At 34.0% G+C, this 72,089-nt stretch overlaps 1 long non-coding RNA gene and 1 other non-coding gene across 2 annotated transcripts; one reads left to right on the forward strand and one right to left on the reverse strand.

Annotated features, from left to right (window-relative positions):
* Positions 1-5,725: 5,725 nt before the first annotated feature.
* Positions 5,726-9,642, reverse strand: LOC112772421 (uncharacterized). Its single transcript, XR_003187492.3, has 4 exons — positions 8,959-9,642; positions 8,598-8,887; positions 8,370-8,484; positions 5,726-5,953 (listed from the first exon to the last, which is right to left on the reverse strand). It is a non-coding gene; the product is annotated as an uncharacterized lncRNA (long non-coding RNA).
* Positions 9,643-66,830: 57,188 nt separating this feature from the next.
* Positions 66,831-66,939, forward strand: LOC112773789 (small nucleolar RNA R71). Its single transcript, XR_003188319.1, has one exon. It is a non-coding gene; the product is annotated as a small nucleolar RNA R71 (small nucleolar RNA).
* The last annotated feature ends 5,150 nt before the right edge of the window (positions 66,940-72,089 follow it).

Raw genomic sequence — 72,089 nt, forward strand, 5'->3', positions numbered from 1 at the left:
TCTTATATATATATATATATGCCAATCAAATAAATTGGCCAATATTCAAAATAAATAATATTGTAGTAGACAAAATTAATAATTTAATTTAATTTCAAAGTAAATATTTATGTACTCAAATATCAAATATAATACTCTACATAATCAATATTTTAGAAAATAAAAAAATTATTACAAAGCAATTTAAAAAGAAAAAATAAGGTAACAAAATATTTATGAGACTTTTTTCATTCAATCGTTAATAGGTAAAGACATATCAAAAAATAAAAATATATATCAAATAAAAAAATATCGTTTTCTTTCTACATCAAATTGATAAGATAAAATTTTTTTTTTTACTTTTTTCATTCAATCGTTAATAGGTAAAGACATATCAAAAAATAAAAATATATCAAATAAAAAAATCGTTTTCTTTCTACATCAAATTGATAAGATAAATTTTTTTTTATATTAAATTGATAAAAAAAGAGACATAGTACTATTTTTATACGTACAAAATTTAGAATAAATTGAAAAGATAGAGGAATTACTGAGAATATAGATTAAATAAGTAAATTAAAGAAAAAATTAATATTTTTTTATTTTCTAATATATTGATTATGTAGAGTATTATATTTGATATTTGAGTACATAAATATTTACTTTGAAACTAAATTAAATTATTAATTTTGTCTACTACAATATTATTTATTTTGAATATTGACCAATTTATTTGATTGTCATATATATAAGACGTAAGAAAGTTCGTTTAAAAACATTAGTATATTAATTTTCTAAACTATCTAAACTATTAATTATGTAGACTATTGAATTTGATATTTAATTATATAGAGTACTTGATTTGACATTTATTAATTTTTTAAATTATATTGTAAAAAAATTAATTAATTTAATATTATTTGTTTGTCACATAATTTTATATTACTCAAAGCATAAACTGTGAATACACTCAATGGTTTTCTGTCAGTGAATTTTACACCATATTTTTTACTTTTTTTAATTTTACCATAGCAATACACCAAGACAAGAAAACTCTCTTCCTCACTTGCCATTGTGTGATAATGATCTCTTGAGCAGCTTCAATCTCGCTCATATATATATATATATATATATATATATATATATATATAATTCCTATCCTCATAAACCGTGACAACCTACAAGGGTTTATGAGTTTAAAAAATTCTTCATAAACCGTGGCTGGCTATAGAGATTTAAGGTCACATTGTTTCTTTTCTAAACCGTGGTGGTGACCTACCACGGTTTACCTTTAAAGCTTCTCCTTCATAAACCGTTGCAAGCTGCCACGGTTTATATGTAAATAGGAAACTGTGGTTAGCTCTCACGGATTACATAATATTAAAATAAGACATGCATGTAAGGAAGTTCCATTTGTTACAATCAAGTAAAGATTTCCCTCATTTAATTTATTTAAGTACATTGCCCAAAAATCAAGTTATATTTTATAACAAAATTTATGATAGAAAAACTTATATTGTTACAAAAAATATTTTAAAAATAAAAAATTATTACTACTTTTGTAATAAATTTTGGTATTTATATTAAAAATTTTTTTGTAACAAAACATATCGCAACAATCCTTTTCTTATTACAATTTTTTTTCGTTTTAAAATTCAGATTTTTTTTAACAAATCTTTTTGTTACAAATATTATTTTTTTTGTAGTGAACTCAAAAAGAAAAAAATATTAGGATTTTGTATATATCTCTAATAAATTGTTTAGTTATTTATACATATTTCTCTTCTTTTCCTCTTCTTTTATTAAACCACTAAATCTCCATTTTTATTATAGCCTTATTTAACTCGAATAAGATCTCATAAAAAGGACAAAAATCACATAAACAAATAAGATTTATTATTATTATTATTATTATTATTATTATTATTATTATTATTATTATTATTATTATTATTATTATTCTAATCTAAAATTTTTAATCAAAACACTAACACATTTATTATATTAGAAAGTTTTTGGGAATTGATATTGTACGACTAATACTGTAATCAACATTTAATATAAAAATATAAAATTTTTAAAAATAAAAACATCTCAAACTAAATTAAAAAATATTCGAAATCTAAATTCGAAAAAAAAATTATTTTTAATGAACTTGATACTAAATTTATTTAATATTTTATTATAATATTTACTAAACTTAGTTTCTATAATATTGATTTTCTAGTATTACTCTTATTATATTAACCTTTTCACATGGAAGAAAATTAAGTATTGTAAGATTTGTTTTTACACATCCTCATGCATATGCATACATTGATTAGAAAGTATTCAAAAGTATTAGTTGGACTTGGTTGCACAATGTATATGGGACTACATAACTATACATATGAAAATGAAACGATGATTGATTATTATTTGCCTTTGATCTATCTAAGGGTCCAAGAGAGACATCCCTTTTAGTTATGTTCGGTTCTTTTGACAAAGAACAAGACAAGAAACCCTAAAGATAGGTGTGTCTATATCTATTCATGAACTATACCAATCCATCAGTGTCCCTGACACCCATGATTACACTGTCCCAAAAATTTTTTATTTTTATTATTTAATTATCCAATGGTCCGTACTAATAATGTTAATTCGAGGTTACTTCACATGAAAGAGGACATTACATTCATTCTATGAGTAGTATACTCACACATCCATCACATGCATGCCATTTTATCCTCTTGGAAATTACAAACTTTCAATACTATAAATTCTTCCCCTAAGATTTCCAATGCAATGCAAAAATCGGTGGTTTGTTTGGTTTCTAAATCCTCTTTGTGGATATGCTTCTTCATTGGTTGCTTTCCAAGGCTACCTAGCTTCTACTCTATTGTGATTTCTTTTCTATAGTCTAGTACTTCATGAATGATGCCATTGCCAAACTATTTCTTTAGTCTTTTCACTTTCTTACTTCATCTTTTAGTTTCTTCAATTTTTTTAGCTAGACTGTTTGATTAGGTTGGCGTATGCATGACACAAATAATATAAAGATAAAATCATTTATGAAATTAATTAACAAGTGTCCTATAAATATTTTAAGGATATTCGTTAAAGGTATTAATATAATAAATTTATATTAAAAAATTAATATTTAGAATTTTTAAGATATTTATTATATATTTAATGAAAAATAAAACTTTAAAATTATTAAAAATATAATTATTTATATGTCTCTTTCTATTAATTTAAATTTTTTAAAAAAGTAATATTATGATATAATATAAAAGTTTATTTAACCAAAAGATATAGAGTTAGATCCTTGATATTTTCAAAATAATAATAATATAAGACAAATAAAAAGAAAAAAAATACTATCCAAAAAATTTACGCAAATTTAAAAGAGGTCTTGCGTGAAAGAACATGTTAAAGATATAACTATTCATCCGTTTTTTTCTATCAGTTAAAATTTTTGAAAACAATAGTATCCTGACAAAAATTTCTAATAATAAAAATAACCCTTAGCAAAACTCATAATTTTAAATATATTTAGAATTGGAGATATATAATTATGTAAAAATAATATGATCGAATTAGGATTTTTTATTAAATATAGTCTTGGAATTTATTATAAGTTTTACTTTTATCATCAGTGATAAAGTTTTTAAATAATTTATAAATTTTATATCCATAAAAAATATTTTTATATAGTTTACAAGATAAAATATTGGATTGAATTAGAGTCTTTCAATCTCAATTCTAATATAATAATAAAGCCTATTCAATTTAATGTTATTGAATCATTTATTTATAAATGCTCACACTTCTAATAATAATTATTTTTTAACCTAAAAAAAATATATTACAAATCTCACGTTATATATGGTCATCAATAGATGAACATAAAATTTAGTGTTCCATTCCTAATAATCAAAGTCCGCATTATAAGATGGAAAAGTATAAGTAACTAACAATATTTTTGAATAATGTGTAAATAATATGAATTAATAGAGTTAAAAGAATAAATTTAATTAGTAATATTAAATTAAGATGTAGTGTATTTTTATTTAATTAGTGATTATTCATATTATTCAGAATAATCATTATTTACCTAGCATTCCCCTTATAAGAAATATTCTTGTACTAATACATGCTTGACATTAATAACAATGCAAGAACTCCTTCAATTTGCCTCTTATAAATACCATAGGGCACAAATTTTATGGAACTTTAGGTTAAACGATAATACTAAACCCTAATTAAGAATTATCTACCAATGCAAGAGTTTTAGGCTCTGTTAGAGAAAACAGTTTAATTAAGTTTTTTTTTAAAAAAAATTTAAATAATAAATATTTATATTAAAAATAGTTTATAAATAAATTATTTTGTATTTAATTTTTCAGTGTTAAAAGTATTTATTTTTAAAAGAAATATAATAAAAAAATTTATTATAAAAAAATTATTTTTTTAATTTTTCTATAAACACTTAAATAACTTTTTAAAAGACTACAATTTAATTTTAAAAATTATACCAAATATTAATACCACTATTTTTTATAAATTAAAAACTCAAAAAAATAATTTTTTAAAATTTTTCAAACGAATCCTTAATATTAATTAATTATGTGGGAGAAACTAAACATCGAAAAGAATAACTTTTAATTTATATATGTTCGGCTGTGTATATGATTTCAAAGGGAGTGAAGATGAAGAAGTGATAGGAAGAGAATCAAAGATGCATGTGTGTGCTCAGAGATAAGGATAAGAAAACGGTGACCCATTGGAGACACATACAAAAGCTTGAGAAAAGGATTTCACATACATTACACACTGGCAAAGTCACAATTCACAAACACACCCAACTAATTAAAAGGCTTTATTATATGTTTTTCCAGATACCACAAGCACATGGCCTATCACGTGCTATTATTTCAGACAAATGACACAGAACCATCTTATCCACTTAGAATTTGTTGATCAGAAGAGTTGTTATGATGATTCATGAGAAAGTTAGAAGATGTTCCTATATACTGATTTTCATGTCCTTTTGTGGTGCTGCACCCTTCAGTTTTCTCTGATCAACCATTGTGCTAATTATTTTATTTTATTTTATTTATGGGGTGTGACCATCAATTTGTGATGACCATTTTGCAAAGTTACAAACTTCTGAGCTTTTCCGGGCAAAGGAAAAACACACATACACTATCTTGATGCATATAGTGACAAATTAAAGTAACAACAAAGGCTACGAATTAAACTATTGTATATTCATTATGCATACGTTACTATTGTTATTATTTAAAAATTTGTTAACATAGAAAATCATTGGACTACTCTAATTAGCATAGTTTTCATATATATTGGGTTAGTTTGCTATATCTAATACATAGAACTTCCTTAATGCGTTTTTTTTTTCACTAAAAAGTCTAAGGTCTATTTTCTAATATACTCAAAACTTGGGAATCTAATTTGAAGCAAAAATATTACACGAACTCAAATCATCCACAACTACTTTTTTTTTTCCTACTGCATTTCCTAACTCGACAAGATAAAAACTAATTTATTGTAGATTTGAATTATTTAAAAATTTATCATTGGCCAATAAATTGCTGCATGTACAATGTAACACCCTAGCTATCAAAATGTCACACTTCCGTCTGCGCCACTTTGATAGCTCGGGTATTACGACGGCCCTTATAATATTTAATACTAAAATATGAGCCTGTTTAAAACTTTAAACCGCAATACCGCTTCAAAATACTTTTGTTGGGTAACGTACATCCATACATACCATACAACTTACAAAACTCACAAAGAATACATACATATGTATATATATTAAATAATTTTACAAGCATTAACTAATACAATTCCTATCCCTCTTACAGAATGTATAAAGATAAAGGTGAGGGAACAATAAATAATAACTAAAGCAATACAAAACATTACGACAACTAGATAAACTCTTCGTGACTTCTGCGTCCATATCCTGAAAAGGAAAATTTGTAGGGGGGTGAGAATATCATTCTCGAAAGGATTCTCAGTAGAGGGTTTTTGAGAATTACTATAAAAGGATACGTGAAGGTAAAACTGTTATAGTGATTAATAACCGCCTTATACATCTTTTCAAAAGTAAAGGTTTATTATAAAAGGAAAAATCTGAATTCTTTTCTGAAAGAGGAAGCTGTTCATTTCAAAAAAATTCAAAAGCCTTTTAAAAGGTTTATCTATGCTGAACCAAATTAGTTTTTCATACTTTTCTAAACCAGAAACATCAACCAGACATGACTTTCGGCCCATCTCATGATGAACCACGGCTCTAAGCCCAAACAACCCAAACAACAACCAATCACCACAGTCCAACAGAGTCTCAGTCGCAAACACAAATAGAAAAGTTCAAGCACAAACAAACAATTACTGCAAGTAGAACAATTAGCAGTTAATTACAAGTAATCACAAAGACAAATCAAGTACAATATGCACACCCAAACAATATCACATAGATGCATATGATGAATGCCTGTCCTAGTGGCTGATGACTCTCATCTGTCGGTTATAAAGCCAACTCGACAAGTCCTGGTAGCTAACCATTGGACTGTCCCTCTGTTGTGCATCCCCAACTCGAGTTATTCAGAATCATAATCATAATTCACATCCAACACCTTCACTGGTGTATTTTCACGGGGGCGAGCTCATCTGAAACTTTCACAGTGTCCGGCCACACTTACGACATAGGGCCATCAGAGTATTGAGTCTCCACCTGGAGCACGTAGTGGCTAGTCACTGCTTTCACCCAGGGAAACTCGTGTCTCAGATAGGTGGAGTGCAACAATCACAATATCAATAACTCAGCATATATGCATTTATTCTCAGCCATAAATCAACATTCATCTCAGCCATCCGGCTTAAATTCATGATTCATAGTCAGCCGTGATTCATTATCATATACAACCATTCCGGCTCATAACATATTCCACGATCAGCCATAATTCATTAACATATATAACCATTCCGGCTCATAACATAATAGCACTTCCACCATCCAACATCATTAATAGCATAAAATCATCATTTAAGCCATAAATCACTTTTCTCAATTCACTTTACTTTGAAATAAAAAATTAATTCTTTCCAGCCTTGGCTTTAAAATCCCCATTCCTCAAATCATTTCAGGCTCATAAGCCACTTCTCCTCAAACATAAATTTCTCCTTTTAAAATAAGGCCACTCTCCAAAACATCTTTCCAAACATTGCATAAACCACACCAAATCAAAAGCCATTTCCACGAGATTCAAAATCATTAATTCTAAAACAAGATTTGGTAACAAAAGATCCTCAGTAGAGTCTCAAGACTTTAGAGGAGAATAACACAACTCACTTCCTCAATTTCGTTTGAAGTCTTTAAAATCTTAGCTTCTCGATTTGAGTAATAAAAATAGAATCTAAACCAAGCCGAGTCGTGTAATCACTTACTCCAACCATATTTTCAAAACCATTTCGTTCCCTTGAACCAAAACCAATTTCAAACCCTTGATAAAAATCTGAAGCGTTTTCAACGGCTCGAAAAATCATTTTTGTTTTACTAAACCAGAATTCAAAGGATACTTTAAAGCTTATCTAAAATGTCAAAGAAGTGAGATTTCTCAATCGAAAGCCAAATTCTTTTAAAGTCACGAAAACTCCCCCAAGTGACAATCTTTAAGTTAAATAAAGATAAACATAAACCCTTTTCACCTTTAAAACAGCCTTAAATCATAATTCTCTTTCAAATGACTTGCACCCAAAGATATACTATTTTTCTTAGGAAATAAGGAGAAATCATAATTCACTTTTCAATAATTCTTTTCAAAGCATAGCTTCATCGCTTCCATAATTGATCCAAGTAAAGGTAATAAAAAGTCTTAAATTCACAATCCTCCAAGTAAAATAGTAAAGGCATTAAACTCATAATTTTCCAAATAACATTTCAAATAAAGACTCGGATTCTATAGGAATTTTGGCAGCATCTCCCCTAAAACTTGGACTTTACCACCCTTTCCGGGTCCCAACCAAACCATTCCGCCACCCTCTTTAAGGGTTCAAAACCAAATCAGCTGAAAATCTAACTGAATCCAAAGGTACATTTCCATTTTCATATTTCAAGAAAACCAAATCAAACTCAAATCAATTTCCAACGGATTAAACTTGATTTCAAAGCTTTAAAGAAGCGACTTTAAAGAAACACTTCAAAACCGTCCGTTTCACAAAATCAAATAATAATCGAATCAACCAAGCAATCATATTCATCTAAGACAACCAACATTACATAAGACTTATACAATCACTCAAGGATACATTTTTACCACATAATATCCATATATAATAATTTCAATTTATAAAATAAGCTTTTCTGAAAAGGCCCATACCTCGACTCGTCGAAACCATAACCTAAACGCATCACAGGAACATTCTCTCTCAACCCGAAATCACCGACAACCGCAACCTCAGCTCCAAGCCACTTTTGCGGTAACCAAAGCAACACTAATCGCGACATATAACAACCGAAACTCAATCTTATAGCAATTAACGCCGTAAAACCTCAGCGAAAGATAACAGAACAGTAACTAAAGGGCTTTCAAAACGAAAACGCTTACCGAAACTAAGAAAGAACGGCTGAATCAAGCAGTGGTATCCCTGGCGGTAGTTCAGGCAACAACCGTGCTACACCCGATGACCCGAACGGCAGTAATAACGGTGTAGCAGCTCAGAACGGTAAGCAACGGCGGCTGTTTTGGTATCTCTTATCGATGGCAGCGGCGCTGTCAGATTCTGGTACCCGTTCTGTTCCCACGGCAGCCATAGTGGTGGTTCTAGGCAGCTCTGGTGGCAGTGGAAAGCCTCAGAGTCAGCCTAACGGCGATGATTATGGCTCAGAATGGATCAACTAAAATAACCACGCAACATCAAAACCTTCTCCAAATCCAAAAGGACAGAAACCATAATTAAAACCCTTACCGGCAGAGCCTTCTCCGGCGGTAGAGGCAGCTTCGTCCCCTGTCATCCATAATCAACCACGATGGAGATGAAAGCTGGCAGTGACGGCGGCGGTTCCGATGGAGGCGACGCGAACAGTGGCTGGGCACGGTGGTTGGACCCCCAGCTTAGCCTCAGATCTCTCTCGTCTGCACTGCTCCCGAACTCTCTCTCTCTGGCTCTGCCATAAGTGACGGCGATGACTCCATGACAAGAACGACGATGGCGCGGGTTCAACAGCGGCGGTGACGGGCTTCACGACAACTCCCCTTCGCGCGTCCTCTGTGCGCGACTCCAATGGCGGCAGATCAGCGAGGACGAGCTCCTATAGCTCGCGCGCGGCAGCTGCTACCTGGAACCCTCCTCTGGACTCGGCTCGACCGCGATGGCTCCACGGCGACGGCAAGCTCATGGCAGGCGCGATGCTCTTTTCCTTCTTTGGTGAAATGATGGCTCGATGGCAGCAGTGAGGCCCAGCACGCCGGTGCAGTCTTCCCCCTCCTCTTCTCTTCTTCCCCTACTTCTGCCTCCCATTTCTTCTCTGTTGCAGTGAGTGGGTGCGTGTGTTTTGCTGTGTGTGCTTGTTGTGTTTGTGTGTGTTTGTTGCTGCTGGGTTGGGGAAAGGGTAACCGGGTTAGGGTTTTCCCAATTTGGAAATTAGGGTTTAGGTAAAAATTAGGTTTAAGGATAGTTTTGTAATTTCAAATAAAAATAGGGATAATACAGTAATTAGAAATAAATTTTATCCCAACAATAATAATGTATAAAAATACTATTTGTTCATCAATTTTACAAATTATTTTCAATAAAATGTTCAAATCCAAAAATTAGAAATAATATAATTAATTTTTTTATTTTCCAAAACAGTAGTATTAATATTTTAAAATATTAATTATTTAGTCCAAATTATTTAAAATTCTTATTATTTCATAACTAGCAACTTTATAATTTAAATATAGAAAATAATTCAATAATTGTGAAATTGGATAATAATCTTAATTTATTTCAAATTCAATTAATCAAAATTTACTTTTATTATCTTTAATAAAGAAATTTCTAAAATTAAAGCTACAAAAATATTGAATTTGAAATTAGCTCATGATAGCCCTTTTTTAAAATTTTTGGGTCTTACATTCTACCCACCTTATAAAAATTTTTGTCCTAAAAAATTGATACAAAACGAAAGAGATTTCGTAACAATTCACTCTTGAACACATTTAAGGAAGAAGCAAAAATATCTCAACATATAAGAATATATATGGTTTTCAAATACTTGGATTGTCGTATACATAAAAGATACAAAGGTAGGAGTATGATTGCAAAGCAAACATTACAAGATAGGCTCAATGCAAAAGGTGGCATGGCTCAAACATGTGATAGTAAAGCAAGGCATCGAAGCCTATAAAACAGGACGGGGTTAAAATCACGTGCTTAACGTCATCAGTACACCAATCTCGTACCAACCTCAAAGCTTCAACTTTCAACTCCATCAATCACTTTACAACTCCATAATTGGTCACAAGTCTAACACCCGCAGACTCTTTCAATACAAGGAACAAAACTCCCACAACTACTCATAATGTTGTACCCTTACCGCTTCACCCTTTCACGTTCACGAACAACATCCAAAAGAGACTAGCGTTTTGCTTGCTACGCTTAACGGTCATGCGTGACTCTATAACAATCCTTGAGTTTATTCAGAAGAGTACTAAACCTTAGAAAAGGACAAACAACAAGGACTAAATCCGCAAGAACTTGAAAGGATTGTTGGGATCACAAGCAATCAAGGGTGTACAAGAAATGAAGAATGTCGGGGAGAAAATACACTTTGAAAACCTCAAAATAACCCCGAATCAAAGAAGTCTGATAAGAACGATAAAAGAGAAGGTAGTGCAATAGTTTGAACAAAATCAAGCTGAGTTAAGAAGTATAAGGTTTACAAACGAAGAATGTCTAAAACCGAAAACAAAGCTTACAAGACTCAAGAGTGGGATTAAAATACTGTCGAATGCATATTTTATGTTTCCAAAGAAAAGGTGCGCAACAAACACCTTGTAAAAGAATAACAAAAGTATAAATGTGGCATTACTTTAATACAATTTCATGTTAAAGTAGATTATGTAGAGTTTTAAAACAAAAAGAACACGGGTTTGGCTAAGAGCTAAAATATTTCCCAAAATATTTTAGAAAGACAGTTAGGTGTACGACTTAACCAAAAGTAATTCATGAACTCGGAAGAAAATCAAATACTTGTTCAAAATTCTCAAAGTTCATATTCAAACAAGTGTGTATAAAAATTATAGCAAGGACAAAAGAGGAAGTTAAACTCTATTTAAAAAAGAAAGTTCGAGGTAAAATTTTGCTTATAAGTTGGTAAAAGAAATAACTGGTGCATTACAAACAGACAGGTTTCTGATAAATAAGGAAGCTTTTCAAAACTTCATTTAGAATAGCGCATGCCAACTTTAAATCAACTTTGTCAAAATTGGACAATGGTTTCAATTACAATCAAGCAACTGAAAAAAATAAATTTAGTTTAGAACTTCTTCAAAGAGAATTCAAAACTTCTAAAAAAAAAGGTTCAAAACAGGACTCCAAAAATATACTTGAAATCACCATCTCAGAAGGATATTCAAGAAAATTAGGATGTACTTAAAAATGAGTCAAGCCATACAAGAAATGATCTTAAATCAAGGTAGTTCAAACAAGATTCACTAGGTATGAGACATCAAACAAGCTTTCAATTGATCCAAAAGAATACAAAAGTCATAGGAAAAGACAACTCAATCATGACATTCATAGAGACAAAAACTTAGGGAATTAATCCATGCTAGGAAGGAAAGATATGAGCCTAATATTTTCAAAAGAACAATAATTGCATAAGCAATGTGTCATGCTAAATTAAATTCAACTAAAAAAAAGAATTAGGCGAAACTTGTCAAACTAAGATCAACCGGAATAAAGGCGAAAATCTTTTCTTTCCAAAATTTTGAAAAATACCTAAGTACATAATCAAATAAAGATATGCATAAGATCTGTAGTAAGGTTATTTAGAAAATCAAATTGTATTTAAAGTAAGTATAATTTCTTAAACCAGTAGAAGAACAAGTGAGGTATTAGAAATAAATAGTTTTTTTTTTTAAATTGCATAAGAAGTTTTCAAAGTTTTATATAGATGAGTGTATATTGAATCAAAAGAAACAATAAAAATTCAAAAATTGATTGTAAACATAGCCAAATAAGAGAAAATTATGAATCATAATTTCTTTAAAAAGAGACCCTGAATAAGAACTTAAAAAAGCATGCGGCATCAAAACAAGATTAAAATCATATAGAAAAATACATTAATCCAGAAGAAGGGTTTAAACAGAGAAAGACAGATACACTAAGGATTTCAAACAGGCATATGCAATTAGGGTCAAACAAGGATGCATATGAATAGAGGAATAGGGTTAAAAAAATCAAGCTACTTTTCAAAAGGACTAGCAACCAAGAACTTCAAGTTAGGCTATGAGAGAACAAATCGACTCGAACAGGATCCAAGACACATAACTGAATAACCTCGAGAAATAGTATCTAACATTCCCAAAACTTGTGATTCGCTTTACCCAAAACTCGTATATCATCTATGATAACCCATTAGTGCTTTCATATACATAATTCACTAGTATTAAGCCGGCCAAACTTAATACCAAGAAGTATGCAATGCAAGACTAACAGCGTTAATCAATAGACCGTCATGTGCATAAAGCTCTAATTCTCGTTATTTGACAAGACTATTGCATGACAGACACTCAGAATATGCAACTGAAGCATAGTCAGTCCATTCCTCAGGCTCTACAGGAAAGACTGCTCTGATACCATAATGTAACACCCTAATTATCAAAATGTCACGCTTCCGGCTGCGCCACTCTGATAGCTCGGGTATTACGACGACCCTTATAATATTTAATACTAAAATATGAGCCTGTTTAAAACTTTAAACCGCAATACCACTCCAAAATACTTTTGTTAGGTAACGTACATCCATACATACTATACAACTTACAAAACTCACAAAGAGTACATACGTATGTATATATATTAAATAATTTTACAAGCATTAGCTAATACAATTCTTATCCCTCTTACAGAATGTATAAAGATAAAGGCGAGGGAACAATAAATAATAACTAAAGCAATACAAAACATTACGACAACAACTAGATAAACTCTTCGTGACTTCTGCATCCATATCCTGAAAAGGGAAATTTGTAGGGGGGGTGAGAATATCATCCTCGAAAGGGTTCTCAGTAGAGGGTTTTTGAGAATTACTATAATAGGATACGTAAAGGTAAAACCGTTATAGTGATTAATAACCGCCTTATGCATCTTTTCAAAAGCAAAAGTTTACTATAAAAGGAAAAATCTGAATTCTTTTCCTAAAAGAGGAAGCTGTTCATTTCAAAAAAATTCAAAAGCCTTTCAAAAGGTTTATCTATGCTGAACCAAATTAGTTTTTCATACTTTTCCAAACTAGAAACATCAACCAGACATGGCTTTCGGCCCACCTCATGATGAACCACGGCTCTAAGCCCAAACAACCCAAACAACAACCAATCTCCACTGTCCAACAGAGTCACAGTCGCAAACACAAATAGGAAATTTCAAGCACAAACAAACAATTACTGCAAGTAGAACAATTAACAGTTAATCACAAGTAATCACAAAGGCAAACCAAGTACAATATGCACACCCAAACAATGTCACATAGATGCATATGATGAATGCCTGTCCTAGTGGCTGATGAGTCTCATCTGTCGGTTATAAAGCCAACCCAACAAGTCCTGGTAGCTAACCATTGGACTGTCCTTCTGTCGTGCATCCTCAACTTGAGTTATTCATAATCATAATCATAATTCACATCCAACACCTTCACTGGTGTATATTCACGGGGGCAAGCTCATCCGACACTTTCACAGTGTCCGACCATACTTACGACATAGGGTCTGCAGATATCGAGTCTCCACCTGGAGCACGTGGTGGCTAGCCACTGCTTTCACCCAGGGAAACTTGTATCTCGGATAGGTGGAGTGCAACAAACATAATATCAATAACTCAGCTTATATGCATTTATTCTCAGCCATAAATCAACATTCATCTTAGCCATCCGGCTTAAATTCATGATTCATAGTCAGCCATGATTCATTATCATATACAGCCATTCCGGCTCATAACATATTCCACGATCAGCCATAATTCATTAACATATATCGCCATTCCGGCTCATAACATAATAGCACTTGCACCATCCAACATCATCAATAGCATAAAATCATCATTTAAGCCATAAATCACTTTTCTCAATTCACTTTACTTTGAAATAAAAAATTAATTCTTTCAAGCCTTGGCTTTAAAATCCCCATTCCTCAAATCATTTCAAGCTCATAAGCCACTTTTCCTCAAACGTAAATTCCCTTTTTTAAAACATTGATACTGAGCACGTGGTGGCTAACCACTTCTCCTCAAACATAAATTTCTCCTTTTAAAATAAGGTCACTCTCCACAACATCTTTCCAAACATTTCAGAAACTACACCAAATCAAAAGCCATTTCCACGAGATTCAAAATCATTCATTCTAAAACAAGATTTGGTAACAAAAGATCCTCAGTAGAGTCTCAAGACTTTAGGGGAGTATAACACAACTCACTTTCTCAAATTCATTTGAAGTCTTTAAAACCTTAGCTTCTCGATTTGAGTAATAAAAATAGAATCTAAACCAAGTCGAGTCGTGTAATCACTTACTCCAACCACATTTTCAAAACCATTTCGTTCCCTTGAACCAAAACCAATTTTAACCCCTTGATAAAAATCTGAAGCGTTTCCAACGGCTCGAAAAATCATTTTTGTTTTGCTAAACCAGAATTCAAAGGATACTTTAAAGCTTATCTAAAACATCAAAGAAATGAGATTTGTCAATCGAAACCCAAATTATTTTAAAGTCACGAAAACTCCTCCAAGTGACAATCTTTAAGTTAAATAAAGATAAACATAAACCCTTTTCACCTTTAAAACAGCCTTAAATCATAATTCTCTTTCGAATGACTTGCACCCAAAGACATACTATTTTTCTTAGGAAATAAGGAGAAATCATAATTCTCTTTTCAATAATTCTTTTCAAAGTGTAGCTTCATCGCTTCCATAATTAATCCAAGTAAAGATAATAAAAAGTCTTAAATTCACAATCCTCCAAGTAAAATAGTAAAGGCATTAAACTCATAATTTTCCAAATAACATTTCAAATAAAGACTCAGATTCTATAGGAATTTCGGCAGCATCTCCCTTAAAACTTGGACTTTACCACCCTTTTCGGGTCCCAACCAAACCATTCCGCCACACTCTTTAAGGGTTTAAAACTAAATCAGCTCAAAATCCAACTGAATCCAAATGTACATTTCCATTTTCATATTTCAAGAAAACCAAATCAAACTCAAATCAATTTCCAACGGATTAAACTTGATTTCAAAGCTTTAAAGAAGCGACTTTAAAGAAACACTTTAAAATCCGTTTCACAAAATCAAATAATAATCGAATCAACCAAGCATTCATATTCATCCAAGACAACCAACATTACATAAGACTTGTACAATCACTCAAGGATACATTTTTATCACATAATATCCATATATAATAATTCCAATTTATAAAATAAGCTTTTCTGAAAAGGCCCCTACCTCGACTTGTCGAAACCATAACCCAAACGCGTCACAGGAACCTTATCTCTCAACCCGAAATCTCCGACAACCGCAAGCTCAGCTCCAAGCCACTTCTGCGGTAACCAAAGCAACACTAATCGCGACATATAACAACTGAAACTCAATCTTATAGCAATTAACACTGTAAAACCTTAGCATAAGATAACAGAACAGTAACTAAAGGGCTTTCGAAATGACACTACAAGAATTTGACAAATTAGCGACGAATTTTTGCGAGAAATATTTTTTGTCACTAATCCATCACTAACTTGCGAGGAATTTGTGACGCACTAACGATAAAATTAATGTGCGGTCACAAAATACCCGAACTTGAGAAAAAACGACTGATTAGCGAGAGATTTACGAGTAAGTTTGTTTCTCGCATATTGAATTTTGTAGCTAAAAAAAGAGCGAGGAAAATTTCCTCGCTAATTTCTCACAAATTAATTAGCGAGTGACAATGTTCTAGCAAATCAGTCTGTTAGGGGTTCAATCGAATAAAAGTGAAGTAGCGAGGGATATTATTGTCACTATTCCGTTGCAAGTGTTTGATATACAATTAGCGAGAAACAATTCACACACTAGTTCGTCGCTAAATAAACTTTGCGTGAAAAGGCTAATTAGTGAGGAACAATTTCCCTAGCTAATCTGTCACAAAAACTTGAAATGCATTCTGTGATGGACAAATTCCTAGCTAATTTGTCACCAAAGTGTTTATTTTTAGCGAGAAATTCGTTTCTCGCTAATTTGTCGCATAATATTGTAAAATTTAAAATTAGGGTAGCGACAGAAAACAGTCGTCGCTAACTCGTCGCAACGGATATATCATTCAACTAGGAAAGTGTTCCTTGCTAATTAGTTGCTAAAGTGGAAATACGGATATTCAGCACCTATGACCTAAGTAGTGAGAAATTTGTGACTGTTTAACAACTGACACACTTTGTTCGCTGATTTCAAGTAGCTGATTAGCGGGCGAAATACATTTGTCGCTAAGTTGTCGCAAGTTTAATTTAGCGAGCGACTTGACAACTGCAATCTTGTCGCAAAGCAAAAGCTATATCCTACCTATTTTATAGCAAATTACTCGCTAACCTCGTTGGAAATCAGTCGCAAAGTTATAACAAATCCAAAGCTAATCGAGAAAATTTTAGAAGTAACTAGTCGCAATTGAGTCGTTAATCAAAAGCTTATTTTAGCGAGGAATTAGCGACCGTTTAACAGCTGATAGACTTTTCTCGCTTATTTCATGTTGTTACTAATTTGTCAGAAAAAAATGTTAGTCCTTATTCTGTCTTTATTTCATGTTGCTACTAATCACTAACCTCTATATAAATCCATAGAAAATTCATGAAAAATTTGAAGCAAATTTGCCAAGTACGCTAATGTAATTTGTCACAATTTTGTCACTAATCTAAAGCTATTTTAAATGAGATAATAATTAAAGTCTCAAAGTCGTGACTAATAATTAGCTAGCTAATTTTTAATAACAAATAATTTATAATATTCTAGCAAGAAGTAAATTCTCAAAAATTTTACAAACCACTCAAATCAAAAGCTTTTTCTTAAAAAATATTTTCCCCTATTAGATCACAAATTTGTCGTTATTTTTAATAGAAAGTTTGCTGTTAATTTGAATTGAAGTTTTAAATTAATATATTTTAAAGACAAATTAAAAAACTCAATATTTTAAAAAAATGAGAGCATAATGTTGATATTTTCAATCACAAAATATAGGGTAAAATACTTAAATAAACAAAATGCATGCAAATATTACTAATATCAAGGTTGTGAGAACTGGACCGGTCAATGAACTAGTAGAGTAACTGGTTCACTGGTTCAAAAGTTCGACTGGGGTTCAACCGGAGTTCAACTGGTTTAATTAAATATTAAATAAAATTATTAAAAATTAAACATACAATGAAACATGTAGCATGACCTTTTGTGTTACCATAACAATATCTGGTAAGTAAACTAACATCTGATCTCTTCTTATTCTTTTCAAAATTAAAATAAGAAAAATCTAAACCAACATTTAATTTCCTAAATTTAGGGTAAAAGGAGAAATTAAAGAAATAAATTATTGTAGAATTAACAATGCTGAAATGGAAGGGATTAAAGATGAGGGCATGAGGGTGAAGATTTTATTCTGTTTCTGGGCATGTCTTTTGCAACCTTTCTGCTAGGTGTAACAAATTTGTATAAAGAAGCTGTAACACATGTATGTCCTCATATGCAGATCAATGTAAAACACCATGACAACATTAATCATACCACCACCAACTCTAATTCAGAAATCGAAACTCAGAACACAACAAACAGAAAAAATATCAACTCACCCCAATTCAGATTCAAAACACAATAAACAGAAAAAGAAACAGCAACTCAAGAATCAGATCTCAGATTTCAGTAACTCAGTAAAATTAACAAAATACACGACCATAAATTGAAGCAAACAGAGTTGAATCTTTAAAAAATAGAACCTCAAAATCATAGAAATTAACAAAAGGGAAAAACTAAAGCAGAGCTATCGACGACAGAGGAACCAAACTGATGCGACGGAGGAACGAAATAGGCGGCAAGACTACCGGCAAGGGAGGAACGGCGAGACAGATGGGATCGAGCAAACTCACCAACAATGGAGGAATCCATCCGACCGCGCTTCGATCTGCAATTCCACACGACGAAGATGAAAACGATGTAGAGAAGACGAGGATGGACGACCAAGATCTCGAAGCACCCTTTATCTGTCACTGTCGGCGGCAAGGCACCCTCTGGTTGACGAGAAGAGTTCGGCGATGATGGAGGCGGTGACTGCTGTTGGCTGAGAGAGAGAGGAGCTGCTGGCTGAGAGAGAGAGGGAAGTAGCGCCGTAGTGGGTTAGGGATTTTGTGCCATTTTGGTGAGTGAGACTGATGAGAGTGAGGGAGAAAGGTGAAGGGATTTGGGCAGAGAAGAGAACAAGAGATGAGTTGTTGTTGCTGCTGAGTACGATAGGTGATTTAGGGATTAGGGTTCAGCTTAGTTTAGCCTTTTTCTTTTTTTTTTTTCCTTATAGGGACAAAATGACGCCGTTCAAAGTTTTTTTCAAACCAAAAACCCGTTAAAAAACTGGACAGTTCTGCCGGTTCACCGGTTAAGCACCGGTTCGACCAATTTTTTTACCGATTTTTTGCCAGGCGGTTTTTGAGCTTATCCGGACCGGCTAGGTGATCGGTTCCCGGTTAATCCGGTTGAACCGGTCGGTCTGGTTCGATTTTCAGAACCATGACTAATATCACCCAAAGCAAGAAATGATACGTGAATCTCCCAAAGGCGTTTTTTCTACCAATCAATTAGGGTAATTAGATTTATAAATTTTAGTAGTAAGTAGAATTAGACTAAATAGATCTACTAGGTGAGTTTTAACTACACATAAATCGAATCAGGCTAGCTAGATTTATGCATGGGCATGGGTAGTATGTTTTCAAAAAAATCTAACCAGCCTAATTCGATTTATATAGGAGGAAGGGCTTTATATAAATCTTAGATAAGTATGAAGAGACTATGTTATTTGAGTTATAGCTCGTTCACATACCATTGATTTATTAGGGTGACTTGCCTAATAATAATAATAATAATAATAATAATAATAATATGAAGAGACTATGTTATTTGAGTTATAGCTCGTTCACATACCATTGATTTATTAGGGTGACTTGCCTAATAATAATAATAATAATAATAATAATAATAATAATAATAATAATAATAATAATAATAATAATAATAATAATAATAAATAATAATAATAATAATAATAATAATAATAATAATAATAATAATAATAATAATAATAATAATAATAATAATAATAAATAATAATAAAAAAAATAATAATAATAATAATAATAATAATAATAATAATAATAATAATAATAATAATAATAATAATAATAATAATAATAATAATAATAATAATAATAATAATAATAATAATAATAATAATAATAATAATAATAATAATAATAATAATAATAATAATAATAATAATAATAATAATAATAATAATAATAATAATAATAATAATAATAATAATAATAATAATAATAATAATAATAATAATAATAATAATAATAATAATAATAATAATAATAATAATAATAATAATAATAATAATAATAATAATAATAATAATAATAATAATAATAATAATAATAATAATAATAATAATAATAATAATAATAATAATAATAATAATAATAATAATAATAATAATAATAATAATAATAATAATAATAATAATAATAATAATAATAATAATATAATAATAATAATAATAATAATAATAATAATAATAATAATAATAATAATAATAATAATAATAATAATAATAATAATAATAATAATAATAATAATAATAATAATAATAATAATAATAATAATAATAATAATAATAATAATAATAATAATAATAATAATAATAATAATAATAATAATAATAATAATAATAATAATAATAATAATAATAATAATAATATAATAATAATAATAATAATAATAATAATAATAATAATAATAATAATAATAATAATAATAATAATAATAATAATAATAATAATAATAATAATAAAAAAAAAAAATAAAATAATAATAATAATAATAATAATAATAATAATAATAATAATAATAATAATAATAATAATAATAATAATAATAATAATAATAATAATAATAATAATAATAATAATAATAATAATAATAATAATAATAATAATAATAATAAAAAAAAAAAAAAAAAAAAAAAAAAAAAAAAAAAAAAATAATAATAATAATAATAATAATAAAATAATAATAATAATAATAATAATAATAATAATAATAATAATAATAATAATAATAATAATAATAATAATAATAATAATAATAATAATAATAATAATAATAATAATAAAAAAAAAATAATAATAATAATAATAATAATAATAATAATAATAATAATAATAATAATAATAATAATAATAATAATAATAATAATAATAAAATAATAATAATAATAATAATAATAATAATAATAATAATAATAATAATAATAAACTCGTAAAATTAAACTCTAAAATTAAATAGATGGATATTTAACCCTAAAATTAAACTCGTAAAAATACAAGTCTAAACAACTTAGCCATAGTTATCAGAACCGGACCGGCCGGCCAGTTCAACTAGAAAACCAGTGAACCGAAGTCCCTATCCGGTTTGGTTCATTATTAAGACCAGACCTGCAATTGACTCGGTCAAAAGCGGTCAAATAGTTAAAAACCAGATGATTTTATCACGAACCAGACTCAGTTTAGGCAGTTGATGACCCGCACTTCCTCCTTGACCCGCGTGCTCCACACATAGACTAGTGGGGTGTGGATCACTATAGGATCATCTATTTGAATCCCCTTCAAAAGTGGCGTCTCTAAGGTTTGATCCTTGAACCTAAGAGTGAGTAAAAGATAGATATTTGTCTCTAAAAACAAACTCGTAAAAATGCAAGTCTAAACGACTTTGTCATAGTTATCAGAACCGAATCGGATCGGACCGATCGGTTCGACTGAAAAAACAGTGAATTGATGCCCAATCCAGTTCGGTTCATTATTAAGATCGGACTTGTAATTAACTCAATCAATGGCGGTCAAAAGTTGAAATCGGACAATTTTGTTACGAACCGGACTCGGTTTAGGCAGTTAACCCGTACTTCCTCCTTGATCCGCACACTCCACACGTAGACTAGTGGGGTGTGGATCACTGTAAAAATATCTATTTGAATTCCCTTCAAAAAGTGGCTTTTTAAGGTTCAATCCTTGAACCTGAGAGTGAGTAAAAATCCCATCTCACTGTGACAAGTGAATCTTCAATAGATGTAATGCTTATAATTTATATATAACATATTATTTTATGTGCCACTAGTAGATTCTTTTATTATATTTGCTCATTATTTTATGTATTATATAAAAGTATCGATTATATCATAATTTACATATAATTTAATTAAATCAAATTTAAATAATATAAAATGTTATTATCATTTAATTTTTACTTTTAATATTTAAATTTTGATTTTATTATAATTTTATATATTTATTAAATTATTACCGGGTTAAATAGTTTGACCAATAAGCTATCAGTTGAACCACACTAACCCAGTGATTCAGTAATTTGATCGGGTTAATTGCTAGTTCGATTCTGATAATTATAGTCTTAGCTTGATCAACAAAAAAAATAATGAATTAAGATTTTTCATGTTTATTAAAAAAATTTTATCTATCTTATAATTTTTTTAATTATTTAAAAAAAAATCAAAATGAAAATTTAAAAACAAAAAAAAATTAGTAACTTAAAAAATAAAGCAAGTTATATTAATTTAAAAAACGTATAATTTCAAAATTAAAAACGCACGAATAAGCGTCCTTTCCATTACTTCAAATAAAAAATTGTATAAACCGTTATTCTGAAAATCGAACCGGACCGGTCGGTTCAACCGAGAATCGGTCATCTAGCTGATTCGGTTAAAACACAAAACTGTTGAGAAAAAACCGATAAAAAACTGGTTGAACCTGTAGTTAACCGGTGAACTATTTGAATCGAACGGTTTTTTCCCAGTTTTTTAATTTTTAAAAAATGAATATATATATATGGGTAAGTACTTTTTTCGTCCCCAAGGTCTGGGGTCAAAATCAAAATCGTCTCCGACTTTTTTTCGTTATTAAAATCATCCTCAACGTTCAAATACGCTTTAAAATCATCCTTTTTACCAATTTTATTTTTTTTATTACCAAACTACCCTTCTCATTAAAAAAATAAAATAAAATAAATATAATTATAAAATAAAATAAATATAAAATAAATAAAAAAAGGAAAGAAAGGGATATAGAGAGAAACGGGGGGAGAGAAAGAGGGGGGTGGCTCTGCTCGACGGTGACAGTGGTGGATCTAAGTGGCGGCGGTGGCGTTTCTCGGCGGCAGAGGCGCGACGGTGGCTGAGCACGGGTTTCCCTTCTCTCTCCTCTGCTCCCGAGCTCTCTCTCTCTCCTCAGATCTCGCTTGCTCTCTTTCTCCTCTGGCTCTCTCTTCCTACGGCGACCACCACGGCCACGACGCACTCAACGGCGGAAGCAGTTCGGCGATGGCCCAACAACGACGACGACGAATCCCTTAAGCCAAGCTTTCACTTTGATCTTGTGATGCTTTTTGTTTAGAGTTCCTTTGTGTGTGTCTCGGCAATGGAGGACTCAACCAAGGTGCGGTTGGGGATGTGCCTTTATATTTTGATGTGTGTTTAAGACATGATGATGAACCTATTTTCCCTTTTTCCTCATCTTGGTGAATAGGAAGAAACCTTATAACTTTAAATTTGGCCATTTGGGTCTTTTATATTATGGTTCCCACTTCCACTTTTGTTTGCAGCAAAGCATAAAGGACTTGTTACCTCGTTGGAGATTGAAGATAGTGCTAGATCAGGAGGTTCCTCATCATGGGAGAGAAAATCAAAGAAAATAAAGTGGAAGGTGTAGAAACAGGAACAGAGGTCTCAAATGGGATATCAAGAAGAGCACAAATTCTGTGAGAGAATGTCTGATTTGGAAAAGCAAGAGAAAGATGAGATGGAGTTTTTAAGAAAGCTCTTGGATGATATAATAGACATGAGATTATCCAATTACGATTATTCTGATGAGGGAAAGTCTAAAAGCAGTTCTAGTTTTGTTAGAACCCATTCAGATCCATCCTTTCTCAGCCTTCACAGCCTGAAAATTGAGGGGTGTGAATCCTTAGAAGCTCTTCTAGATGAGATGACTTACTAGTAGGGACAACAATTCTTTTTCCCTTCTTCACCAGTAACAACAACAAATCAGCAAATTGAACAATAACAAATTCAGCAAAATAAATCACTAACAAACTTAAATTTGACAACAGTTCAACAATCATCAATTGCACTTCAAATCCAAAATCAACAACCACAGAAATTAAAAAGAATTAAAAAAAGAATGTTCATGTTCTTAAATCTCAGCATGTCGAACATCGAAGCCGAGCACCGCGAAGAGGAGGAGGCTCCTGCCATCGCCGAACTGCTACCGCCGTTGAGTGCGCCGTGGCCGTGGTGGTCGCTAGAGGAAGAGAGAGCCAGAGGAGAAAGAGAGCAAGCGAGATCTGAGGAGAGAGAGAGAGAGCTCGGGAGCAGAGGAGAGAGAGGGGAAACTCGTGCGCAGCCACCGCTACGCCTCTGCCGCCGAGAAACGCCGCCGCCGCCACTGAGATCTACCACCGTCATCGTCACCGTCACCGCCTTCTTCCCTGCCATCGGAGGCGGCGGCGTCACCGGATCTCCCACCACCGATGATCCCATCATGGAAGACCCCCTCACTGACGATCCGAAAGAATGAGGAAGAAGGAAGTTGAAACTTGGAAAGGAGGGTAAAATTTTGGGGGTGAAAGGGGGGGGGGGAGAGAGACCGAAGAGGTTGGGAGTGGGGTGGGGTGGGGAATTTTGGGGGTGAAGGGGGGGGGGAGAGAGACCGAAGAGGCTAGGAGTGGGGTGGGGTAGGGTTTTTCTTATTTTTTTTTAATATTATTTGTTTTAAGGGTAAAATTGTCAAAATATTATTATTTTTTGTAAAAAGGACGATTTTATAACTTTTTGTAACGTTGAGGATGATTTTAATAAGAAAAAAAGGTTGGGGATGATTTTGATTTTGACCCCAGACTTTGGGGACGAAAAAAGTACTTATCCCATATATATATATATAAACCCTCTCCTCACTCACACACAAGTCCACAGAACCCAGCCCCCCTTTCTCTCTGCACACCAAGGAACCTGATAAACCCATATTTTATGATTCATCTTGTGCTCAATTGAGTGTTTTTTTATCAATTCTTCACCCACTTATTCATGTAAATTGTATGGTTTTACTATTCCTTCCTAATTTTATAATATATGTGAAAACATGTTTCCTATGCTTTAAAACCATTAAATTTAATTATCCATTATTACCATTCGATGCCGTGATTTGTGTGTTAAGTAATTTCAGGCTTTATAGGGCAGGCATGGCTTGGAGGACAGAAAGGAAACATACAAAATTGGAAGGAAAGCACAAAAATGGAGTTTTGAAGAAAAGGTAGCGACGCACACGCGTGGACGACGCGGACGCGCGCCTAGCGAAAAATGGCAGCGACGCGTACGCGTGGACGACGCGAACGCGTGCCTTGAGCAGAACGCAAATGACGCGTACGGATGACTGACGCGTACGCGTGACCAGAAAAAACTCCAAACCACATGAACGCGTGACCTACGCGCACATGTGACGAATGCCACGTGCAGGAATCCGCAGAAAACGCCCTCAGCGATTTCTGGACCCTTTTTCGGCCCAAATCCAAGACAGAAACACAGAATATAAGCCAGAGAATGGGGAAATCAAAAACAAGGATTAACACAATTGATACAATATTCATAATTCACAATTTTAGGTTTTAGATGTAGGATTTAGGATTAGGATTAGGATTAGGATTTAGGATTTATATTAGGTTACTTCGCTTCAATCACAGGTTCAATGTTTCTTTAATTTATTTTCTACTTTTATTTATTCTATTACTTTAATTGTTATTTATCTTTTCAATTTGGCCTATGAACTCTATGTTAGAATTGATATCATTATTTAATATAATTTGAGGTATTTCAGATTTAATATTTCTTTCTTTTATTTATGTTACTGTTGCTTCCAATCTGAAGGCATTTTTATTTAAGTAGATTTATTTTCCCTTTTGGCTTTGGTTAAGTAATTGGTAACACTTGAGTTATCAGACTCAGCAGTTGATTGAGATTTCGGAATTGCTGATTGATTTGGATCGCTCTAAAGCTAGTCTTTCCACAGGAGTTGACTAGGACTTGAGGATCAAATTAATTAGTCCATTTGACTTTCCTTTATTTAGTAGGGGTTAACTAAGTGGGAGCGAAATCCAATTCTCATCACACCTGATAAGGATAACTAGGATATGATTTCTAGTTCTCATACCTTGCCAAAAGGTTTCTAATTACTAATTTATTTTTCTTGCCATTTAATTTACTTGTTCCCTATTTCAAAAACCAAAAAATATACAATTTTTCATAACTAATAATAAATCATACTTCCCTGCAATTCCTTGAGAGACGACCCGAGGTTTAAATACTTCGGTTATAAATTTTATTGGGTTTTGTTACTTGTGACAACCAAACTTTTGTACGGAAGGATTCTCTGTTGGTTTAGAAACTATACTAGCAACGCGATTATATTTGTGAAATTCTTTACTAGCAGAAAATCCGATCGTCAAAATAGCACCGTTGTCAGGGAATTGCAACTGTGTGCCTTATTATTGGTTATTGTAATTATTTTCTTTTACCTGGTTATTTGTTTTTATTTTCGTTTTTAATTTTTATTAGCCATTATGAGTTCTCACCCCCGTCGCTTTGAGTTTGGTTCCAATGTTGTTGCAAGGAATGGAAATTATAACAGGAACATGCATCAAGATCAAAACAATCAGAGATGGACGGAGCCACGAGGATCTGATCAACCCTTTAGGCAACAACACCTTCCAAAGTACCATGGACGACGACCATTCTACAATGCATGTCAAGACAATAGTATTGGTGGACCCTTTCGTGACAACCAACACCCACCAAATTACTACAGTCAAGAGCCATTTCGAGGTGCATACCAAGATGATAGATATGGTGGACCTCCTTGCAGTTACCAACAAGCCCATCATATGCCTATGAACCTCCTGCTCAACATAGCTTTGAACCACCATACTCACAAGCCCCCTACCACCATTCACCTCTATATGACCCTAACCCATATCCACCCCAATTCCAATCCAATTACTCCCAAGAACCACCACTTCCTTATGCACCATGTCCATATCCATCGACCCAAGAATCACGGGAGCATCTCAAGGAAACAGTGGAAAAATTTCATGCAACCCTTCACCAACTGGAGCAAGCAATCAATCGATTACCTTCCCGACGTTCGGACACTCAAGGAACCCCCATGGCTTCATGTGGATAATCTAATGAAGAACGTAGCATGAAGGAGATACTGGAAACTCCAATGGACGATAAGGAGCATGACTTTGTACTGGAACAAGTGGAGGAAGCTGAAATTATTGAAGAAGAAGAATTGGTTGAAGACTTAGGAGATGCTGAACCTCCATGGGAACCCAGAATTGTGGAGAATTCCGTCAAGAAACTTGTAATTGATGCTAAGGAGGATAGTGCACAGCCCCAAAAGCAGGTATCTCATGAAGAACTGGACGGAACAACTCAAGAAGGGAGTTTCCTTGATAATGATAATCACAATTCAAGTTCTCCTAGTAATGAACTTGCATCCGCAAGTGAATTCTTTGAGATTGAAGAATCTTCCCCAAGTGAATACGAAGATGATGCGGAGGTAGACTTCTCTCAACCTCCAAATTATGACTTGAGTGATGAGGAGGATATCAAAGACTTTGATCAAGACGTGGTTACAGTTGAAGAAGTTTGCAAAAAAGTGGAAGAATTCATAGAAGAATACAAGGGAGTAGAGCTTGCGAAACCCCTGGAAACACCTTTTCCAAGGCCATTATCATCCAATACAAACTTCAAGTGGATAAAATCCTTAGCCTTTATCTTTACTTTTTTACTTGAATATGGTTTGCTTGAAACAGATGGCCAGCTTAGAGCTCTTTGCGGCTTTAAGAGTAAAAGAGGAATGGTTCGCACTCAGAGCTGGTATGCAAGATTCCATGAAGTTCCACACTTCAATTTGAGGTACAAGGATTGGTTTCGAGTTCGATTGCATGGGTCTCGGAAGATGTTTGGTCATCTTAGTGAGAATTCAAATTCCATACCCCCGGTTGGAACAATGTAGATAAAAACGAAAGCGGTTACAAAAGCAAGGTTTGGGATCCTGGAATGTATTCTGACATTCAACACCCCGGGAACCTGAACACCTGTTTGAATTTACTCAAAGGCTTTATATGCCTAGTTTGGGACCCTGGAGGCTGTTGGCATTCCAAACAGTGGTGGAGATTTTTGGATGAATTCAAGCACAAGCCACCATAACAGGGAGCTCAGCAAATGTCCAACTTAAGGACTTTAACCAAAAGTGCTAGGTGGGAGACAACCCACCATGGTATGATCGTTCCTTTTTCACTTTTAATTTTATTTCGTTTTGATTGTTTTTAAGTTTTATTTTATTTCGTTGAACCTGGAATTATTCATAACATCCATATCAGTATTGCGTTTTGCATTATGCACAAAAAAAGCACCCCACGCGTGCGCATGGGCCACGCATGGGCGTCGAGTCGAAATCGACGTAACAATCCAACGCCCAGAAAGTTGGGTTGGAATCGTGTGGCTGTTATGCATTAGGCACAAATTAGGCCACGCGTTCGCGTCAGTGACACGAACGCGTCACTTTCACTTCACACACATCACGCGAAAGCGTGGGCAACGCATACGCGTCGCGTGGAAATCTTAGCACCCTAATTGGAAACAGAGAGTTGCGCCAAAACGACGCTGGAATTGTGCGTTTAGCACAATTTTGAGCGACGTGTATGCATGCCCCACGCGTACGCGTCACTTTCATTATTCCTCAATCACGTGATCGCGTCAATGACGTGTTCGCGTCATTGCCTCTTTTCCTCAATCACGCAATCGCGTGACCCACACGAAACCCTAACCCATTTCGCGTCACTTTCCCCCCACTCCCCCTCTGCACTCTCTCTTCTCCTCTCCCCAACCACCACCTTACCACCGCCCCACCCTCACCGAGCCTCCACCGCCATCGCCGACCAGGACCGCCGCTACCACCTCCTAGAACCTCCGTCTGACCACCACCACCCGCATAACGCTCGCCCTCCTCGCCTCCTTCCTCTCTTCTCCCCTCTCCACCTGCTTCAGAGCCCATCTACCACTTAGTGCACCGCCTCTTCGAGCGCCTGGATCGTATGGAGCGTCGCAGCAAGCGATGCTATGAGCACTTAAAGTTGATGATCCGATCCGGCAGTGACATCCCCTCCAAGCCTGACACACCATCGGAGCCATTTGATGTGGAGGCGGACGATCACGAGGAGGAGGCACGTGCAGAGGCTGAGTAGGGAGGACCTGAGCAGGCTACGCCACATCATGAGGAGCCCCATCAGATCCAGCCGGCTGATCCAGAGATCCCTCCACAGACAGAGCCTCCGCTTCAGCAGGCAGACCCTCCGACACTCATACAGACTACAGAGCCTCAGACCACCACCGAGACACCTACAGCACATCGTTCCCGAGATGACACTTCTTCACACCCAGCTTGAGTGAGCATCGAGGACGATGCTATTATTTAAGTGTGGGGAGGTCGCCATCTCTGGCGAACTTTATTTTGGTGAACCACTCTTCAGACTCTCTTTTATCCTATTTTGTTTATTTTCTGTGTTTTTATTTTATTTTTATTTTATTTCATGTTATTTTTCTTTCAGTACTTGTGCATTTTCTTTTTACTGTATTTCGGTCTACTTTATTATATTTCACACTTTGATTTACATATATATATATATATATATATATATATATATATATATATATATATATATATCTTAGATATTTAGTTTAGTTTAGTTTGCACTTTTAGCTTATTAAGTTGTGATATAGAAAATATGGATTAATTAGTTTAGTTTACCCCTTTAGCATATGATAATTTTGTTTAATTGAAAATAAAAAGAGTAAACTAGAAACTTTAGTATGACAGAATCACAACAATCCACACACTGTATATATATATAACAATAAATGTTGGTTAAATTGACAACATTTTTCAAGAAAAATACTTATTTTATAAAAAGCCATTCAAAGATTCACATTGAGTTGAATGGAAACTCTTGATTTCTACTTGCATGACATACATAACTGATATATGATTTTTGAGCCAAAGAATACACAACCCGTGAGTTTTGAGCTTAATTGTATGGTTACATTTAACCATAAATTTCATTCCTGTGTGTTTTGCACTTCTTTTCTATGCTTGTAATCTTAAATTTGTTTCAATCTATATGTCCAATATAGAATGTAGATACATACATGCATGTGATTGAGGCCATTGCTTATTTTGCTCACTTATCCCAAATAAAGCCTACCTCCTACATCACCCTTGTTAGCCCCCTTGAGCCTATTAATCCCCTTTTTTCTATAACCACATCACTAGCCTTAAACAGGAAAACAAATTAAAAACTTCAAGTTGAATCCTTGGTTAGCTTAAGATAGAGATTGTATATCCACTAAATATGAGAAAACGTGGGAACACGGGTTGATAAGAAAGGATTAAATTAATAAGAATAATAAGAAATTTGGGAGCATACTCATGTGAAACCAAGAAAAATTAAAATACCATGTGCATTGATATATGTTGTGTTTATGTTGAAAAAAAATCTCTTTTAATTAAATAAATAAATAAGGAGACAAAATTACCCCAGTAATGAGTTTAGTAAAGAAATCAATGCACATGGAAGTAAAATAAAAAATAAAATTGGTGCATGAGTATGTGACACAAAAGTAGAAAAATTGGGAATATCAGGATAATTTTAAATTTTTATAGAGAATGTATATGTTAGGTTAGATCTTAGACTAATCAGGGATTCAATTTATAGCTCACTTAGCCTTATATATATCCTCACCTTTACCTTGGCCCCATTACAACCTTCAAAAAGACCTCATGATGTTTGTATGTATACATTATATATTTGTTGATTGATTAGATGACGAACAAAGTTTTAGAAAGCATGACTAGAAAAGAATAGAGTGATTAACCCCAAACACTGAGTGACTAGAGAGTAAACACAAATCCAGTGAGGGTTCAATAGCTCATCTCCATATATCCCTGTTTAATTGTTAATTGTCTTGCAAGTTTGTGAACTCCTTTAACTCAACTCAATCGTGAAAATGCTTTAACATGATTTAGGCTTGGCTATGCATATATGATTCCTTGAAATTATGAATCAAATTAACCACATGTAAGCTCTATATATATAGGTGGATAGTAATTAGAATTGCATGATTTATTTAGGTAGCTTGCATTTAGAAGAGATTGCATTGCATAAGATTTCACCATTCTACCTTCACTTTTTTCTCTTGGATTTAGCATGAGGACATGCTATTGTTTAAGTGTGGGGAGGTTGATAAACCCATATTTTATGATTCATCTTGTGCTCAATTGAGTGTTTTTATCAATTCTTCACCCACTTATTCATGTAAATTGCATGATTTTACTATTCCTTCCTAATTTTATAATATATGTGAAAACATGTTTCCTATGCTTTAAAAATATTAAATTTAATTATCCTTTATTACCATTTGATGCCGTGATTTGTGTGTTAAGTAATTTCAGGCTTTATAGGGCAGGAATGGCTTAGAGGACAGAAAGGAAACATACAAAAATGGAAGAAATGCACAAAAATGGAGTTTTGAAGAAAAGGTAGCGACGCGCATGCGTGGACGACGCGGACGCGCGCCTAGCGAAAAATGGCAGCGACGCGTACGCGTGACCAGGAAAAACTCCAAACCACACGAACGCGTGACCCACGCGCTCGCGTGATGAACGCCACGTGCAGGAATCTGCAGAAAACGCCCTCTGCGATTTCTGGACCCTTTTTCGGCCCAAATCCAAGCCAAAAACACAGAATATAAGCCAGAGAATGGGGAAATCAAAAACAAGGATTAACACAATTGATACAATATTCATAATTCACAATTTTAGGTTTTATATGTAGTTTTTAGAGAGAGAGGTTCTCTCCTCTCTCTTAGGATTTAGGATTAGGATTAGGATTTAGGATTTATATTAGGTTACTTCTCTTCAATCACAGGTTCAATGTTCCTTTAATTTATTTTCTACTTTTATTTATTCTATTACTTTAATTGTTATTTATCTTTTCAATTTGGCCTATGAACTCTATGTTAGAATTGATATCTTTATTTAATATAATTTGAGGTATTTCAGATTTAAGATTTCTTTCTTTTATTTATGTTACCGTTGCTTCCAATATGAAGGCATTTTTATTTAAGTAGATTTATTTTCTCTTTTGGCTTTGGTTAAGTAATTGGTAACACTTGATTTATCAGACTCAGCAGTTGATTGAGATTTGGGAATCGCTGATTGATTTGGATCGCTCTAAAGCTAGTCTTCCACAGGAGTTGACTAGGACTTGAGGATCAAATTAATTAGTCCACTTGACTTTCCTTTATTTAGTAAGGGTTAACAAAGTGGGAGCAAAATCCAATTCTCATCACACCTGATAAGGATAACTAGGATAGGATTTCCAGTTCTCATACCTTGCCAAAAGTTTTCTAATTACTAATAAATCATATTTCCCTGCAATTTCTTGAGAGATTACCCAAGGTTTAAATACTTCGGTTATAAATTTTATTGGGTTTTGTTACTTGTGACAACCAAAATTTTGTACGGAAGGATTTTCTGTTGGTTTAGAAACTATACTAGCAAGCGATTATATTTGTGAAATTCTTTACTAGCAAAAAATCCGATCATCAGAATCCTAGCCCCTTTTTTTTTCTCTCTCCCAGCCAACAGCAGCAGGAGGCCAGGAGCCATCGCCCAGTGCCCAGTTCCTAGCTCCCAGCGCCGTCATCACCGACAAACTCGTCTCCTCAGCCAGCGTCCAGCCTCATCGTCGCCGATCCTCTTCTCCTGGATCCCATCTCCTCGCGTCGCTAGGTCTCATCACCGAACGGGTGGACGGTGCTGTCGCCGCTGGGCGGAATTGACCGTGGTGGCATCAGGAATCATCGCCTGTGAAAGCTCAACCCCGCAGCCCTGTCGCCTGTGGAAGCTTGGCACCGTCGCAGGAGCTTGACGTCATCTCCTCTGTTCCAGCGCGCTCTCTGTGTTCTCCGTGCCTCCAGCACTGTCACCGTGCCTCCGTCACCGTCTTCTCATTCTTGTGATTACAGGTTCTGAAATTTCTTATTTCATATTCTAGTTACTATTGGTGTCTTCATTACAATGTTCATCACCTTTGTGATGATATATTATATCTTATCTTCTGTGACTAGGAATCATTTAGTTTGGTTAATTACTTAATTTTGTTCATGAGTTTTGTTAGCTGGATTTTGAAGTTTGTTTGCTGTGACTTTGAACCATTTTATTTGCTGTGATATTGAACATTTTTCTTTGTTAGATACTTTGGTAGTTATAATTATGCCAAGCTAGAATGATCAGAGGGAGATAATGATCAACATTCTAATTTGAGGTGAAAGTTCTCCATTTTGTATCTATGTCAAATTTGGTGACCTTGCCCAATGACTTGAAGGATCTATGAAGCCATTAGTCCTGTTTTGTTCTTTGTATTGTTCTGTGTTCTTGCTTTGAATGATTAGCTCTGCTCACTGCTGTTGTATCGTGCTGTGCTGAAAAAATTGAGACTGAAATTGTCCTCAAAGCCTGAAATTTTGATAATCCTTGTTAATCTTTAGAAAAGTTTGTTGTTGCTGCTGCATAATTTTTTATTGTGTTTTAATTGTTCGTGTTGTGGCTCTGCTCTGTTTTATTGTGTTATCCTAGTAAATGTTTGCACGAAAGGTGCAACAAAGAACAGAAAGCTTTACATATTTTGCATTTGCTTGCAGTATAATTTCAAGGATAGCTCTGTGAAATTGGTGTATGTACCCCAGTCACATCTTCGGACAATTGCTTCTCTATCTTGAAAAATAATTGTCAAAGTGGCATGTGGGACAAATCACACAGGTGCTTGTTTTTTCCATTCTTGATCTCAATTATTTAATCTTTTCTTTCATCTACTCATTATTTCTTTTTGAATGTTTAGTGGTGGTGGATAAGAATGGCTTTGTCTACTTATGAGTAATTCTTTACTTTCTTAGTTCAGTATCTTGGCTCTGTAAAATAAGTTATAACTTAAGATTATCCATTTGTGCAGCTGGGGATTTGGTGGTTATGGAAGGTTTGTGCATAATTTTCAGATTGGTTGTCAATGTTCTGTAAAATACAAAGAAATCACAACAATCAGACGATTCAATTCAAATTGGTTTTATTTATTTATTTGGCTGGTTCTGTGAATTCTGCGTGTACTGCAGGTATGCTTGACACAAATTCAATTCCCTTCCTTGTCTTGTATATATATATATATACTCAAAGATATGTCTAAGGTCTAAACAATTTTATTGCATAAATAACTTGATCTTTGCATAAAAATACTTGAGATTTCTGTATTTTAGAGTCTAAGTAGTGAGAGCGTAAAAGGAAAAGGGGATCTTCACCAGTATGAACGCTTGGATGGGGATAGAAATATAACCAGCAGACTTCTTGCAGTTAAGGTAATTGTCATATTATTAATAGTAAATTATACTTTTTTTTTTCATAAATACTATTATCACTTCTCATTAGTAACACTTATCATGTTTCATGGCAATATACTAGGACAGCAGAGAGGGAAGCAAGCTTGATTCTACCAATGCCCATAATGCAGAAGACAATTGATTATCTACTTTTTCTGCTAGATCAGCCCTATGTTGAGAGGTTTCTTAGTGCATATAAATTCTTGTGGAATAGGATGAGAGTAATTAGAATGGACTTGAGAATGCAGCACATTTTCTATCAAGGGGCTATTCTATGCTTGAATAGATGGTACTTTTTTATTTTTAACAAAAGTATAATAAAACCTGATTTTTCTCTTATTGAAGTGGAAATAATATCTTTTTTTTCTGCAAGTTCCTTATATGCTATATTGATTAAGACTCAATACAAATATATATTGTGGCTACTTACAGATACAGTAGTTTCATATTTATTTATTGGTAAAATAATTTTCTAAAGGTTCTGATGCCTTTTATCAAAATCTGCATCTGCTTGGTGATGTTTGTAAGAACAATATCTAGCGATGGTTAAAATTTTAAAACTCACGAGGCTATTGATTTTTGTGGTTTCAGATCCAATTACACATCATTGCAATGCATGAATTATATGAATACACAAAGGAGAAGGATTTTCTGTGAGCTTTGATGCTCACTTCAATATTGAACATATGAACATAACTTCGGTTGAATTGTTTTAGATGTATGAGGATCATAGAAAGAAAGGAATACTTGTGCCCACCAAAAAAGAGTTTCGAGGCTATTATGCTCTCCTTAAATTGGATAAACATCCTGGTTATAAAGTAAGTTGTCCTTGTTGTGCTCTTATCTTTAATGTTTCATTGGCAATAGAAAAACCTAAGAAAATAAGTAAGTTATCCTAGGTTGAACCTGTAGAGCTATTCCTTAATCTCGCTAAGTTGACTCTAGAGACAAGGCAGACTCCAGAAGTTCTACTTGTCTGCGATGTAGCAAGGTCTGTAATTTCAAATGGAAATTAAATTAACTACTTTTTTTTTACCTTATTTAGCTTGATTATTATTAGGGGTATAGTGATTTCATTTGATTTGATTTTGACTTTAGCTTGATTATTGGGTCTTTATTGATTAATCAATCAATTAATTAATTAATTCAAGACAATTGATTTTGTTTTATTCTTGATTTTCTCTGTTCTTGCTTTAGTTTGTTGTTCTTTACTGCTATTTATTTGTTATTCTTAGCTTCTTGCTCTTGTTTGTTTGTTCTTGACTTTCTGTTCTTAATTTGTTGTTCTTCGTTGTTGCTAACTTTTTATTTGTTAATTTTTAAGTTATTGTTCTTCACTGTTGGTTACTTTTACTGTTATTTTTTTTGAATTTGTTAGTTTTTTATTTTAATTTATTGGTTCTATTATTTTTTGTTCTTGATTTTAATTTTTTTATCTTCATTGTTGTTGTGATAGCTACTATTTTTTGCGTTTAATTTATTATTATTCTATTTTTAATTTTGATTAATTGATGTGATATTATTTACCGATGTTATTTTTCTGTGATATTTTGCAGTTTGATCCCAATAGAAATGAGAATATTGGTGAAGCTGAAGGTAAAATTGGTGGACATGTTCTTTGTGCAATTGATATGCCAAGTCTTAGGTGTTGTTTGTATTTTTTATTTTATTTTTAATTTTCAATGTGCAATGAGGAACTGAGATGTGTAATGTATAATGAATTTTATAGAAGCAAGAACACATTTGTATAGTCAGATTGAAGCATCTCTAAAAAAATGAGTGAATACTTACTTTTACATTATATTATAAGTGAGTTTTTTTCTTTGTTAGTTTACTAATTAAGTCATGTTATCTCCTAGCTATAGAGTAGGCATTTGATCAATTCCAAAGGCTTGGTTATTATCAGGTTAAGCTTCAATACATAATTCTTGAAATATGGTTTGAACTTTTTTAAACATGTATAATTTTGATAAACTCATTTATTCTGTATGTGATATAATTTTTTTAGTTCAATGATTAAAATAAAAAAATGAGGTTTATTTTAGTATAGCGACATACTCACTATTGATGATGTGGCAAATTATAGACTCTGTTGCGACTGAAACATTTGTCAGATACCTATCGATTTGTTACTATTTTAAAAGAAATTTGTAATGACATTTTGTGATAGTATTGCAACTAATTGACTATATATTATTTCCTAGCAAATTAGCGACTATTTCATAACTCTACTTTATCATTTCGAATAGCTTTGGTTTAGCGACAAAATTCCTACAAATTTGATTAAGGATTTTCAAAGATTTGTTATAGATTTGCTATAAAATGTGACAGATTTGTGACCATATTAGCAGACAACTTACGACGAGTTAGGTTCGGAAAAATTCCTCGCTAATTAGCGTCAACTAATATTTCTATTTTGTCTACGAAGTTAGCTTGCATTTAGCGATGAGTCTGCTATAGTAGAGTTTGTCGCTAATTAGCGACTACCGTTTAGTCCATTTCTTCTATGGAATTAACTTTTACTTTAGTGACTAATTTGCGATTATCTAATCGGCAGCTAAAAAACTTTTCGATGAATTAGCGACTGTTGTGTTTACCTCACTGATCTGCGACTTGTAATTAGCAAGGAAAGCATTAGTTGCTAGGCGGTAGCTAATCTGTCACAAATCATATTTTGCATCATATTAGCGAGGAAAGCTCTCTCTCTCTCTCTCTCTCTCTCTCTCTCTCTCTCTCTCTCTCTCTCTCTTTCTCTCTCTCTCTCCCCTTGCATCCAGCTACTTCTCCTTTCAAGCATTGTCATTGTCTCCTCAGGCATCCTACTTTCCAACCATCCTCTTCACTGTTGCAACTTCTTTGCCTCAGTTCTAAACATTCTCTGATCCTTTGTTTTTTTTTTTTTTGGAAAGAATATTTTTGGTTTCACTCTTATTCTTTTATTGTTGTTGATTTTTTTATAAAGTTATTGTTGTGTTCATTGAGACTTTAGACTTTTAGTAGTTAATTAGTTATTATTACCTATTATTTGATTTAGTAATTTTTTTTAAATAAAATAAGAACTTATTTAACTCCAATAAAAAATTTAAACTTTTTTTATTTTTTAGAATTTTATTTTTTGGGAATTTAAATAAGTTCATCTAAGTCCAACGCAAACTTTAGCATCTTGGTCGAAGTCCGCCTAACATAAAATGTGAAGTTTGTCCACCTATATATAACGTGGTGGTTCTCCCTCCTCGTTGCACTTTTACTTTTCATTTATTTCTCTCCTCATTTCTTCTTTCCTGATATTTCTTTATTATTTTACCTCCAGATAATTTTTTTCTTGTCTTCTTTTTAGGTTAATTTGTTGTTATATTTTTTTTATAATTTTAGTATATTTAATTAGGTAGAATAGATGTTATGTAAAAATAGTTGTTATAGAAATAATTATGTAGATAATGATTATGCAATTAGTTTAGAGGACTACATAGTTTAGATAATGTTACATTTAACTTAGGTCATGTTATATTAGACAATATTAGAGGACTATATAATTAGGGTAGAGGACTATTAGATGTTACTTTATTTACAGAGTATTTAGATTAATATTTCATTCAAATTAGTTAGGTAGAGTTAATTTTTTTATATTATTTTATTTAATATTTTTGGTTTATGTTTAATATGTTATGATAGTTTTATCCTATTTTGTGTTAAAATTTGTTAGATTAATTTGTTAAATTAGTTGACTTTAATTTTTGTCATGATTAATAAAAAATTAGTTCATTTTAAATGATCTTATATGTTTGTTCAATTTTATTTTTAATTTAATTTATTTTAGTGTAGTTTGATGGTGCAGAACTTGTTAAGCTACAAGGATACCTTGTATAAATTTGATCGGGTTGACCATATTGTTGGTAGACTTCCGCAGTTGGTATAACATTTAACTTATGTATTTTGTGTTTATCTTATATTTTATTAGATGCAGCCTCAATTTTATATAAATATGACTTTTTTGGTTAGGGTGCTCGAGTGTTGCGAATGAGAAGGAATTTACTAGCACGGTCGAACATGGAGATCGGGATAAATCTCAGATGTGCTATATTTGAGCACATGGCCCATATGATTGAGTGGGACCATGACTGGGCATTGATTTTTGTTTTGATCAAAAGATGGTACCTTAAGTCCCATACTTTTCACTTGTTCTATGGGGATGACCATCACCCTGCAAGATGTGCCATATCAGCTGGAGTTGAATATTGATGGATATCTTGTGATCAACTGTAGCATAGGTTGTTAGTGAGTTATCAGGATCCATTCCTGGAGACTATCTCATAATCATACCACCTCACCCAACACAGTCATCAGACATCGGGCCGAGTAATCAAAGGCAGGCGTTAGAAGTAAGTCTTAGACAGTTGCAGATTCTGTTTGATCCTCTATTTAGCCAGATTGATTTTGATCAGTCACAACTTTATTGCCCCAATCTCCAGACGCAGGACTTTGACATGATGCCTGGAAGTTGGCCATAATGGATTCTTACTTTCCTTGACTCTGATGTCATGGTCTTTCTGGGAGATATGTCCGGGGGAATCCAGACACAGTTGTTTAGGCAGATGCATAGTTCTCCACCACCTTCATCCTATGTTCAACGACACATGGAGGATCCATCTACCTTATCATCCTCTACATCACATTGGACGCTTAGAGGCGAGATGATGACATTCGTTGATAGTGCACCCACTGATTCACCACCAGTAGATCCACCTCTTGGAAGAGGACAGAGGGACATCCATCCTCCTCTCTGTGGGACTGGTGGCTATTTTGAGGCACTACCTCCTAGGCGACGAGCTAGCCCACGTGGTGTCCACCGTGGACGTGGACGTGGATAGTAGTATATGATGTTAGTTTTTTGTTTCAAATGTTTATAATTGTATAATCATGTGAGATTTTTATGTTAGTTTATTATTGTATGGTTATTAACACTTTTATATGGTTAATATTGAATGATCTTGTTAGGATTTTATTTGTTTGATATTGTATGTTCATGAACACTTATATGTAATATTTCAAAAAGTTAAATATAACACAATGGGTTTTCTTAACACACTAAGTTGAAACACAACTTGTAAAACTCATACATGGTTCTTACTAGCATAAGTAATACAAGTTGTGATAGGTGGTTTTTTACTAGTAATATAAATAATAACTATATCTAATGCCCCCCGATGTGGACACACCCCCATGAAGTGCAGTACATCTCCTCCGTGTGTGACTTACCTGACGACACATTTCACACCTCTTTTCGGTAATCTTCTCTACACCATCCATGTTGTTACGAATTCTAGTAAAAATAGGATAACCTTTCTTAACTCACATTAGCCAAGGATTAGGCCGAATACGGGCCCACCATATGTTGGCTAGTCATCCTCGTGACCAATCGGTCTGAACTCTGTTCTGTAAACTCTAAATATAGTGTCCATGCGATACACGGGGTACACATAAGCCTTCTAATCAAGTCTTGCATATGAGCAGACTTCTAGAACATGACGGTGGGGAATGTGAAGAGCCTTGAAGTATCCACAGTCGTACTTACCTTCATCGAGCAATACTTGGTAATTATGCTACCTGGACTCTTGTATTGCTGCTAATTCCTTAATAATCAAGGTTGATCTTGAACAATCAAATTAGTAAACATTCATGGTATTCACGTACTTCGAGTTGAACTCAATAGCCTTCATTAGTGTGCGTTAAAATTCAACACCCACTTGAAGTTCTGCTTGAGTCTCTAAACCCTTCCTCGCAAAAAGCTCATCCAAGCAGATGTAATAAGTTGACTTGACAAGAGCGCTTATTGGCAGATTGTGAGTAGCCTTCATGACAGCATTGATGCATTTAGAGATGTTTCTCATCATATCCCCAAACCTACAATCCTCATCTGCATGCTAAATCCATTATGAATGTGGCATTTCTTCTAGCCAGTTCGTTCTTGCCACAATCTCCCCCATCAAACAACCAAAGTAATGAGCAGACTTCATACGTGTCTTCAAATATGCTATATTAACAAGTACCTTCAAGTTTTTATTCTTGAAGTGCGTCATAAAATTGGCCGCAATATGTCTTGCACAAAAGGATTGGAAGGCATGCGGCAATTTCCAACCACTCCTATCAACATTCAACATAGCATCAATTGACTTGTGCTTAATCAAAATCACTGATAGGCCTAGATGAGGTGTGACATGATGCCTCAGATAAGATAGAAAAAATGACCAAGCCTCCTTCATCTATCCCTTGACCATAGCAAACGCAATAGGCAATATGTTTAAATTGTCATCTTAGGCAATAGCCATAAGTAGAGGGCCTCCATATTTATCATACAATTGAGTGCCATCAATGGAAATAAGTGATTTGTAATGCTTGAAAGCCTCTAAACCATAAGAGAATGTTTAGAACACCCAATGAAACATGAAACTATTGACATCACCATGCTAAGGCAGTGTTACAAGTTACACCCAGGTACCTAAATGACTGTAGTTGTTAGAACGTATTAATATTTAATTAAGCATACATAACTAAAGGCAATGTATTGAATCTTACCCGGTAAGTATATCTGCATTGCAAATAACCACCTAGGAAGCTCGTTCTATGATTCCTTCCAATCTCTATATATCCTAGCAATGACTCTCTGCGTTGCAAGTCAAACCTTTCTATATAATGCTTTGTAATCAAAGTGATTCTCAACAAATCCTTGCAAAACTCTTATGCTAATCATTGGGTCTGCTTTGACCATTGTGAATATGTATTAAGCTATCACCTTTGAGTCCAACCTTCCATGGTCTTGGCCTATTGATGTTTGCATGCAAGTATGAGGACCATTTGATGGTAATCAGTGGCTAAGAGAAGGAAAGGAGGGGGGTTGAATCGTAGCCTCTTTTTGCTGAATATTAATTTCTATTTTTTCAAAGAAACTTCAGGAGATATTTCTTCTTTTTTCTCATAACAGGTCAAGAGACATTTTTCTTTTTGTCTCTTAACGGGTTAGGAGATATTTTTCATTTTTGTCTCCAATGTAACAGAAACAGAATAGGAGTAGAAAAGAAAGAGAGAATCACACCCAGATGTATCCTGGTTCAGCTGCTAAGTGCAATGCAGCCTACATCCAGTCTCAATCACAACAGTGACAGAATTTCACTATAATCATCAGATTACATACACCAATACTTCCCTAGGATCTATCCAATCCTATGTGGGACAAATCCAGATTCTATCCCCAAATCTGAACATGACTTGGACTCCTACCAAGCTTTCACCCGCAAAGTGCTAACCCAACTTGCAAGAAAATCCCCACAGGATCATGAAACACAACATACAGATGTACAAAGAAACTCTGAGACATATATGGCTTTTTCTTTAATTTTTCTCACTGCTTTTTTCCTCTCACTAGCTTCTTCTTACAAACCTCACCATGTTTGCCTTTTATCATGAGACTCAGACAGACAAAACTAAAGAAAAGAAAACAAAATAAAACTCATTGAAGGAGAAAAACTCTGTTAGCTTCGGGTAGCTTTGAGAACTCTGTGCTTTCTCTCCTTGTCTCAACCCTTGGCCGTTCACCCTTATTATAAAAGCAAAAGCTTCCTAGGTTAAAATCGATTCAACCAAGCCAGCAACATCTTCTCCAACAAATAACAGCGGTTCGGACAGAGAGAAGAGAGAGGGAAAACCGAAACAAAATGAACATGCATGTACCTCTCTCAACCCTTCTCATCAAGTTCCTTCACTCTGAGCCCTTGATCTTGACTTTGGCTCCAAGAAAGAACTCTGACCCTTGATGAACCTCTGATCCTTGACAGCTCCTTCCTTTCTATATTTGCTTCTTCCTCTTCGTAGCTCCAGTAGCTACCTTCTTTCTTGAATAACAAAAATGGAAATGAGCTTTAGCCACTGAGATCTTCTTCTCTGATCGAGACGGATCTTTACTATTCTTGGCATGGAAGATCTTGAAACTCTTCTTGAAATCTCACCTTCAATGGCAAAAATCTAGCTACATCATGCTTCAGATCTTCCTTTTTCTAAGGCCATAATCATCCTAGCCTTTTCTTCTTCCAAAGCCTTACTGTCACTTTCTCTGATAACTTGTATTTTCTTCTTTTCTATTTGAAGTGACCGAATGGAAGGAGAGAGAAGAGAGAGAAGAAACAAAATATTCAATGCGCAATTAAATGAAATTGAATTGTGAATTTCGATTACATATGTGAGCATTTAATCAAATTGGAATTTGAGTTTCAGTAACCAATGCATGTATTTAATTTAATTAAAATTTGAATTCCACCATCAAAAGGAAGTGGGTAACCGAACCGCTTCCCTTTCAATTCAGACCAGGGTTTTGGTGGATCATAAAGAATTGTGTTGGGCTATGCCCATGTTTCTTGGCCCACTTTGTTTAACCATTTGATTCAAAATGGATTTGCACAAGGCTGGTTGTTATTGATCCAATTTGGGCTTGATTAAATTCTGGTCCAATGCAAAATCTGCACATTAAACAAAATTCATCAACCAAACATTTTGAAACAAATAATAATTTTATAATTTTCTAATTAATATATTAATAATATTTGATCATCATAATAATTCAAGTTTTTCAAACTCAACACCGTTGTATCTCCTCAACTCCCATTTTTCCTACTTTCGGCAATAAAAAATGTGCATGCTCCATTGACACCCTACACAAACTGAGTGCACTGTACAAAATACTTCAATTGGTCACTCTCTAGTATCTTGTACTCCACATCCCTCCTAATGATATACATCTTAACTACCATAATAACTTCCTCCTTGTTTTCAATATGTTGCCCAATCTCAAACTCATTGGTAGGATCATCCTCAGGGCCTCCCTGACCAAACAAAAATCTTGATCCATTGCCTCGAGATTCAATGTGAAAAATTGATCAAGATGATCGTAAAATTGGAAAATAACAGTCCGTGTCAGTGCGAGTTGTATACTTGTGAAGTAGTTAATCTCTTCCTCCTCTTCATCAAGAATGTCCATGGATTCAACCTCTACATCTTCACCATCATCAAGATTACCTTATTAGGGATTTGTCATTGGGTCTCTAATCGCAAAACCCTCATGGCTTTCAAAATTTTTTTACAACATCCCATCATTAGAATCCTCAGTATTTGATCCTTCTTGACTACCCTCAGGTGGTATATTTAGGTCAACCATCAACTTTCTAATATTTGTTCTATCTACCCACTTGAGGGAGTATCATCACCAATATCTGTAGAAGTCCCTCCAAACAAGTCGACCAGAAAAATAAATAACTCCAAGAGAAGTATATTTGTCTAACGATTGTACCCATCCTTTATTAGGCGTATATCCTCGTCATCACGTAATTGATACCTAAGTTATACAAAACCTTATTAGAATTGATAATAACATAATAAAATTATAATAAAATGTGTCATCTATGATCCATAAAATAAAAAATAATTAAATAAATGCTATGAATAATAAGATTATATTTTTTGTAAAATAAAGTGTCATTTACTTTTGTCGGTTATCTATAATAGATTTTTTTCACTCCTTTTATGTGTTGTTAACCAATGGCGCATGCGCTATAAAATCCTTCAACGTCATTAGACATCTCACTTCAGCTGGCATGTATGTAAAGTTTGATTGAGAAGAACTAAATACAATAGATCCATTTTGATCACATACTATTTCTCCATCATAATGAATAGAAACAATGGTATTCGAGACATTTTACAAAATAAAGAGATGAAAAAAAGATTAGAATGAGAGATTGTTTTTACTAAGTAGCTTCTCACTCGATGGTATATATATAAGGTTGGGAAAAAGTTCGCCTAAGACGTATGCGAGCTATATACAATTTCTAGTAGTTCACCTAGGGTTTCGAAAAACTTTGTTAAATTTGATGAAGTTCGCCTAAGGTTTAGGCGTACTTCTTCAAAATTTTCAAAAAACTAAAAAAATAAAAAAATAAAGATGATTTAATTTGTTATAGAAATTAAAGATTTTTTTATTTTATTAAAGAGAAAAATATTGAATTTGGCTTATTGTTATTACTATTTAAATTCACTAAATTATAACAGTTGGTGTTATAATTTAAAAGTTATTAATTTATTAACCAAGAAAAATAATATGTATCATCATTTAGTCGAAACATAGCGACATTCATCTTATTTTTTATATATTATTTTTTTTAGTTTCTCACAATATTTTTTAATCCGGTAGGTAAAAAATTAATTCATCGTAAATTTGAGCTTTATTTAAGAGTTTGTCGTTGATCAATAAATTATTATATGTAAAAGGTGAAACTTAAATTTCTGGTACTTTTTAAATAGACTAATAAACTAGAAAAAATAACCATTTGTACCCATAAACTTTACGAATGTTGACAAAAGTACCCATAAACTAAGAAAACTAACATTATCCCCATGAAAGATGAGTTTCGTGTGACAAAAGTACCAAAACCCTAATTTTTTGTTGACTTTTTAATGAAATTCCCAAATTACTCCCACCCTTTATCTTCAACCTCAACTCCACCACTAAAATAACAGGGGCGAACCCAAATGCAATGGCGAAGGTGCTGGAGCCCTCCACCTCCACCTCCACCGCAGACAATGAGGAAGGATGCCACTCCCTTGCAATTTCATCTAATTCTTGGTCAAAAATCTGGGGTGGCAGAAGTATCAGTTTGGTTTGTTTCCTTACTGTTTTTCAGATCATTTAACTTATTAGCATGTAGAATAATAGATGAGGCATCTTGCCTGTGTGAAATTTTATTTTTTGTAATGTCTTGCTTTCTTAACCGTGCCTCAACATCAATCCTTCTTTTACTCTCAAGTTCTTCTATGGTAGTCGGGAATTGGGACTGTTCCATGAGTCTGCTTTCATCAGCAATGTAAAAAAAAAAAACCCAGGAGGAGGCCTTTTCTCAAAAGAGATTTCTGCGTTATAGTCAATTCTTTTCCTTTTTCTCCTTTGTTGCCTGACGTCAATTCCTGCAGCCTTCAGTTCTCTTTTCTTCTATAAAGAAGCAAGTCTTCTAGCTTCCTCAACCTGCTTCTCCCTCGCTTTTCTTTTTGCCATCTTTCCTTTAGTGTTGGCTTACTGGGCTCGTGCTTCGAAAAGCATCTCCTTTTTATCTTTGTCCATATCAACAGGATCTGGACGTGCGGGTTTTGACTCTGGATTTGGATCAATCACCCCAGGTCACAACTTTCGACGATCGCCAGGTTCATCCTTTACATAGGTTGCGTCAAGAAGCTTTCTCGTTCATGAGATGGAGAGAATCGATTTGAAGGGAGTGGCGATGTTCCTCGTCGTTTGCGGTGGAGGTAGAGGCGGAGGGCTCCGGCACTGTCGACATTTCATTTAGGTTCGTCCCTGTTATTTTGGTGGTGGAGTTGAGTTTGATGATAAATGGGTGAAGATAATTTGGAAATTTTATTTAAAAGTTAACAAAAAATTTGAGTTTGGGTATTTTTGTCACACGAAATTCACTTGAATAAGTACAACCAAGGAATTTCTCACAGACTGAAGCCCCAAGAATTCAATCACTCTTTCAAGAACTAGAATTTTTTCTGGTTTTGATAAGTCAGCTGATAACCTTTAACATTAACAAAAAAATTCACTTGAATAAGTACATTTCTAGCACTCAAAAGTAACAACATAGTTCAGTTAGAATGTGCATCAATATAATGTACCTGCATTGTGCACTAAACCAGAGATTTTCTTCCACTGTCAAGTTTCCATGAACTACATCATCTTGTGTCAAAAAGCCAATAATTTTCTTGAAGGAGTGGATTGATTCATTCCTTCCATTTATAAGAATCGAACCGCTCGCAAAGCATCCAAAGGCCTTTCCATTAGATAATGTTTGGCTGTTATCTCAAAATAAAAAACAAACACTTAAACACTTCAATTTTAGCTTGATCTGCCAGATTCATTAGGATCAAGCAAGAAAACATAGAAAAAGTAATAACACAGAGAGAGAATCACATGCTTCTGAATATTCAAACCAAAATCGAAAAAATAAACGGAGAAGACCTACCGGCAGCGACGATTTTGTGCGTCTACGTGCAAGAACGGTGGCAGTGCAAGTGGCAGAGGTGTGGTGTTGCGACAGGAGCATCAACGGTTGCTGGAAGACCTTGGCGACGTAGATCTAAGACGAACAATGATGACAGAGATGCAGATCTGAGGTAGATCGGATGGAAATGAGTCCAAGGATTAGGATGATGGACGGCGGCTATCGGCAACGGTTACGTGGTGGTGATGGTGGTCGGCGATGACAATGGTTACACGAGTTAACCCAGGCAATGGTTACGCGAGTTAACTGATAGATGGGATTTGTACCGGTTCGGATTTTTCCACTTAAGATAGCTTCCGTTGCAAGTATGGACCAAACCGACAATTAAATTCCACCATCAAAGTTTAATTTAGAATAAAAATAACCGAGAGTAATTAAACCTCCGGTCGTTCTCCCTAGGAACTAGTGACAACAAGTGCATAAAATTGGTTGTAAAATCAAGAGGGTTTTCAGTGATGAAGCAAGCAATTAAGAAATAAAAGAACACTTAAAATTACAATTAATAAACTAATAAAGGAATAAAAGAACTATGTATGTAATATGGACAAGTAATGCTTTAAAATGATGAAAATGTGGCTCAAAACATAAATGGAACATTGGCTTGGGATGAGTTATGGAATTCCTTCCTTGCCATAACCACAACTGTGATAATTATGATGGATTAATCTCACTTAGTCAACCCTTAACATCGAAGAATAAGTCAAGTGAGCATAATCGTTATGAATCCACAAATCCTAGCTAACTTACTAATTACCTTAGTAAAAAGCTATTGCTAGGGGAAACAATAACAACTAACAACCCAAGAATTATCATTAAATATCGGACATTATGACTCTAGTAATCTATATACTCATTTTCCCAAGTCAAGGGGTGGAAATTTACCCCATAATCAAAATTGGCATTTCATCAAACACATGGTAGCCATATTCACAAAACATGGCAAAATTATAAAAATACTCAAAACTATGAACAACTGATGAACAAAATCAACAAAGGCAACTCAATAAACATATAAAAACCATCAAATATCAAATTCATTAACCAAAACTCAAAATTACAAAATCATATATGTATTGACAGTGACTTAAAATAGAAGAAAATTTAGAACAAATAGTATAATAAAAGAGAAAATTAAGAAATACTTACAATGGAAATAGCTAGAATCCAAGATCAAAATTGGGAATTGTAAACTTGAAATATAAATCCTAATTACCTAAGGAAAATTGAGAGAAAAACTAACCTAAAACTACCTAAAACTACTCCTAAGTGTGTTGTATAATGTATGGTGTGATATGGTATCATGTGTGGTTGCTTGCCCCTCCTTATAAGCTTCAAAGCCATCAGAAATGGGCCAAAGAGCCCTCAAAATCGCGAGCCACGTGACTTTTTAATGAAGTCACGTGCTGGTACTTGTGCGTATGCACACATAGCTGTGTGCTTCTCCTTTGTTTTTTTTCATGTTTTCTCTCAATTGCATGCTTCTCTTCCACTCTTATCAAGCCATTCCAACCTCTTACACCTGAAATCACTCATCAAAATCATCAAGGCATCGAATGGAATAAAAATGGAATAAAATTGATTAAATTAAGCACAAAATAGCATGTTTTCATAATTAGACATAATTTAGGGAGAAAACACAAAAGCATGCTATTTAGGTGAATAAATGTGAGTTTATATGATGAAATCCACTCAAATCAAACCAAAATTTATCGTCAAATATGGATTCATCATTAACCCAACCCGGTAGCAAAATCAATCCTTCATTGATGAAGAAAAGAGAGAGCGAGAAAGCCAAGAGAAACAAGGGATGGAGAGGGTTTGGGGAAGCTCGCAGGTGAAAGAGGAAGCCAACGCTTTGTGGGAGAGTGAAATTTTCTTTTCTTTCTCTGTACGTGTTTTCAATTTGATTTATGGATGAGAAAAAAAAAGTGGGAATAAGAGTTTAGCGGCAATTATTGGTAATGGCCACTATGATAAATTAGAAAAATTAAATTAAAAGTAAAAAAAAAGATAATAGTTTTCTGGAAATAGTAATAATGGTCACTAAAACATACAATAATAATGACAAATATATAATTGTCACAAAAATATAACTTAAATTAAGAAATTAATGTCCATTATATTATTGCCACTAAAAGTTTGTCATTAAAACATCATTTTCTTGTAGTGCACGTTGGTGCCAATTTATGAACTCTTCTAATTCTGTGACAATTTTTTGACAGAATTTCATGTACATTGTTCTGGAATTTTTGAAAGATCTAGATGATTTTTCAGATCGAGACTTTTAATGATGAGAATTGCAAGATATTTTTAGGTAGAATAATTTTTTTCATTAAGTTTTTTAGCAAAATAGGAGAATGTTTTCTCTATCGAATTCGAAACATAATCTCCATTGTGAGGGTGAAACAGGAATAATGGCTCTACATACTATAAAAGAACTAAAGAGAAACCAGATTAGGAGTACCACATATCAAAATTTGAAACTGTGATGAGAGAAAGAATAGAGAATTTGAGAGTAGGAGAAGGTAACTTGTGAATGAAGAAATAATAATACAATACTGTGAGTAATATTCAATACATCAGTGTTGATTACAATGAGTTGCATCTACTATTTATAACCATTGCCTAACTAATTCTTCATATCAAGAAATACCAAGTAAGAACATTGTCTCTAACTAACTCTACAATGAATAACTAATTAGCTAGTTACTGATAGTATTAGATCTATTTAACTGATCCTGCTCTTCTCCCTTAATAATTTAAATACTAACATTGAGTATGGTACTTTCGCCACCATGTTATAAAGGGCATTTTTTATGTGTTCTAATAATTTACGTGCGTATATAAAAATGTAATTTTTAATTAGTTAATATGAGTTCAATTTTTATTATTAAATTTTTTTACTTTTATTTTTTAAAAATGTTAAGATTTAAGATTTCTAGAATTTAAGAAAAAGAATATATATATATATATATATATATATAGGAAGCATTTTTTAATTCCTTAGTTGAACAAAATATATATAGGAGCATTTATGAATAATAATAAAATGATGAGCAGCAGAATATTATATATGACTTCTTTTTCGGTACTACTAGAGTATTATGGCTTTTGATCTTATGGCTGAAATCATCACCGCATAAATATAAAATTTTTGGGTTGTTTTAGATCTGAATCTCATTAGAGGTAGACAGAGTCAATATCTAATTAAAAGAGTAATAAAGTGAGATAAAGTTGGCTATTATTATTGCAAATTGGGATTACAAAACAGTTTTTTATTCCGCATGCTCTCCTTAGATATCCTTTATTGTTATTAGAACAGGTGTCTATTAATATATTTTATTTATTAAATATGTCTTAAAAATGAGAAAACATTTCGGATATCCCAAAGAAAAAACAAAGAAAACTAGCTAGAGAACTTGATAACCTATAGTATTAAAGTTTAAAAATATTATATATAAACAAAATTAATCACTAAATTAATCATATTATATATATATATATATATATATATATATATATATACATATATATATGATGAATTTATCTAATTTCTTTAAAATTAAAGGATAAATTATTCCTTATGACATGTCTTTTAATTTTATTATTAAATAAAATAAAATAAATTAACTTATCATAGTTAATTTTAACTTTTAATCTAACCTAAATTTTGTTAATTTAATTAATTTATCATGATGTAACTTTTTTTTTGCGAATTAAAAAAATTGTAAAAAAAATTTAATTTTATAATTTTTTATTTTTTTAAAATTATACATTTATTAATCAATTTCAATAACAAAATATAAAAAATCTCGAAAGACAAAGAATACAGAAAAAAAATTCAAGAGGCATAAAAAATTTAAAATTTTCAAAATTTTTTCTCTTTTGCATTCTTAAATTTTTTTAAAAAAATAATAAAATATAAAATAAAACTTCTTTAATGATTTTTAACTATGGTATAATTTTTCTTAATCTAACTTAAATTTTGTTAACCTAATCAACTAACTATGGTATAATTTTTTTACAAATTATAAAAATGATTAGAGAAGTTCTATTTTATAGTTTATGATTTTTTCAAAAAATTTAAGAAAGCAAGAGAGAAAATTTTGAAAATTTTAATTTTTTTGTGCTTCTTGAATTATTTATTTATTTATTCTTTGTCTTTTGAGATTTTTTTATTTTGCGATTGAAATTGATTAATAAATGTATAATTTGATAAAAAATAAAAAATTATAAAATTAATTTTTTTAATAATTTTTATAATTTGCAAAAAAAATTACATTATGATTAATTAATTAAATTAACAAAATTTAGATTAAATTAAAGTTAAAATTAATCATAATAAGTTAATTAATTTTATTTTAATTAATAATAAAAAGATATGTCAAAAAAAGTAATTTACTCTCTAATTTAAAAAAAGTTAACTAGTATTCACCTATATATATATATATATATATATATATATATATATATATATATAACATAATTAACTGAAGTTATAGTAAATTATAAATAGTATTTCCCTCTCTCCAATAATTTAATTATACCCGACTACAATTTAACTTTAGATGGGATTATTTGTGTACAAATGGTGCAGTAGCATGCATAATCTATACGCTTTTAAAATAACACTAAATCATCACAAGTTATGGTGCTCAAATGTATAAAGATGTGTAACTAAATAAAGCTGATTAATTGATTAATTCTTTAAATATAAAAAGTTGAGTTAATTAAGGATATAATAATATATAAGGGCATGAAAGAGATTTCAATAGTATAGTGAAATCTAGTTAGCAATCCATTTAAATTGTTCCATGTTAAGGTTAAGAAAATATACAAGTTTTTTATCATTAAATTTACGATCTCAATGGAAGATAACGGGTATATCGGCAAAACTCATAAAACTACTAAACTCTCAAAACTACTAAATATATAATGGCATTAAAAACCGACATTAAAAATAGTAAATGTCTAAGTTAAATAGGTCTAATTGACAAATAAGATATAATTTATTACAATAATTATACTAAGAACACTGTTAATTTAAGCATTAGAATATTTTTGCTGGTTATTCTCTTAGTCTAGTGTTAGCATCATTAAAAATTAGGGACTCAGAATTTCGTAAGTTTGTATTCTCAGCAAAGATACAAACATTTGGTCCCATTTGTGTGGACACGTTATTTATCACATTCTCTTCATTTTAAATTCTATCTTAAGATGAATTTATCATCACACGTATTTACAAGATGAACAAAAAAAAAAAAAACAAAAAATGCATGATCGTAAAAATAAGTATTAAAGAACATAATACAAAAGTTCCACAAAAATAATAAAAAAGATTTATAAATTTAAATTTGTGACCATATTACTGTACGCTTCAAATGCTTATAATTGCTAAACAAGTTAAATGGTCAATGATTTGGAGACTTAGTAACAACATAAAAGTTGTGAAGCAAGAAATCGATTTTTTTTTGGTAAATTTACCACAAAAAAATACAACTTGACATCTAGAGATTGAAGTTTATAAAGCCGCCGCAAAACAAAAACTCGTTCTCATGTTAAAAATCCTAATTAAGATCTTTAAAGCCAAGCCACATTCATACTTATTAGACATGTAAAGGTATGATTTATTTTATTTAAATTTTTTATAAAATATTTTAGAGTATATTATTATTTAAAAAATAATAATATGAAAATTTCTGGTAGAAATAAAAAAAATAATCCCTGAATAATTGTTTATTGAAAAAAATTCACGAGTCAACTAATTTAAATTAAAAAACTCCATCATTCAATTGTCTAAACAATTGCTTTAGATCGGAAAAAAATTCATTTAGACAGATTGCACTTAAATAAAAAAATTAATCAAATAGTTATTTTAAAATAAATATTTTTTTATTTTAAACTCAACATTTTCATGATTGAGTTACTATTTCATGCATAATAAGTAATTTAATTATTATTAATTTTGATAGCTTAAATTTATTTTGATATATTTTCATCGGAATCTCAAAAACTTGGATGCTCGAGCCTACAAACTACGAGTTAGAGGTACTCAGCCACCACAGAAAGTCCATGAAACTAAATAAAAAAATCAAAAATTCATTTCAACATTTAAGGAATAAAAACGTCGACTCTTGATTCTAAAATCACAATATACAAACTTTGATTAAAATATCTAACTCCCAAACTTATAAATTGAGGTGGTAAGATTAATAGAAGTTATAGTTAGAGTTCGGACTTTATAAGAAAAGTAAGCAAAATAAAAAGCTCCACATTAAAGGATGAGACGCTTGAGTTGAGATCTGAAACTTGAAAAATCAATTTTGAAAGAAAGCCATACCGAGTTTGGGGTTTGTTCTGGAATACTTCTATAAATTCAATACTAAGAACCGAATGAATTCAAGAGTAGAAGAAATTCCAAGGAACCAGTTTGATGATTAAGTGTCTCTCGAATTCCAAAGAATGCGTTACAAAGAAAATACTAACTCCGCACAACTCATTTTAATGCTTAATAGCTCAATTGGGTAAAGTAATAAATTGGTCCCCTACGTTTGGGCTTAATCCTATTTTGGTCCCTAGGGTTTAAAGTGTCCTATTTACATCCAAAAAAGTTTGAATCGGACTCAATGTAGTCTCGCCATGAAGTGAGGGTGAAATATTTAACGGAGTATCCTACGTGGCCATTTAAAGGGTTTGTGGTTAACTAAACGCGTAAGTATTCCCGCGTTGAGTCTAGGACACATACACCCATACTGACAATTCTTCTTCTTCTTCTTGTCAAGCACGAAATAAAAAAAAGAACCAAAATGGCTATCGATCCTCGTTTATCGTTCACGATTCGAAGGTTAAAAAGTGACATTGAGAGTTGCTAGTCCTCGGAATCCACATGTGCAGTCAGTTTGAAACCCTTCAACGCTTGAAGAACGACTTTTTAGATATTCATCAATAAAATTTTCACTACCCATTTGGTTCTCATGTTAATGCATGATGCTATGTGATGCTGTAGTGTGTATGATTGCATTTTTTAAAGTTGAATATTTGTTTCTTTTTTTGTTTTGGAGTTTTTATCATTTGGGATTTTTTTATTTTTCCGTAGTGTGTGAGTTTATGCGTTTTTGTAGTTGTTCATGAATGTGAGAGTTTTATTGAGTATTTTATGCTTATCCGACAGGATGTTGAGAGAATGAGTTATTTTAGTATCAAGATACACCATGGTGGGAGGTTTGGGTTTGATGGTGAACCTTTGCACTACATGGGTGGTGAGACTTCCTTAGTGGATTATTGTGATGAAGATAGGTAGAGTAGGTTTGAGATTGCTGAGATAGTAGTCCAACAAGGCTATCTAGTAGAGAACATTGCTATGATGTGGTACAAGTGTCCAAAAGAAGAAACAGAAGAAGGACTGTGGATGCTTCGGACAGACATGGATGCAATAGAGATGGCCAAAATTGGACTGAGAAATGATGTGTGAGTTTCATTGGTATTTTTTCTATGTGATTTATATAGTTTTTCTGTTGATTTGTTAATGGATTTTAGTAGATTAGCCCCCAATGGACACTACTTTGAATTGTGTAGCATTTGACTGATTTCAGGTGGTTTTCCGGTGAAGAATTGGTGAAATAGGGCATAAAGAAGCAAATGAAGACCATGCATATGCATCACCCATGTGTATACATCATCGGAGCAAAAGGGAGATCGTGCGTACATATGCTTTGCGCATACGCATGACTAGAAGAGCCCAATTGGACCATTCGTCTCGGGAAGGTTGGCGTTAAATGCCACGACTCGGCGTTTAGTGCCCAGGGCTACATAACTTATTGTTGGACTCAGGAGACCTAGCGCTAAACACCCAACTTCCCGCGTTTAGCGCCCAAGCCTATTCTGCACGAGTAAAGCTCGTAACCTGGGTGGCGCCAAATGCCCCGAGCACGTACCAAGGAGATGGGGACCACATTTATAACTAATCAACAAGGCCTTTGGATGATTTAATTTTGTAAATCACAAGACTATTAGAAAAGATCCTTTAGGGTTTTATTTAAGTTTTAAATCTATTTTAATTAGGACTATAAATAGGATTTAGATGAGCCCACGCAGGGACTTCTCTTCTCCTAATTTTTTATTCTAGACGTTCATAATTTTCTCTGCTAGGATTTTCTACACCATGAGTAACTAAACCTCCATAGTTACAGCTAGAAGCTCTGTTTTGTTAAATGGATGAATAATTAATTACTTTTCTACTCTTGATTTATACCTTGATTATTGTTTAAGGATTAGTTTCATTCTTCATCTTAGAAATTAGTGATTATTGGGAAATAACGCTAAAATTCTACTTGAATTCTATTTGAGTCTTGGAAAAGTTATATCATTAGAATTACAGCTCGAAATCAACTCCTGACAATTTATAATTATCTAGACTTAGTGTGGTACGTGACATAATTTGGGATTCTTAGGGTTGTATGGCATGTAAACTGGAATTTGAACTTAAACCTCTAATACAATTGAGTGATAAAGGAATTGAGGAGATTGGATTGCCTAAGAATAGGAATTTAATCAATTGGGATTTGATATGACCATAATCATTGTATGATCAAGGTAGTTAACAATTGTTATTAATCCAGACATTTAAATATCTCCAAAACCTTAACTCCATTCTCATACCGTTTTTTCAACTGTCTGTTGTTAGTTTCCTTATTTTATTGCTTTTTATGCCATTCGAACATCACCCCTTTATTTCAACTTGTCTAACTAGATTAGCTAATCAACCATTACTTGCTTAGTCCGTTATTCCTTGTGGGATCAATACTCACTCATTGTGAGTTATTACTTGGTACGATCCGGTGCACTTGCCGGTAAATTGTGATATTCAAAAATTCGCACCAAATTTTTAGCGCCGTTGCTGGAGAATAATTGTGACTAACAACTACCAGTTGATTAGTTGTCTAGATTAGATTTTTTTTAGTTATTTCAATTTTTGTCTAGTTGCTATTTTATTTTATTTTATTTTATTTCTATCTAATTTTGTTTCACTTTTATTTTTTTTATCCCTTCAATTCTCATTTCTTTTAATTTTCGTTTAATTTATTTTGGTTCTTTTTCTTCCACTTTGGTGTACCTCACTGGGATTCTCTTCACTGTGACGTTGAGAATCCCACTTTTTCCTTGTTCGAATTGTTTATGCAGAAGAACAAGGACAAAGAGACTCTTCTATACAATCCTGAGATTGAAAGGACTCCTCGGAAGCAAAGGAAGCAAGTTAGAACTCTGGAAGTTCAAGAAATCTTTGGGGACAAATTTGAGGAGGACGCTGACCTCAGCATGGCTGAGAATAATGATAATCTCGTGGTCAATAATCCCAACAACATCCCGCCTGCTAGAAGAACTTTTCGGTCTTATACTAACCCCAATGCCGGGAGTTGTGTGGGAAGTATTGTACCACCAGTTGTGCATGCAAAAACTTTTGAGTTGAAGCCTCAACGCATATCTCTAGTGCAACAAAATTGTCAGTTTAGTAGAAGCCTGCAGGAGGACCCTAATCTTTTCATATCTAGTTTTTTTAAGATATGTGACACAGTCAAGACCAATGGAGTTCCTGCTAAGGTATACAAGTTGATGTTATTCCCTTTTGCTGTTAGGGACCAAGCTAGTCAGTGGCTCGAAACACAACTTAAGGAGAGTATAGCAACCTGGGCGGACTTGGTTGGTTAGTAAGTTTTTTACCAAATTCTTTCCGTCCCAGAGGTTGGCTAAGCTGAGGACTGACATCCAGACATTTAGGCAGCTTGAAGGAGAGTCTCTCTATGAAGCTTGGGAGAGATACAAGGCCATGATCAGGAAGTGCCCTTCGGATATGTTTGCGGATTGGGTACAATTACAAATTTTCTATGATGGTATCACTTTGGCTTCCAGGCTCCCTCTGGATAATTCTGTTGGAGGTTCTTTGCATATGAAGACCACTGATGAGGCCGTTGATTTGATTGAGATGGTGACCAATGATCAGTACTTATACTCTTCAGAGAGGACTGTGAAGAAAAGTGTCATGGAGCTAGATGCCTTAGATGCTATTTTGGCTCAAAACAAAGCCATGTCTCAACAGATAGCCACCATCACTCAACACTTGGGAGGTATGCAAGTCTCTTCTATTACTACCCCAGATCTTTCTTTTGATATCAGTGGCGGAATGTCTCAATTCAGAAGCTTTGGTTATGAGAAAACCCCTCCTGAGCAAGTAAATTACATGGGTAATTCTTTAAGACTGGCCAATAATGATCCTTTTTCGACAACATACAACCCGGGATGGAGACATCACCCAAATTTTAGTTGGAGAAATTAGAGTCAAAATCAAAGGCAATCTGGGTTTAACAACGATAACTACTCTCGGAATAATTTTGGCCATCAATATCAACCATATCTAGCATAGAATTCATATCCAGATCTTTAGAGAACTTTAGAACTGGAAATAGCCTTGGAAAAACTCTCTAAGAACGCTAATAGCTTCATATAGGAAACTAAAGCCTCAATTAGAAACTTGGAAGTTCAAGTAGACAAGTTAAACAAGAAAAGTGTAGAAAAGCCTAATCACACCCCAAGTGAGGAATACAAGGCTATTAGCCTGAGGAGTGGCAAGGTGGTAGGTCCAGAAACCAAAAGACATGAAGAGGGTGCTAAACAGACCCTAAGTGACGCCAAATTCTCCAGGGAAACTACCCCTGAGCAAGCCTCCCCTCACTTTATTCAAGTCGAGGCCGAGCCACCAAAGGCAAAGGCTTCGGTGCATGAATACAAGCAAAAGCTTTCATATCCCCAAAGGCTCCAAAAGGTAACAAAAGATCAATAGTTTTCTAAATTTTTAGAGGTCTGGAGCAAATGCCTCTCTATGCTATATTCATTAAAGAGCTTCTGACCAAGAAGAGGGATTGGAAGGAAACTGAGACAGTGGTGCTTAACAAGGAGTGTAGTGCCATTATTCAGAGGAACCTCTCAGAGAAGATGAAAGATCCGGGGAGTTTTCTAATTCCTTGAACCATTTGAGACTTCACTATTCAGAGGACATTGTGCGATCTTGGAGCAAGTATCAACCTCATGCCACTTTCACTAATGAAAAGGCTCCATATTGATAAGGTAAAACCCACCAGAATCTCTCTTCAACTTGCATATCGTTCTATTAAATTCCCTCTTGGAGTAGTTGAGAATTTGCTTATGAAAGTCAAAACTTTTATTTTTCCTGTAGATTTCATCATATTGGACATGGAAGAGGATGCCAATGCCTCCATTATCTTAGGAAGGCTATTACTTGCTACCAGAAGGGTCTTGATTGATGTTCAAAAAGGTGAATTGACATTAAGGGTTAATGAAGAGGAAATTGTGATTAACGTTGAGGCCTTGCAACATCCCAGTGACCCTGAGGGATGTATGAAGATTGATTTAATTGAACCATTGGTTCAAGATTTTTTGGAAGCACAAGAGCTTGAAGTTGTTTTAGAGCCATTTTTGGAAGGAAACTCGGATGAGACTGATAACCCTATACCTTCCAAGGAGGTGCCAAATGTGCACAAATAGGAGAGAGGACCACCGAAGCTTGAACTAAAGCCTCTACCCCACTCTCTCAAGTATGCTTTCTTAGGGGAAAAAGATTCTTATCCGGTGATCATAAACTCCTCTCTAAGCAAGGGTGAAGAAGATGCATTGTTACTTGTTCTGAAGGAGCATAAAACGGCCCTTGGTTGGACCATTGGTGACTTAAAAGGGATATGCCCGACTATGTGCATGTACAAAATTCTTCTTGAGGATGATGCTAAACCCGTTGTACAACCACAAAGGCGACTTAATCCAACTATGAAAAAAGTGGTTCAAAAAGAGGTCATGAAGCTATGGGAAGCCGAAATCATCTATCATATCTCTGATAGCTCTTGGGTTAGCCCGGTGTAAGTGGTTCCCAAAAAGGGAGGGGTGACGGTGGTTACACATGAAAAGAATGAGCTAATCCCTATAAGAACTGTCACCGGGTGGCGCATGTGCATTGACTATAGGAGGCTCAATACGACCACGAGGAAAGACTACTTTCCCTTGCCTTTTATCGATTAGATGCTTGAGAGGTTAGCTAGACACACTTTCTACTATTTCTTGGATGGCTATTCTGGATATAATCAGATTGAGGTAGATCCTCTGGACTAGGAGACGACGATGTTCACTTGTCCATTTGGAGTATTTGCCTACCGGAGGATGCCTGATGAATCCACATTTCATGGTATTTATTTGCTTTAATTAAGAGGATTTTATTGACCTTCCTCGCATTTATTCATTGAAAGAGCATAGTTTTATGATTTCTTCCTAAATTGTGCTTGAGAGTAAAAACATGCTTTTTAGGCCTTATAATTGCTATTTTATTCGCTTTAATACCATTCGATGCCTTGATGTGTTTGTTAAGTGATTTCAAGCTTACAAGGCAAATACGGATTGAAGAAGTGAGGAAAAAGCATGCAAAAGTGAAGAATTTGTGAAGAAATAGAGTTTGGAGCTTTTCAGGGTTGTGCATACGCACAGCGATGTGTGCGTATGCACGGTCATGTATGCATACACACGAGACGAGATTCAGCCAGCGTGCATACGCACAAGTAGAGAATTTGTGAAGAAATAGAGTTTGGAGCTTTTCAGGGTCATGTATGCGTACGTATGAGACGAGATTCCGCCAGTGTGCATACGCACAAGTCCTGACACGTGACTTCATTAAATGCAAAACGGGGGCAGCGATTTATGGGCTTCTAAAGCCCAATCCAACTCATTTCTGAAGCTATTTCAAGCCAAATTCAAAAAGGAACAAAGGAGAGCAATTAAGTTTTGTTTAGCTCTCTCTTCTCTCTAGAATTTAGGGTAGAGTAGTTAAATTTCTCTTAGATTTATGTTTTGATACTTGTCTTGATTTAGTTTTCCTTCTAATGTCTTGTTATTACATCTTTGCTCTCTTAGTTTTACTTGTTATTTCCTTCATTTTGTTACTTTTGATCTTATGAAACCTTGTTAATTTCAATTTCATTTAATGCAATTTGATATTTTTATGTTTATTGATGTTTAATTGAGTTGTTATTATTATTATTTTCTTGTATTTGGTAGCTTTAGATTTTATTATTATTGCAATTTAATATGCTTTTCTTTTTATGCATACCAAGTGTTTGATAAAATGCTTGTGTTAGTTTTAGTGTAGTTTTTCACACTCTTGGCTTGGGATTGAGGACTTCGGTGACCTTGAGTCATTGATGTCCAATATTGGTTGATAGATTATGGTTGTAACTTGCTTTGGTTTCCACTAACGCTAGTCTTTCACTAAGTTAATTAGTGAGTTAACTAGGATTTGTGAATTGAGATCAATTATGCCTATTTGATTTATCCTTGATGTTAGGGTTGAGTGGTTGACTAAGTAGGATTAACTCTTCATAATCGTCTATGTTTGTGGTCAATGGTTAGGATGGGTAACCTTAACTCTCAATCCTTGCCAAGAGGTTCCTTAGTATTTGAATTTTCCTTTCTTTTGATTGATTGCCTTGAGTTTGATTACTTTTGATATTTAGTTATTGTTTATTTCTTTAATTTCTTGCTATTTATATTACTTGTCTCTTGCCATCAAACCCTTTTTCCCTCATAGCCAATAATTGAGCATTCGATTGCAAATCTTAGGGAGACGACCCGAGGTTTTAATACTCTCGGTTTTTGATATTGGTTTGACTTAAGTGACAACCTTTATTTAAGCTTTGATGTGAGGATCGATTACTGGTCTGGACTATGCTATCAACGAAGAAGCTCTTTTCTAGTGTGAAATTCTAGTCCCGTAATAATCCTCTCATCAATTTTTTGGCGCCGTTGCCTGGAAAATACAATGGTGTTATATTATTGGCTATTGTGAATATGTTAATATGTAAATAGCTTATTTTTTGGTTGTTTGCTGTTTTTTGTTAATAATTAGAATTGTGTTTTTTCTTGTTTCTTGATAGCTTTTGTTTTTATTTTCTCTCTTTTCTATGAATTCTCATCCCTTTGACTTGGAGTTTGGTTGTTATAATGTTTTAGGAAATGGCAATCTTAATGATGGTGTGTACCAAGGGTTGAGCTATCACTTGACGGAGGAGCCACATTCATATGAATAACCTTCATGGCAATCTCCTCCTCTATTCCATTATGATCATGACTCATGCTATAGCCCTCAACCACCATATTCATATGAACCTTCTCTTCGACATAGCTCTCAACCATAAAATTTTCAAGCCCCATTCTACCACCAAACACCTCCATATGAGCCTAACTCATACCCACCATACCACAAACTTTATGTGCATTATGAACAACCTTATGAACAATACTTAGAACCACCACAATTCTAACATCAATATTCCACACCACCTCAATACTCTCACCAATATCACTTGCTAAAGCTTGTCAAGAGGTGGAGATCATACAAGAGAAGCAAAGGGGAGTAGAACTCACGTTGCCAAAGTCATTTGAAGCCTCCCCACCTAAGTCATCATCCATTCCTTCATTTAAATGGGTAAATCTCTTAACCTTAAGCTTCATTTATCCCGCTTGAATATGGTTTGCTTGAAACGGATAATCAACTTAGGACTCTTTGTGGGTTGAAGAGCAAGAGGGAGTTAGGTAGTGGTTGAAAACATAATTCTAGGTTCATTGAGGTTGAATCTTTGAGGTTTGGTTACAATGGTTGGTGTGATGCCAAATTGGATGGATCTCGGAGGATGTTTCGGTGCTTGAGTGAGAATTTTGAATGCTTGCTGGTGCGGTATTTGTAACCCACTAACTTACCAGCAAGTGCACCGGGTCGTACCAAGTAATACCTTACGTGAGTAAGGGTCGATCCCACGAGGATTGATGGATTAAGCAACAATAGCGTTTGATAGGATTAGTTGGACAGACAGAAAATAGTGTTTGGAAGTTCAAAAGCATTAAACAGTAAATTTAAAATATTAAAGATAGGCAGATAAATAAGTTGGGAATAAAATATTGAGGAGGCAGTTAAGGTTTCAGAGTTATCTATTTTCTGGATTGACTTTTCTTATTAACTATTTTAATAATGCAAGATTTAATTTATGGCAAACTATTTGTGACTAGACCCTAATTCCTTAGACCTTCCTAGTCTCCTCTAAAATTCATCAACTGCCAATTTCTTGGTCAATTAATTCCAATTAGAGGGTGATGATCGAATTCCAGTTTATATGCCACAAGAATCCTAATTGTCCAAAAATAAAGGGATTATATGTCACGTATCCCGTTAAATACAAACAATTAGAAATTCAGGATAATATGTTTTCAAGTTATTGTTCAAGTAAAGAGCTTTTCCAAGTTATACAAGAACTCAAATAGAACATGGGTCATACTTCCGTTCCACCCATATTCATAAAATAAAGAACGAAAATAATTATTGAAATATAAAGCAAAATATGAATTAAAATAGAAAATAATATTATCAATTCATACAATAGACAGAGCTCCTAACCTTAACAATGGAGGATTAGTTGCTCATGGTTCAGAGTAGAAAATAAGGATTCAGGTAAAATGTACTGAGTTCCAATCTGATGGGATTAGGTAGAATTCTCCCATTTTTATAACTAATCCTAATAAATTTAAGAGAAAAGGACAAATAGGTCCCTGACCTTTTGCTCTGTGGACATTTTCGTCCCTGACCATTGAAAAATACTTTTAAGTCCCTGACCTTCACAAAACTTGGACGGATCAGTCCCTGACGGAGGCATTTGGACGGATTAGTCCTTGACGGAGGCATTTGGATGGAGGGACTGATCTGTCCAAGTTTTGTGAAGGTCAAGGACTTAAAAGTATTTTTCAATGGTCAGGGACAAAAATGTCTGCAGGACAAAAGGTCAGGGACATATTTGTCATTTTCTCTAAATTTAAAATCTAATATTTAAAATTAAAATTAAAATAATATCTTTTTCTAAAATTAAATTTGAATTTAAATTTGAACTAATTAACAAGTCTTCAGCTGATGGGTGGGGACCACTTGCTTTGTCCATTCTGCAGCTCCTAATTTGTGTTTTCTGGGCTGGAAACTGGGTCAAAACAGCCCAGAAATTGCTCTCAGCATTTTTCTGCATTTTTTTCATGTGGCGCATGTCACGCGTATGCGTCAGTCACGCGTATGCGTCGATGGTCTTTTTCGCGAGTCACGCGGACGCATTGGTCATGCGGACGCGTCGCTGTGCAAATCTTCAAATCACGCGTACGCGTCAGTGACGCGCACGTGTCGCCATGAAAAGCTCCAAAATCACGCGTATGCGTCAGTCACGCATACGCGTCGCTCCTCGCTGCCATCTCCTTTGATTCTTGTGCTGCTGAAACTCCATCAAATTCCGCCGAATGCTACCTAAAATAAACAAAATTGCAAAAGACTCAAAGTAGCATCCATAATAACTAAAATATAATTAATTCTTTATTAAACTCAACAAATTAGATGTAAATTTACTAGAAAAAGATAGGAAAGATGCTCACGCATCACAACACTAAACTTAAACTGTTGCTTGTCCTCAAGCAACCAAAACTAATATAAGCTTAGGATGTGAATTTGCATGAGAATGAGAGTTCGATTAAACTCATGTCTCTTCTTATAGTGGGGTTTACAACTGCAATCCTGAATAGTTTTGGCATCTCACTTTATCCTTTGAAGTTCAGAATGATTGGCATCCATAGGAACTCAGAATTCAGATAGTGTTATTGATTCTCCTAGTTCAGTATGTTGATTCTTGAACACAGCTACTTTATGAGTCTTGGACGTGACCCTAAGCATTTTGTTTTCCAGTATTACCACCGGCTACATAAATGCCACAGACACATAACTGGGTGAACCTTTTCAGATTGTGACTCAGCTTTGCTAGAGTCCCCAGTTAGAGGTGCCCAGAGTTCTTAAGCACACTCTTTTTGCTTTGGATCACGACTTTAACCGCTCAGTCTCAAGCTTTTCACTTGACACCTTCACGCCACAAGCACATGGTTAGGGACAGCTTGATTTAGCCGCTTAGGCCAGGATTTTATTCCTTTGGGTCCTCCTATCCATTAATGCTCAAAGCCTTGGATCCTTTTTACCCTTTGCCTTTAAAGGGTTCTTGGCTTTTTCTGCTTGCTTTTTCTTTTTCTCTCTTTGTATTATTTTTTTTCGCCATTTTTTTCGCAAGCTTTGTGTTTTTCACTGCTTTTTCTTGCTTCAAAAATCAATTTTATGATTTTTCAGATTATCAATAACATTTCTCTTTTTTTTCATCATTCTTTCAAGAGCCAACAATTTTAACATTCATAAATTTTACTATAAAAAATATGCACTGTTCATGTCATACATTCAGAATCACAGAAAATACCACCATATTTAAGTAAATAAGACTACTCTTAAATATAGACCCACGTTCTCATGCAATACATCACTTCTGTATTTTTTTTTGAATTCAAGCTCAGTGAGTAATACATGAGATATATTTTCAGAATTAAAGCAATTAAGAGAAAACTAAACTAAACCTAGGATTCTAACTAATAAAGGATCATACAACAAACAAAGCAAAATAGCAGAAAACTGGAACATACATAATAAAAGCGGGAGGGAATATAAAATGAAAGGAACTCAACCACCTGGGTTATCTTAGCGGTCGTTTTATTCTTCAGGTTGTGCTCCTTTGTGAAGATGATTTGCCTCCCTTTGGTGCCATAAGAATAAACAGAAAACCCATAAGCGAAGCGTCAACACCAAACTTAAAGGTTTGCTTGTCCTCAAGCAAAGAAGAACTGAAAATAAAAATAAATAGTAAGATGAAGGAAGAATAAAAGGATAAAAGAACAAGAGAGAATTAGGATTGGGGGTGAATGATTTGAAATTAGGCGTTGAGGTGATTTAATTGGGCGTTGCATGCGACGCGTACGCGTAAGGCACGCGTACGCGTGGACCGCATGAATTTCAAGTGACGCGTATGCGTGGACGGCCAGGATAGGAAAACGACGCGAACGCGTCAGGGACGCGTACGCGTGGTGGGACTTGTGCGCCCAGCATAGTTCCAGCCCCACACCAGCATAACTCTCTGGCCAAATACGCCTTTACGTCGATTTTGCAGGTCACGCGTTCGCGTCAGTGACGCGCACGCGTGGATGGCGAAAATCACAAACGACGCGCACACGTGTGGTACGCGTACGCGTGGGCTTGCTTGTGCTAAAGGCTTGGTTCTAGCGCCATTCCCGCGCAACTTTCTGTCAAATTTTATTTTTCACGCACACTTGACTGACGCGTACGTGTCAACGACGCTTGCGCGTCGTATGCTCTCTTTTTTTTTTGTTTTTTTTCGCCTGAGGTGTTCGGTTCCTGTGATAAAATAGCTGCATGATCATAAAATAGTAAAAATTCAGTAAAAATCAAATAAGAAAGAAAACTACTACTACGAAAAATAACTAAGGATACAAAATCATCAGGTTGCCTCCCGACAAGCGCTTCTTTAACGTCACTAGCTTGACGGTCAGCTCCTCTAAGGAGGGGATCATAGGAGCTCAGCTCTTCACCCCTTACTTTGAACTTCTTTCCTATGTCTCCATAAATTAGCTCAATATGCTCCAGAGAGAGGATCCTGTTCACTGTATAAATCCATGCTGGAGTCTTAGTCAACACCACCTTCATTCCTAGGGAGAAACCTTCAGTGGGGATCTTTTTGTTTCTCCATCCCCTGGGTATTTTTTTTTCTTTTTGGGAACCTCCTCCTTGGTGGGTGATGCATTTCCAACACCAAACTTAGGTTTGATGTCAGGAGGAATTTTACTGATTGTCACCAAAGGAGGTTTGAGTTGCAGACTCTGCTGTGCATCATCAGGGGGTTCTTGAAGGTTTGGATCAATAAGCTCAGCCTGCATGCACCTTTCTTCTTCACCTGTTGAATGTATATCTTTGAAGACATGAAAGACCAGTTGCTCATTATGCACTCTAAGCACTAATTTACCCACTTCTACATCAATTAGAGCTCTTCCAGTGGCTAGGAATGGTCTTCCTAGAATTATAGAGGCATTCTCATCCTCCCCTGTATCAAGAATTACAAAATCTGCTGGGAGAAAGAACTTACCCACTTTGACCAAGATATTCTCCACTAATCCGTATGCAGGCTTCATAGATTTGTCTGCCATCTTTAACGCTATCTTTGTGGGTTGTGCCTCTTGGATCTACAGCTTCTTCATCACAGACAAGGGTATTAAATTGATACTTGCTCCCAGATCACATAATGCTTTCTCAAAGGTTGTGCTCCCAATGGTGCATGAAATTTGAAAGCTCCCTGGATCTGGCATATTCTTTGGTAAGTTATTCTGAATGATGGCACTGCATTCTTTAGTCAGGACCACTGTCTCATTTCCCTTTAAAGGCTTCTTCTTTGACAATAGCTCCTTTATGAACTTGGCATAGAGAGGCATTTGTTCCAAAACCTCAGCAAAAGGAATATTGATTTGCAACTTTCTGAAGACTTCCAAGAACTTTGAAAACTGTTTGTCCTTGGTCTCCTTTTGAAGTCTCTGAGGATATGGCATTTTAGGCTTGTACTCAGGAGCCTTTGGCAAAGTAGGATGAGTGTCAAGAGAGTCTGGGAATGGGTTGTCTGCACGCTTTGGAGGGGCGTGCTCTACTTTTTCCTTCTTCTCCTCTGGAGCTTCCTTTTCAACTAGCTCTTCATTGGCCTTGGTCTCAGAGCCAGATACTTTACCACTTCTCAATTGAATAACTTTGCAATCTTCTCCTGGGTTCACCATTGTATCCTCTTGAAATGTACTTGCAAACCTCTCAAGTATTTGCTTGCTCAGTTGGCCCACTAGCACCTCTAAGTTTCTAATGGAGGCTCTGGTTTCCTGCATAACTTGTGCTTCCGTACTTGCCACTTGTCCACTTATCAAGGTGATAACCTTGCATTCCTCTCTTGGATTTGGAATTGTGTTACCAGGAAGGCTATTAGTAGTCCTCTGATCAATTTCAGTGACTTTTGTGGCTAATTGACCCATTTGAATCTCCAGGTTCTTGATGGATGCTCTGGTTTCCTGTCTAAAACATGTCAATATTGTTTCCAAATCGTTGTTCTGCTGGAAATCACCCTGAGAACTATTGTTGAAGTTCTGAGGTCTATGAGGTTGGTCCCTCCGTCCAAAATTTGGGTGATTTCTCCATCCCTGGTTGTATGTCTTAGAATATGGATCATTGTTGGGATTCTTAGGACCACTCCCCATGTAATTCACCTGTTCAGAAGAAGGTTGAGCATAATCATAATTATCATTTTGCACAAAATTACCTGTCATGTCATAGGAGATTTCTTGTGGTGAATTTTTTGTGTTGATAGCTGAGACTTGCATGCCACCCATCTGTTGAGTAAGTAGATTTATTTGCTGAGACATCAGTTTGTTCTGAGCAAGAAGAGCATTAACAGCTTCTACTTCCAACACACCTCTCTTCTGAGGGGTCTTAGAGATCACAGGATTCCTGTTAGATGTGTATAAATATTGGTTGCTTGCAACCAATTCAATCAACTCAATAGTCTCCTCTGGTGTCTTCTTCTTGTGCAGTGAACTGCCTGCAGAAGTGTCTAGGCTCATCTTGGACATCTCACCCAAACGTTCATAAAAGATATCTAGTTGGGTCCATTTGGAGAACATGTTCGGAGGGCATTGCCTAGTCAGTAGCTTGTATCTCTCCCAAGCTTCATAAAGAGTTTCACCCTCCTTCTGCCTGAAAGTATGAACCTCCAATCTAAGCTTAGTCAGCTTCTTTGGTGGGAAAAATTTAGTGAGAAATTCTGTAACAACCTTTTCCCAAGTATTCAAACTCTCCTTTGGTTGGGAATCTAGCCATAGCTTTGCTTTATCCCTCAGAGCAAATGGGAAGAGCATCAGTTTGTACACCTATGGGTTCACTCCATTTGTCTTCACAGTATCGCAAATCTGCAGAAAATCATATATGAATTTATTTGGGTCTTCATGAGGAAGTCCATAATACTGGCAATTTTATTGCACCAGAGTGACCAATTGTGGCTTCAACTCAAAGTTGCTTGCAGCTATAAGAGGCACCACAATACTTTTTCGATAAAGATCTGCAGTAGGGGCAGAATAAGAGCCAAGCACTCTCCTTTGTTGCTCATCCCCATTCAGATTTGCCACATTGGCATTAGCATTATTGTTAGGATCCATAGTGGACTCTGCAGCCTTGTAAAGTCTTGCTTATTGCAAACGCTGCCTGAAAGTTCTTTCAGGTTCAGGATCAAAGTCTAATAGATGTTCTTTGTCTCTATTCCTACGCATAAACAAACAGAAGACAAGAAAAGATGGGACTCTCTACGTCAGAGTGCAGAGAAGTCCCTATGAGGTAACCTGTGTAAAATAATAAAATAAAAATACTAAATAAATAAATACAAATTTCAAAAATAATAACTGAAAATAAATAAAAAAAATTTCAAAAATTTAAAAGAAAAAATAAACAGAAAAATTGAAATAAAAATAAATAGGGACACCAAACTTAATTTCAGAAATTAAAAAAAATTTTAGTGCTATTTTTTTAAGATAAAAAAATAAAACTAATAGAATATAAAAAATTAAAAAAATAACAAAAAAGAAACAAAGTAAAACAAAAAAAAAAAAACTGAAAAGAAAAATAAAATAAAATAAAAATGACGAGATTTAAATAAATAAAATAAAAAAATTTAAAGGAAGTAAAATAATAAAGAAAACGGGGACAGGGGGAACGGGGAAACAAGACGAAACGCACGGGGAAAAGAAAAAAAATAAAATAAAAATAAAAATAAAAATTAATAATACTAAGTTAAAACTAATTAAAAGAAAAATTATCTAATATAAGAAATCAAATAACGAGTAGTTGTCAATCACAATGAATCCCCGACAATGGCGCCAAAAACTTGGTGCGGTATTTGTAACCCACTAACTTACCGGCAAGTGCACCGGGTCGTACCAAGTAATACCTTACGTGAGTAAGAGTCGATCCCACGAGGATTGATGGATTAAGCAACAATAGCGTTTGATAGGATTAGTTAGACAGACAGAAAATAGTGTTTGGAAGTTCAAAAGCAATAAACAGTAAATTTAGAATATTAAAGATAGGCAGATAAATAAGTTGGGAATAAAATATTGAGGAGGCAGTTAAGGTTTTAGAGTTATCTATTTTCTGAATTGACTTTTCTTATTAACTATTTTAATAATGCAAGATTTAATTCATGGCAAACTATTTGTGACTAGACCCTAATTCTTTAGACCTTCCTAGTCTCCTCTAAAATTCATCAACTGTCAATTCCTTGGTCAATTAATTCCAATTAGAGGGTGATGATCAAATTCCAGTTTATATGCCACAAGAATCCTAATTGTCCAAAAATAAAGGGATTATATGTCACGTATCCCGTTAAATACAAACAATTAGAAATTCAGGATAATATTTTTTTAAGCTATTGTTCAAGTAAAGAGCTTTTCCAAGTTATACAAGAACTCAAATAGAACATGGGTCATACTTCCGTTCCACCCATATTCATAAAATAAAGAACGAAAACAATTATTGAAATATAAAGCAAAACATGAATTAAAATAGAAAAATAATATTATCAATCCATACAATAGACAGAGTTCCTAACCTTAACAATGGAGGATTAGTTGCTCATGGTTCAGAGTAGAAAATAAGGATTCAGGTAAAATGTACTGAGTTCCAATTTGATGGGATTAGGTAGAATTCTCCCCTTTTTATAACTAATCCTAATAAATTTAAAATATAATATTTAAAATTAAAATTAAAATAATATATTTTCCTAAAATCAAATTTGAATTTAAATTTGAATTAATTAACAAGTCTTCAGCTGATGGGTGGGGACCACTTGCTTTGTCCATTCTGCAGCTCCTAATTTGTGTTTTCTGAGTTGGAAACTGGGTCAAAACAGCCCAGAAATTGCTCTCAGCGTTTTTCTGCGTTTTTTGCATGTGACACATGTCACGCGTATGCGTCAGTCACGCGTATGCGTTGATGGTCTTTTTCGTGAGTCACGCGGACGCGTCGGTCATGCGGACGCGTCGTTGTGCAAATCTTCAAATCACGCGTACGCGTCAGTCACGCATACGCGTCGCTCCTCGCTACCATCTCCTTTGATTCTTGTGCTGCTGAAACTCCATCAAATTTCGCCGAATGCTACCTAAAATAAACAAAATTGCGAAAGACTCAAAGTAGCGTCCATAATAGCTAAAATATAATTAATTCTTTATTAAACTCAACAAATTAGATGCAAATTCACTAGGAAAAGATAGGAAAGATGCTCACGCATCACTTGCCACCCAGATAGAATCACATGAGTCAACAAGAAGATCGACTTTACCCAGAGACTATTGGAAATGCAAACATTGGTAGGGATTCAAGAAAGAATTCAAGTACAAGCCACCATAGCAAGGGCATCCCCAATTGTCCAACTTAAGGACAATAAACAAAAGTGCTAGGTGAGAGACACCCCACCATGGTGACATCCTTCTAACTCCTCTTTTCTTTTAGATTTTGTTTGATTAAATTTTGATCATTTTGCTTTAGCTTAGTTTAGTTGGATTTTTGTTTTGATCATGTATTCTTGAGGAATAATATGTTTTGGGGTTGAAAAACTTTGTTGGTTATCATGTTTGGTGCCTTCTTAAATTTTGCAAAAATAGAGTTTTGTGTGTACGCACATACCTGTGGGTATGCACACTTAGCCAATTCCTATAAGATTTGTGTGCGCACACATAGCTGGGTACGCGAACTTATTTTTACGCTCCCTGCCGGGTGCGTGCGCAGCAACCTGTGCGTGCTCACACATGTCCCTTAACCTTTTAAAAAAAAAACCCTTAGTGTGCGTACGCACAAATAGTTTTTCACTCTTTGTCGGGTGCCCACACCCACTGTTGTGCGTGTACACACCTTCCATTTTTCACCTTTTGTGCGTACGCAAGGCTATGTATGCGTATGCACAATCCTTTTATTACCACCACCCCACTTCTTTTCTTCTTCTTCCTTTTCTATTCTTCTTTTTCCATGTCTCTCCTTCTCTTCTCTCCCACTTCATCATCACTCACCATCCACCATCGTCTCCATTTTTTAGTTAGTTAGTTTAATTTTCTATTTTAGTAGATTAGGTTGTTAGTATATGTTAGATTTTGGTGATAAGTGTTGGATTATTGATTTGATTTGCTGATTCTGTTGAGATATTGCTGCTGAATTATTGTTGGATATCTTTATTGAGGTCATACTTTGCTGCTTGGTGTTGAATTTTGAATGTTGGACATTTGTACATACCAAGTACTTATGACATTGCCTTCAAGAATATTGTCGGATTTCTAAATTGCATGTTGTAGCTAGCCACCATGTAATTTGAATTCACTATCTATTATTAGGCAATTGTATGTAGTTGATACATTTTTTATTAGGTGATGCTTGTTTATGGTTGATTTTTATTTACGTCATCTAGTTGATGCATTAAAATTAAGGAATTGTGAAATTGGATTGTAAGCTCACTTAGTGACATTTTTTGAGCTTTTTAAGCTTTGTGGACCATGCTTGCTATGCGATTGATCCCATCTTATATCTCTCTTTTTCTAAGTTATATAGCAATCATGTTTTCCACTTCATGTCAATTACGTGAAGCAAACAAACTTCAAAGTGTGGCATTGCTTGATGTGTGAGTTCTATATTTCATTTGGTTCATTAAATTCTCTTGCATATCAACCAATTTTCATCCATTATCCTTTCACAATCGCTTGAGTTTTGCTTGAATGATTTCATGATTCTTTATTGCTTGTTTGCTTGTCTCAATCAACAAGTTTTCTTTAAAGTATCTCAAGCACACTAGAATGAGTGAAGTGCATACTTCTTGTGTATAATTGTGACATAGCTTTCTATGCTAGTGTGTGTTTTCTAAACCGCGAGCAACTTAGAATTCACACACTTATTTCCTTCATGTCTTAAACTTATTCACTCACTTTATTTTAACGATTCTTTCCTCATTCCAATAGTCTATGCTTCCTTGCTTTTACATGTACTTGTATTACTATCCTGTTTCCTATCTTTTAGGATGATTCACCATAAGCAACAAGAGAAGCGAGAGAAAGAACATGCAGCAGCCGATTGACCCACCAGCCAAAGGTGGCAATCCGTATAGTCACCATACCCCCTTGCTTATCTCTGAATGCACTGAGGACAGTGCAAACCTTTAAGTGTGGGGAGGTCGTCTGACCGATCGGCAATCTTGGGTAGAAAAATTCTAATCCCAAACACTTTCACATTTTATTTTTTCTTAGTTTGTATATATTTTAGAGCTTCAATTGCATTTTCTTAGTTTAATGCATTTCCTTTCATATAAATAATAAGTTTAGTCAAAATAATAAAAATTTTCAAGACCATTCCTATATAGAGCATTGACATCCTAATTGATTTGAGTTGAGATCTTGCATTGAAATTTGCTTGGATTATATATTGTGGAACATGGGTTTTGAGCTAAGAACACACAACCTTGTGAGTTTTGAGCCTAATTGTGTGGTTGCATCATATAACCACTATTTTTATTCTTGTGTGTGTTATTCTCTTTCTATGATTGCAATCTTTGATTTGTTTGATTCTTTATGTCCATTATTCTGTGTATATATGCATTTATATGATTGAGGCCTTCATTTCAAATAGCTCACTTGCCCAAATAGCCTTACCCTTTTATCCATCTTTGTTAACTAATTTTGAACCTATTTTAATCTCCTTTTGTTCTTTATTTTAGCACATTACTACCCTTGAGTGAAAATGATAAATGTCCTTAATATAGATCTTTGATTAGCTTAGGCTAGTGAGAGTGTGTATCATGTAAGTGTGGAGAAGTTTGGGAACATTGGTTGAGATAAAAGTATATTTTTGT

Source organism: Arachis hypogaea, chromosome 18 (genome assembly GCF_003086295.3).
Source record: "Arachis hypogaea cultivar Tifrunner chromosome 18, arahy.Tifrunner.gnm2.J5K5, whole genome shotgun sequence".
Classification (NCBI taxonomy): Eukaryota; Viridiplantae; Streptophyta; class Magnoliopsida; order Fabales; family Fabaceae; genus Arachis; species Arachis hypogaea.